This window comes from Motacilla alba, chromosome 4 (assembly GCF_015832195.1).
Source record: "Motacilla alba alba isolate MOTALB_02 chromosome 4, Motacilla_alba_V1.0_pri, whole genome shotgun sequence".
NCBI classification, from domain to species: domain Eukaryota; kingdom Metazoa; phylum Chordata; class Aves; order Passeriformes; family Motacillidae; genus Motacilla; species Motacilla alba.
Genome location: NC_052019.1, coordinates 10,184,497 through 10,256,092, shown reverse-complemented (window position 1 = coordinate 10,256,092; position 71,596 = coordinate 10,184,497). Strand labels below are relative to the sequence as shown.

General features: G+C 41.9%; 2 protein-coding genes across 3 annotated transcripts; both read left to right on the top strand.

Annotated features, from left to right (window-relative positions):
• The first annotated feature begins 1,143 nt into the window (after nt 1-1,143).
• On the top strand, nt 1,144-8,650 carry GPR78 (G protein-coupled receptor 78). Of its 2 annotated transcripts, XR_005256921.1 has the most exons (4): nt 1,144-1,847; nt 2,494-2,607; nt 6,494-7,107; nt 7,158-8,650. XR_005256921.1 is itself a non-coding variant. In XM_038136605.1 (3 exons), the coding sequence occupies exons 1-3, from the start codon at nt 1,180-1,182 to the stop codon at nt 6,729-6,731; spliced, it is 1,020 nt and encodes a 339-aa protein (XP_037992533.1). In that variant the 5' UTR covers nt 1,144-1,179; the 3' UTR covers nt 6,732-8,650. The 2 variants fall into 2 exon arrangements, 1 of the variants encoding a protein (XP_037992533.1); XM_038136605.1 differs by having other exon boundaries at nt 6,494-8,650.
• Nucleotides 8,651-23,567: 14,917 nt separating this feature from the next.
• CPZ (carboxypeptidase Z) lies at nt 23,568-57,672 on the top strand. The gene is made up of 11 exons (XM_038136600.1): nt 23,568-23,797; nt 35,250-35,273; nt 36,189-36,563; nt 37,535-37,747; nt 39,791-39,987; nt 40,924-41,085; nt 46,831-46,989; nt 51,074-51,209; nt 52,264-52,403; nt 55,039-55,138; nt 56,841-57,672. The coding sequence occupies exons 1-11, from the start codon at nt 23,710-23,712 to the stop codon at nt 57,194-57,196; spliced, it is 1,950 nt and encodes a 649-aa protein (XP_037992528.1). The 5' UTR covers nt 23,568-23,709; the 3' UTR covers nt 57,197-57,672.
• The last annotated feature ends 13,924 nt before the right edge of the window (nt 57,673-71,596 follow it).

Below are 71,596 nucleotides of genomic sequence, written 5' to 3'. Positions count from 1 at the left end.
TGACTGGAAAATGGTAAAGATAGAGACTTTAGTTTTCCACAGAGTGTGCCAGCATCCCTCTAATGTGGGTATTTGTTCAACCAGCTGGGGAGTCCAAGCACTCAAGAAATATCCCTCACTGGCCAGCAGCCAGCCGGTGTGAATACCCAGAGGGCAATCCCACCAAGCACTGTAGGGGCAAAAGGGCAAGCGATCCCTCAGATGGAATAGGGAAAGCCTGCCAAGGGGCACAGACACCAGATTTCAAACAGTTTCAGGAGTGCCAGATACTGCTGGCGCACTCAGGGTGTGCCTGAGCACAGCACAGGGATCAGCCTCATCCCAGTAACTCATCTCTAGGTCTGATCCTTCCTGAGCTGCACGCTAGCCGAAAGTTGGGCTTCCTGCTGCTCTCGCCTGCGATCCAGGAGTGGATCAGCCCGACGCCGCGATCCCTGGCTGTGCCTGTGCCTCGCAGCCGCTCGTCTGCGCATGAGTCGCTGCGGGAGGCTCCGCGGCTGGAGTATTTGAGGGGCTGGGCAGCGGGGAAGATGCTCAGAGCCTGCGGAGGCCGTGCGCCCGGCGGAGCGGAGCCGCGGCGGGGCATGGAGGGGGCGCGGGCTCGGCCGCTGCGGGGGCCGCGCTCGGCGGCCTGAGGGCAGCGCGGGGCGGCCGTCGGGGCAGCGCCGCTCCAGCACCGCGGACAGCGCTCGGCCAGCGCCGCGCCTCCGGCCCCGCTCGCCCGGCCCCGCTCCTCCTGGCTCCGCGGCTCCGGGCGCCTCGGCCCCCCTACCTCCAGCTCCCATTCTCGGGTACCCCACCTCTCCCTATCTCTCGATCCAGCCGCCGCGTGCCCCGGAGCTTCTACCCTCGGCTCCGGCCACGCTCCCCCGGGCCCCGCTCCCCCGCGCTGCCTGACTCTGCTGTCAGAGAGCCCCGGCTCCGCTGTCCCTGTCCTCCCCGCTCTGCCCCGTCCCGCCGCCCAGTCGCGCTTCCCTCGCCCCTCTCTCCGCACCTTCGACTCCGCTGCCCGGCCCTGCCCTCTCGCTGCGCCCCGCTGCCCCCGGCGCTGCCCCCGGCCCCTGCCCCGCCGCCGGCACCATGCGCGGGCGGCCGCGGTGGGCGGCAGGCGAGGCTGCGGTGCCGGCGCGGGTGCCCCCTTCCTCCTGCCCTCGCCCGCTCCAGGCGACCCGCTGAGAGATGGACTTGGCAGGCGTGCTGCTGGCGCTGCTCCTCGTGCTGGTGCTGGTTGTCTCTCTGCTCTCCAACCTCCTGGTGCTGCTATGCTTCGTCTACAGTACGGAGATCCGCAAGCAGGTCGCCGGGGTTTTCCTGGTGAACTTATCCTTCTGCAACCTGCTTCTCACCGTTCTGAACATGCCTTTTACCCTGCTGGGCATCCTGAGGAACCAGCAACCCCTCGGGGGCTGCGTCTGCAAGGCGGTGGGTTTCCTGGAAACTTTCCTGACTTCCAACACAATGCTGAGCATGGCAGCGCTCAGCATCGACAAATGGATTGCCGTGGTGTTCCCCCTAAGCTACACCAGCAAGATGCGGTATAAGGACGCTGTGATACTGATGGGCTACTCGTGGCTCCACTCCCTCACTTTCCCCTTGGTATCCTTGTTTTACTCATGGGTAGATTACAACAGCGTTTACGCCTCTTGCACCTTGCACCTGAAGGAAGAGACGGAGAGGAGAAGGTTTACAGTGTTCACCATTGTCTTTCACTCCACCAGTTTCATGCTGTCTCTGGTGATCTTGTGTTTCACCTATTTAAAGGTGTTGAAAGTTGCCCGGTTCCACTGCAAGCGGATAGACATTATTACCATGCAGACTCTGGTTTTGCTGGTGGATATCCACCCCAGGTAATGCTGCGCGCTCGGACTCACAGCCCCCGGTCACTCGCGGTAGTTACCCCGGGCAGAAGCGATATCCCGCCTCCCCAGCACCCTTTCCTGCCTGCCCCGGCCGCAGGGCGAGAGCTCCTGCTCTAGTTTCAGACGCTGCTTACAGAGCCAGGAACGGTGACTTGTGCATTTGTAGCCTTCTCTGTTTGAACGCTAATCGGGCTCTCCGGGTTATGCCACTTGCCTGCTCCCCTCAAGCGGGAGGCGCTGCTTTGCTCAGTGTCATCGTCCCGAGGCTCGGCGGGGCTGGGGCAATCATCCCTCCCTCCGGGCTGCCCTCCTCTCCCCGAGAGGAGTGCCTTCCTCCCCTCGGGGCTGCCTTACTCCCCTCGGGGCTGCCTTACTCCCCTCGGGGCTGCCCTCCTCCCCTCGGGGTGCCTTCCTCCTCTCGGGGCTGCCTTACTCCCCCCGAGGCTGCCCTCCTCCCCTCGGAGCTGCCTTCCTCCCCCCGGGGCTGCCCTCCTCCCCTCGGGGTTGCTCTCCTCTCCCTTCCCTTCCCGGGCACAGGGGCTTTCGGGCGTGGAGAGAGTTCTTCCCCTCTTCCTTGGGCTCACGTTTCACCTCCTCCCTTCTTAAAACCCTTACTGCTCTTTTCCCTCCGTAGTGTGAAGCAGCGCTGTCTGAACGAGCAGAAAAGGAGGAGGCAGCGGGCTACCAAGAAAATCAGTATTTTTATAGGGTCGTTCGTGATCTGTTTTGGTCCTTACATTATCACCAGGTTAGTATCCCCCGTAGGGGTGGGGGACTTTGCAGGATCAGGGTGTTCTATGATGCCCATGTGCCCGGGGGTCCTACAGCTAATTTTGGGGGGCCAGAGCCAAACAGATCCCCGGGACCGGTCTTGAGGGCCAGAGTACACAAACACAGACACAAACATGCGGCTGCTGTCCACACACCCAGTCCTAGGGGACAGCCCCGTCATGACCTGGCTCTCCTTCCCTCATCTCAGCCAGGTCTAGGCACCTCTGCCAAAAGCAAGCAGCTTTTAGGACAAGTACCGGGAATTAATAACATGCCAGGGGGAGATAAAAGCAGTTTAAAAGTCTTGCCACCCTTCCTTATGAGCACAACCCTCTCAATAGAGAGGAAAACAGACAGACTTTGCTGATTAGCTTAGGTTTTTTGGTTTTGTTTTTTTTGTTTTTTAGGCATAAGTCCAAGCTTGCTGCTGTTGGAAGCTGAATTGATATAATTTAAATTTGTCCAGCCTGATAATTTGTCAGATAAGATTTCAGTCTGGAAACATTAATGCCTGTAAATATATTGCTAATGGTGCAGCACAGACTTGTGATGAGGTGTAGAAGTTATCTCCCAGGAAAAGCAATAATTAGACTACTTAAATGTATAGTAAACACTATGTTCTTCAATTGGGCAGAATTATAAGCATCCATCCTGGTGATTTGCACCTTTTGAAGTGTCCATGCATCATTGTTGTTATCTATTTGTGCAGTCTTCATACAATAGATTATTATTATTATTATTAAATCTTGTGTAAACCAATGAGCTGGGAGTCAGTGTAACTACACTGAATTGCAGCATCCCGGCATTTAACCTTTCATCTCTAAACTGCAATGGGCTACATCTTTCACAAGTGATTTTTGAATATATTTCCCGCTTTCACAGTGCGTTCCAGACAGCCTTGAAGAGTGCTGGCTTGTGTTGAGGGAGGTGCACTAGTGTGCAAAACCCCCTGGTGAGGGCTTCTTCAAGGTGGTTACCAAGCTGTCAGTGTCTGCAGCCACACCAGCTCACAGAAACTGCCCAGCTTTAGTGCTCTGATCTTACAGACACACACATACAGGCCATTTATGGTCAGAGCCACTGCCTTTTTCTGAGACTAGGGGACAGGTGGCCAGTGCACTAAACAGACAATATTTTTAACATTTTTAAAGTGACATTAATTTAAGTTCCCATTTACATGTTGAAAGGGATTCCTTCCTGATTGCCTGGATAACTACATCTTTTTTCTGCAGTTGAAAGGATTATTACAAATATTAACACTACATCACATAGTTAAAAGGTCAGTTCATCATTGTTCAGTACATTTTGAGTCATGTTCTATTCACTTTAGCCATAATCAGGATGTAATTATGTTGAGCAAAGTGGATTTTGCCATCTTCTTTCCATCTGAACATTATGAAGCTCAGCAAATTCCAAACGTGGCCACATTTTTCAGGGTAGAGGTATTTCTCATAAACTTCTACAATAAAAGTTACTTCCTTTTTCAGACCTTGCATTTGGCAAATGTGAGATGGTGCATTATCTATGTGTGACAAGCTGGTACCCACTGAATCACTGCAGAGAAGGCTGAGGGCTGGTTTATGGGAAATGTGTGTCAAGGTACAGCATCTGTCTGTCACAGGGACTGAGCTGGTTCAGTGACAGCAGAAGGGGAAGTTTTCTGGGGAAGACATCCTAAAAGGCTTCTTGTCTCAAAGACAAGAGAGTGCCAAAACAGCACTTCATGAAAGGTGGTGATGGAGGTGAGATTGGAGGACTTGCTGCTGTGCCTGGTTCTCTGTTCTTCCCTCATTCTGGATGTTAGGGGGGTGGCACTGAAGCATTCTCTGGGAGGCAATGTAAAAGCCATCCTCCCTGTTGTCTTGCTCTTGGCCTGGTGACTCAGGTTGCATTGCGAACTGAGTATTAGCTCCTCACTTCAGAAATTTGAATGAGATTAGGCTCATTAGCAATATATTCGTCTGTTCAAGAAGAGACGACAGATGAATTTAATCTCTTTTGTAACAGCACTGAAAACATGAAAATCATACTAAGATGCATTCAGATGGGTATTTCTGACTTGTTTTGGCCAGACCCTTTATCTTATTAAAATCTGTGTAATTTTTCTTCTGTTGGCTTCAGTGCAATTAAGTTAGGATCCATAAAGCATTAATGGGAACATAGCAATACATCTATTTTCAAGACTGAAAGATATCTTACTCTTCTTAATTAATGTCTTTATAAAAACATCAGTTGTGTAAATATCAATTATATATGTCTTGTATTAGAATGATATGCAGGACGAGATAAACCTAAGCAATCATGTAGCAAGTGTCATTTATTTTACATTTTTTCTCTTTTTTTATCTTCCTGTTCTACTTATTTTGAATTACTGGAACTTTTTCTGAGCAACTTCAAGCAGAAGTCATCTGTTTTTTAAATACACTTGCCATAAGAATGATTTTACTTTTAGCCATATAAATGAGGAATTTTCCTGTCACTTGTAGCAATGTTCAGTCCAAATGATGATAAGTCAGCTTTTCTATGGGGAGGGACTGGAACAGCTTCAAAAGTCAACACCCTGAAAGTCAGGAGCTCTGCATTTTGGAAAGAGGACAGAAGGTTCTTCAAGCCTCGAGAAAGCTTCTCATCTTACATCTTCAAACAGTGATGTCTTAGAGTACAGAAAAGGGCTATTTTATCTCCCAGAACATTTTCTTTTCTTCTGGGATGAATAGAGCAAAGTAGAATACTCTTGCTCCTGCAAAAGATTTTACAAAAGACATACACAAAATAAAAGTTCCTCACCCTGTTCTTTCCACCTTCTTGGAGGATTTGCAGATGAGTTGGGTGAGACATTTGCTGGAATAGTCTGAAGGATTGCCCTCACTTCTGTGGAAAAAATGTTTAACTTAGTTGTGGTTTCTGCCCCCATGATTAATGCATCCCTCTCAGCTGAGGTGCTGAGGCCACTAATCATCCATGAAGCACAGACCAGGAGACACAGGTCTGGACATAGCTGACTGGTCATATAATGATGATAAAAGTGTTGTCTCCTTGTTTTTTTTTGGCCAATCTAGAAGTCAGCTAAATGCACGCAAAAACTTCCATGGCGAAGCAGTTGTGGATGTGCTGCTAAGCATGCTGTGGGATTGCAGGTGCCAGCCAGACCTCCCTGAGATACTGCCAGGTTGTTTTTCATCGTGCAGTGGTCTGACATGGATCTGCTTTGCATCTGTGTTGATTCACCACAGTGGGGTAATGAAGGTGCGCTGCTCTGGTCTGAGGTGGTGGATTCAGTGACATAGACCACGTTTCTGGTGTCATTTGAGACGCTGCATGGCATCCAAGTCCTTTACCTAGGCTGGCAGATATGCCACAGGACCTTCCAGGAGCAGCAGCCTGATGCCAATGGGGTCATGTCCAAATGTCTCGAGTGTCACTAGACAGCTCTACTCAGGAAACTGAGGTCATTGAGTCTGGGTGCTCCAAGTCATATGTCTATCTCAAGCTTGCTGTGGGAGAGAGGTAGTCAATTATGTCATCACAATTTTGACCACTTACCATCACAGCTCAGTAAATTCAGAAAGTGAGCAGTAAACTGCAGCACTCTCTTATCTCCTCTGCACAGAAGCATTAGTACTGAAAACATTTTTTCCCTCTTTCCATAGTAGGAATTGATTTTGTCTCCCAGTGGCCTTGCTAGGAAAGTTCTCTTTGCCTCTATTGAATGTGAGGAGTAAGTACATGACCCTTCTCCTGCAGGGACTGTGTACTGTAAGAAAATAAACAGTACTTGAATGTTTCATGAAGCATGAGTTGAGCACTGGGCTCAGTGTGAATATAACACTCAAGTATTTCCATTTCTCTTTAATGTTTAACAGGTTGATAGAGCTCATTCCTTTTGTTACCATAAATTACTACTGGGGAATTATAAGCAAGTGCCTGACCTACAGTAAGGCTGCATCAGATCCGTTTGTTTACTCACTTTTACGTCAACAGTACAAAAAAGTTCTGATCAACATCGTCAACAGGATACTGAAGAGGGACCTGTATCCGTCATCGGGGTACAACAGTTCTCTCGATACTGAAAACGATTACTGTTTGCACAGAACAAACTGACAACAGGAAAACACTCCCCTTCCAGGGAGACAGGTGTTTGCTGCTGCTGGAAAACTGCCTTTCTCCTCTCCTGCTGACAGTGCTGACAGTGTCTCCAGGGTGTGAAGGCTGCATTGACGAGACACATTGCATCGTGGACTTTCATAAAAAGGCTCTTCCCTGGTCTGCAGCCAAGCACAATTCATGACAAAGCCTTGTCCCCAGTGAGCAGAGTTGGCTTGAGGGGTTTTGAGAGAGCCTTTCAAGGCTTTAGAGGAGCTTAGACAGCTCTTAATGTTTCATGTGTGAAGACTTGGTATGTCTTGGAGTGTTCCATATCAGACATGACATTCCAGTGTCTTCTGGGAGCACAAGAATCCCCATGTTGGAAGGACAGGTTCAGAGTCCTCCTCTGGGAGCACAGGAATCCCCACATTGGAAGGACAGGTTCAGAGTCCTCCTCTGGGAGCACAGGAATCCCCACATTGGAAGGACAGGTTCAGAGTTCTCCGTGCTGCACATGTAACTTGTCAGCCCAGGATCTGCTGTTGGTTTTGAACATCAAAAATAGATATTTTAATTGATTGATTTATTGTATTGGTGCCTCAAGTGAGTCAGCACTTTGAATCTGAGATTGTTATTATTATTATTATTATTATTATTATTTATTACTAGGCATCATGATTGTAACATAGCCTTTAGGAAGTGGTACATATATATATTTGATATGCCAGTATTCTATCAAGCATAACCAAAGTCCACATATCTGAGTTACTAATATTTAGCACTTCAGTGGTACGTGATTACAATAATTGCAGCAACAGTAATGAAGACATGTACGGAATTTAGTTAAATAGCACTGTAGTTCCACCACTGAGCTAGTAGTCCTATTCAAGCAAGCTTTTTTATTCAGAAAAAAAAAATCAGTAGAAGTGACAGATACCATTGTGTTTAAGATATATTACTCCAGAAGCTATCTGTTTTCAAAGGAAAGGCTAAATATATTAATCCTTTTTAAGGGATATATAATGTGTAAAATATATCATGCATTGGCTATATATATGGTGGATTGTCATAATACTGTACAATCTTTTCTTTAATAATGATCTAATAATCTGGTGATTTTAACTGAAAATAAGAGATGTCAGAAATATTATAACAGACCTGCTGCCAAATGCCCAGAAATATAAAGCTGCTTTGTTATCATATGTATTTTTCTCTTTTATTTCTTTTTAAATTTAAACAGGTTTTGAAAAAATGTGGGAATTATTTTTGAACAATATTCCTTTGATTATGTAAGACATTTAATAAAATTTAAGAATTCTATGGCATTCAATAAACTACTATTTTCTAATTGAGTACATAAGGGAAAAAGTAAAGCAATTCTAAAGTATATTTTAAGAAAAATAAAAAGAAAGATGACAGTAAAGTACTCCTATTTTTTACGTAACAATGCACTTGACCCTATAAAGCGTTGAGAAGGCTATTTCTGGTCAAACTAAGCATATAAGCATGTGATTAGGCACAAATATAATTTTCTTTGAAGCTAACAGTTCTATTTCTATGCTGAAAATTAAGTACACAGTCAAGTGTTTTGCAAAATCAGTGTTGAGCTGTCAGCACATTGAGAGGGTTTTTCCCACCATCCACAGTGAGGAAGGAGAGTGTCTTGTTCAATCCCACTGAAGTCAAGGAAAGATGATGCCATCTAACAAATACAATGTTCTCTTACCTCCTGCTTTTAATCTCTGGGGCCTTTATGATGCTCTTTTTTTTTTTTTTCCTTTCTCCCATGCAAGTACCTTAGGCCTCTGTGCTTTGCATCTATAGTTCTGCCTGTGTTTAAATTGAATGTACTATAATGGTTTTGTCTTCTTAGTAAAGTATTTGTACTCTCTTCAATTTTGTGTAAATACAGTATTTCAGAAAAAAAAAAAAAAGTTGTCTGTGGAATCTTTTCAGTTTAAATGTCTTCCTGTCTCCCCATGCCTCCCCCTCTTCCATGCTGCTAGAAAAACCTGATGTTTCAGTCTCTCATTTCAGCTGCAACATAAGGACCTGATAACTCTGTGGGGAGTGGGAGGGATGCTAAATTTTCAGTAATTTTTTAGTCAGCTTTGTGCCAAAAAGTTTTAATAGCCTACAGAAGCTGTCCATGAATAAACATGAGCTTAATGATACCTACAGTTGTTAGCTTACCCTTAGTTTGCTAAACAAAATGGTCCTCACTTTGGGAAAAGAATATGTTACATACAGTTAAATGTATTAAATTGTCACCTTCAAGACATACAAGTGAAATAAAGCATTATTGTTAGAGAAAATGGTAGAGGAGAAAAAAAATAATAAATTTCAAAGCTATAAGAGTAATAAACTTCTAAAGCTAATAAGATATAAGCCACATTTCAAACGTACAAAACAGAACCTAGCTAAAATGCTACCTCTGCTATTAGGTTAATTAATGATGCTTACATATGCCAGTTGAGGGTGTACACTTTACAATACCTCTCTATCTCACTAAACATTGAGAATTTCTGGAGGTGCTCAGGTCTAGATGGGGAAAAGAAATATTTGAGCCTGCACTAGGTGTTGCAGAACATCTTTTAGATTTAATTTCCACATGGAATTGGGAAGCCAAGATCTGCAGTGCTCCAGATCAGAAACGAAGCAAGGGCAAGAGAGCTGTAGTGCTCTCGGTCCTGATTTGCAATGAAGTTTAACAGCCTTGTTTAGCACTACCAAAAGGCATCTCCCCCTGCTCAGTATACAGGTAAATTTGTCCTTTCTCTCTTCTCCTCACCACCCACTCCCCACCAGAAGAGGTCTTGCTCTACTTTTCTAACAAGGCTGGAAACATTCAGTGAGAGGTCTCACTTTCATTCCCTTGGCTTCCTGACACAGGCAGAACTCATGAGGTTTGTGCTCCTTTCTCCATGCTGTGGATTATTCAGGGGCATGAGGAGCTGGGGGAAACCACAGCTGCCCCCATTGCTCTGGAATGCCACAAAAGGTATCCAAGGATTTAGTGCTACATATATCTTACATGATGGGAACATTCAGCAGAGGTTGTGGATTCCTTCTTACTGACACACTGACATTTTAGGTAAAACAGGGGGTACACAGTCTTGACAGCAGAGTTTCATTTGGAGCAGAAGATTTCCAACAAAGCTGAAGTGTGATATCCAAAATGGCCTCTTGCCATTGATACACTTTTGCCAACTCAAAGGTGATGCTCTGGGAAACTTCATCTGGATTTCCTGCCCAAGGGCGTGGGGTGCCTTTGCTAAGAGACAAGACATTGGCAAATACCCAGCAGGTGTGTTGGGGAGGTGGAAATGCCACAGAGGTGAGCAGGAACTGCCTGAAACTGATTTCCTTAGCAGGAGGTGCTGTCTCACCCACCTGTGGCTGAGGGGAAAGGATGGCAAGCTCTTAAAAGAAGGTACAAGAAAATTTCTCAAATCAGTAGGCTCACAAAAATTTCCTGGGCTGTGGGTTTTCAGCTCCTGGCTGCAATTCGAATTCACAAAGTCCTTTCCTCCTCTCCAAACTTGTGTTTTGTCTGCAAAGACTGGAGCTGACAACTCCCCTGAATGACATCCTCCACCTAATGGCAGGCAGGGTATAAACTCTGCAGCACAACAAACCTTTAATTAGTCCATGCAAATGAGCAGACACTAAACTTTAATTCTTAACACATGTTCACCAAAATATTTCCAAGCCTGATAAATTTGGATATTCTCAAGCAAGATCCAGGATGGCATTTTGAATCTGCTTTTTCAGAGGAAGAAATGGAGTCTCTGTGCCTCATTTTAATAGGTGAGTGCTCTGATCATTTATGAAAAAGAGGGTCACCTCTTCAAAAAAAAAAATAAAGACTTTTTTTTTTTCCTGTAAGCTCTGAGACTGACAGACTGAGTTTCTGAGGCAATAAAGTCAAAGTATTGTTTAGACTACAGATTTCCAAAATGTTTAGGTATGAGCTGGCTCCCAGCCTGCTAAATCCTGACAGGACGGATGTGCTTCACTACAAAGCTCATTTTCTTGGATGAGAACTTGAATGTCTCTGAGCTTAGGTGGCAGCTGAGCAATGAGGACCTTGAATTCTGTGAATTTTCTCTCCACAAATTCCTTAGGCTCACTGAAGAGCAGACATGTTATTCATCTGGGTAAATCAGCGTCTAATAAACTTCTGCAAATAATCTGTGCAGCTCAGTGATTACTGAATACATATTTACCTTGTCTTAATGTGAGTAATGCTGGTATTGAACTTAAATTTCAGAGCTAATTGCAATGTTAGGCTTGCTACATGGTTAAATCTGTTTACAGCTGGAGTCCATGAGCTCAAAAGTAATTTCCAACTTAAATGGCTCTGTGATTTTAAGTGACAATCCAAGTTTCTTAATACAAGTGCTTGGATATGAGCAGAGACTGATCGTACTCTTTTACAACGGCGGGTTAAAATCTGAGTTCTTTGATAAATTTAGCAGCATTGAGCCCTATTGAAAAAAAAATACCTATAACAAGATATTCAAGCCCCTCTATGTGAAATGCTTTAAAAAAATCAAACACAAAACACAAACTGAAGAAAACTATCTAGTGGGAAAGTTTGATTCCGTCACCTAGAGGTAATATTTTCGGTTGTATTTGAGGTGCTTTTTCCCCCCCCAAATAATTACCTGCCCTTGTGCAGATGGAATGAACAAGCAACTGTGTGTCTGTCTCAAAAGCACATAGCATATTTAAGTACTGTGAAGAGCAAATGGCTTGTTCAGTTTGGTTCAGGAGGACACCTGGTTTGTGGGAAGTGTTAATTACACAAGTAAATCAGAGATTCTGGTTTTTATTTTTGGAAAGTAGTCCAATTAATATTTAATGGCTCAGCTGGAGACACAGCAGAGATGACCTTAAGAAAGGTTGTAAATATATGAATATCTTTCAGTAGCAGAAGCCTGGGGGAGCAAAATGTCACCTGGCACAGAATATGCAGCCAGCTCCTTCTCTGAGCTGGAGCTGCTTTTCCCTGTGGCTTATGAATGGGAAACAGGCCAAATGACTGGTCCCAGTTCTGCATATCCCTGATTCTTCTCCCTTTAATGTCAGATTTTCCTTGCCAGGACAGGAGGGTGCATGATGCAAACTTGGTGCTTCTGCTCTTTTCTGTAAGTGAGCAATGCATGAACCACGAGCTGCTCCCAGCCAGGCTCCTCATACATTCTCTATGCAAATGAAACATATTGCAAAGCAGGTATGTTGGATGTCATTGGGTCCATATGGTTTTAAAGGTAGCTTTGAGTGTTGAGAACTACAAATCATTCCAGTCCACTGACATTACTTTTTAACTAGATGCCTTTAGTCATAAGTGAAGCACCTTCATTTCAGTGTCCAATCCATTATCACAAGAGTGCAAATTGTTGAGCAGTCCACTGTGGACAGTAAAGATGCCAAAAAACCCCTCCAAAAACATCTCCTTTGGGACAGAACCTAAGTTTTGTAGTGCATGTTTCATCCATCTCACTGCATCCTGCTGTGTCATATACAGGTTTGTATCCAGTAAATTTGGAGCAAACTATCCAATATATCTTTAAGTTTCTAAGTTTCCTTTCCTTTACAAAATGGATTGAAATCTTTGAACACTTTCCAAGAAAGCTCCTCATGCCTAACACTAGAGTGCTTTTACTTAACCCATTTTCCCAATCTGATTTTTTTTCCAACCAAGGCGTAGCACTCAAATTGTACTTCAATGAAACCTGACCATAAGTGGCAGACTCATTACCACCTTCTTTTCACTTTTATAATTCCTGTCATTACATATCCAACCTCTCTCTTCTCTTTGCTTGCAGCTGTCAGCCCTGATGCACATTTTCAGAATGTTTTCTGAAACCCATTTAATTGCTCAGTGCCCGTGCTCCATGGCATGGGACTGGAGATTGGGTTTGTGTGGTTTGTGTGTGTGCATCCATGGAAATATTTAAACATGTTTTAAGTCTTATGTTTCATATTTGTCTTTTGTCAAGGGAAAACAAAATGTTGATTGGTGACATGTGACCTTTGTGTTACAAAAGGCTGCTGATCACTCCTTGCAGTTCTTAGCTCAGACTGGCTTTCAGCTTGAAATCTGGCTTTTCAGCTAATCAGACCCTTATTGTTATCATTGTTAATGAAGCCTGCTTTAGGCATTTAAAATATCTTTTGGGCTTCTCACACAGAAGTCTGAATACTTCATTATCCTTTTATTCTTAATACCTTGCTGGAAGCCAGATAAGTATTAGAACTGCTAATCTCAGGACACCTGAGGCACAGACAGATGAAAGACCACACAGGAAAGGATCAAATTGCATGAAATGTGGTTTAGAAGATACCTAGGAATGCAAGACAAATAAGGTCATCCTGAATCTCTCTGTTGATCTTTTGGTCAAAGTTTCTTCAAAATATGCTTGTCATAATGGTTAAGCATACCTTAGAGTTGACAGTGGAGCTGAATTTTTGGGAGAAAGATATTTAGGATACAAGAATAGGATGTTCCTCCTCCCATCCTGAGGAGCTTGCTGTACCAGCATCATGCAAAAAAGGGAGTGGCAGACACCCCTCACTCATAAAACACAGCTGCATGTTGAAGTTACAGCTCCCTTTTGAGCTTTTCTAGATGGAGCTTCAGTGTTCTTCTCTGGGTGTGACAGCTCAGGCTGGGATCTTTCTTCTTGGAGAGCACCACTTTGGCCAGGCTGGAACTTTTTGCAGAAATTTGAGCTGCTGTGTATGAGAGAGAGCAGACTCCATGTAGAGGATGGTGAAGTTCAGTGGGCAGGGCATTTATCACAAAGGAGGGAGGATGCCTCTGCCTCTCTTCTGAGGGCTGCTTACATCCCATCTATGTATTATATCCTACTCATTTTGTTGGTGGGCAGAAAATAAGTTTCCTGAATCAGGAAATAAGTTCAGAGAAAGGTCCTGACTTTACTGACTTCCAGTGGAGGTAAACCAAGATTTTTCTTGAAGGTTTTCATCAGTAGACTCCCAGTCTAAATTTGCAGAAATCTTTTGAGAAGGTCACGTAAGATCACCTCAGTTATGAAGTCTGCTCATTGAATGAATCACATTAAAGAAAAAAAAAATTCTTGTATACCCTAGTGAACCACCTGAACAGCACTGAATGGAAATGTAATCTAAGGTGTACATTTTTCTAAAAGTGACAAAAAATGTCAAGCAGACTGAAAACACAGATGGTGTGGCTGTGGAGGAGCCTGCACTCCAGTGCTCTGCCAGCCTCTTACACCCCTGAGCCTTTTTCTCCCTGATCTTTCTCAGGCTGCTGTGCACACTCCTGCTTTCCTCTCTCTGACGAGCATCTTGTAAGCTCCTTTCTTCCAGACCCAGAGGAACACAGAGACAGTGGTTCTGAAAAGTGATTTAAACCCAGGGTAGGTTCCTTCCTTCTTAAACCCCCTGTTTATTCTTCTTATTCATAAATTACCTCCTACTCCATTGTTTTAATCTCTGGCCTTTAGGCTGAACAGAGACATGAACAACGTTTGCTCTTTGCATCTCTGCCAGCCTGTCTTTCCTTATCTGCTGCTGGAAGCTCAGTCAATCCCCATGCATCCTCCACCTTCATCAGCTTGTAAAGTTTCTACCTGCCCTCTGGTTTCTCATGTCAGCTGAGAGGCAGGCTATTCAGACCCTTCCTTCCTTGATGCATTCCCTTGGGCTATTATGATGGTGCTCTCACTTTATTCCTTTTTTTTTTTCTTTTTTTTCCTTCCTGTGGTTTTGGTTTTCTGTGGGGTTTCTTTGTTGTCTTTAATCAGTTTTCCACTGACAGCCTTTTCAGTTTTTAATTTTGTGCAGCTGAGCAGGATTGCAAAATGCAAGTTAAAAAAACTAGGAAGAAAGCTGTGCCCCTCACATTTTTGTGCTCAAGAAAGCAAGCTGATAAAGGAATAAACCCAAGAATCTTACTGAATCTACTTTGTCCCTTGGGATTACAGCCTACCAATTTCTGCAGTCAGTGGTACATTTAGAGTAATGATATGACTACTGTCACATTCTCACTTTCAGATAAAATTACCAGATATCCATTTATGGCTGAATCAAGGTATTCAGCATGAATTCCTCATAAAAATAAAATTCTTATTGTTAGAGCTTCCATAATTCTTCCCACCTACTGTCCTAATAAGCATAATGAAGGGAAGATTGGATGGAAATGCAACCTACCCTGTGTGGATGCATAGTGGGTTTCTCCAGGCTCTCTCTGCAATGGCTGAATGTCTGTAATTGCCCTGGCACTTCAGAGCCTCTATGTCCAAATCTGCAGCTCTCAGGTTCAGCCCTTGAGTGTCAGCCACCTTTTGATTTTCAGTTGATTTTCATACCATGATATGAACCTGCAAAAAACCCAGATAGGTGGATCCCAAGATCTTCAGCTTTGTAATTTCCCCCACTGCCATGATATTGATTTGACAAGCCCTGAGTTTGGCAGCTGGAAGAAGAACAGGACCAACATAAGCTGGAGTATGTAAATAGTTTACTCTGACACCCTGGCTTCCTCACAGAGGTTGAACTTGCCTTCTAGTACTATGCAGTTTACTCCAAGGAGAAAGAAGGTGTGATTCAAGCTCTGTCTAGCATAATTATCTGCAAGGAAATGGAAAAACTCAGGAATTTCTTGGGATATCTGTTCTCCAAATTTGTCCTTCTTAGCAGTGCTTTAACAGAAGGTCCTGACTAATAAAAATTTTGACCAGTAAAGTTAATTTTTTTGATGAGACACTAGTTCTTTTTTGTTCCCTAATGATAAAAGATAACTCAGTGATATGAATGGTTGAGGGAAGTTAGAAAACTACAAAATCCCAGTTTTCATAGGGATCTCAGTGTCACAGTAGCTCAGGTTGTTAATGGTATTACTAGAATGGCCAATGACAGCCTTGGAGCTGCTAAAGGTCTTGCCATGAAGCCTTGTGGACTGAAGAAATCTCTCCCATAGAGTTCAGTTTGACATTTGGATAAAAAGGCATTTCTCACACCTGTTCAAAATTTAGCAGTTCTGGGTCAGCTTTTTAACCAGGGAAACATGATGATATCAGTAGCACTGGATTATGCTACACTGGCAGAGGTTTTATCCCAGAATGCTGGATTTTTAGAAAAGCAGAGAGGAGTATTTGACTAACTGATGGAGCTGTTCCCAGAGTTTAGCCCATTACATTGTTCTCACAGTTTAGCCTGTGGCTAGTAATTAAGACCTCATAGCTGTTCTTTTACTCTCCCTACTGCCCTGTGCTGGATCTCTTGACCCTTCAGAACTGTGTCTTGGCCTGCTTTATTCAAGTTATTTTTTCAGACGCTTGACTATCAAATTAGTCATTATTTGGCCAAGAAAAAACCAAATTCAACAGCTCAAATTATTTCTCATGATGAGTCAATGCTTAAGCCCCCATCCAATTTGTTACCTCTCTGCAAATCCTTTCCAAGTTGTTAATGCTTTTCCCAAAATGGGAACACTCCTGCTTCTCATGTCATTGAATACACAACAGCCTGACTGAAGGATGGCACATAGCAGTGCTTGCGGGAGTCTGCAGCTCTCTAGTGGAACCTGGGACAAGCCAGGAGGCAGCCCTGAAAGTGACACAGCACCATCACCCTGCCCTCCCCACACAGGACTCTGTGCAACCTACATTTGAAATAGAAATCTAGAAACCAATGAGTTTCTCACAAATGGCTTGGAGAGCCAGGATGCTGCATGTGGGTCTGGCATGAGTTATGCCCATGTTGATGAAGCTGGGAGAACAGCACTGGGGTCAGCAGGCTGTTTGTGATGGCTCTGTGGAGCTGGGTATTGTGCTGCTGAAAATCCTGGCACCATGGGATCCTGCATGAGCTCCAGGACAGCCTCCAACCTGGTCTCTGCCCCTCTGATATCTCTTTCCAGTACCTTTGGTGCCTGTGAGCAATTCAACACATCTTTAAGCTGAACATGATGAGTTGAGCATGCCTGAATACCACAGGCTAGAGATATTGTCTTCCAATGATTTTCTGGGGGAAAAAAATGATGGTTTTATATTTGGTCTGAAGTTTCCACTGGTAGATGTTTTGATACACTAATAGATTTTTTGCAAAGTCTTTGAATAAATGCAGAAAATAAAATTTTAACTAAAAACCCTTATCTTTTAAAATATTCTCCGTTTATTTTTTATAGGCTGTGCCCCTCTGAAGAGTTGGAACCTTGATATAAGAAAAACCAAATATTAAGATACATATTATAATGGCATAGATATTTAGCGTGGTATTGATTCTCAGTATACTGCTATGTAATTTTAAAGTGCTTAAATATATTTTTAAAAAAATTTTATTGACTAATTTAACACCATTTTTCTCCTGGTATTAAGTCAGATTTGTGTCTCAGAAGTGTATTTCTGAAAGTGAAGTTAAAATCCTCAGAGCTGTCATGCTAGTATCACCTGAAATGGCTACTGGTTCTTGCTATCTGAGATGAACTCCCAGTTTTCTGGGGAGTGCCAGCCTTGGTGGGCCTTATTTTTCTTTGGAAAGTGCCAAGGATCTGCCTTAAAAGCATCAGGGTCTTTTAAGTATTTCCCCCATCGGGTATCTACAAACTACAGCACTCCAAATCACTTTTTCAAAATGCTTCCCAGCACCTCTGTGAATGTGAAAAGCAAGCCCAAGAGAACTTCTTTTGAATGTTTTGGCATTAATGTTCTGCGAGACGAAGAGAAGAGATGAAGTGAAATGAGTCTCAAAATAGGACTGTCAAGTTCTTTTCTGGTAGAACTTACATTAATTTTTAATACTCCATCTGTGATCAAAAGAAAAGAAAGATCTTTAGTTCTCAGCACAGATCTTTTTTGAGCACACATTTTTCCTTGTAGCTGTTATATTCAGTTCTATGATTCACGAACATATTTGTATTATTTTTCTTGCTTTATGGGAGTCAGGCAGAGTCACCTTTGGGCCTCATTTTGAACATAAACAGCAAAATGCATCACCAGTAACCCCTCAGCAGTAATCCTGCTTTGCTACTTTACATGTGGGAGTAATAAGAGGCAGCCTTTGAGAGGATAACAAGGTCCTTATGTCAGCCCTATCTCTTTAATGATTAAATTTAAATAATATTGTGTGCTTATAGCAGGATCTGGTGATCAGTGCAGGCTATTTTGCACATGTTCTGCTGGATATAGAATCATATTTATTACTGTTGTCCCTTTGTGGTCTCGTTCTACCATCTGGTGCCAGGTTCCTTTCCAGTCTTTTGTATCATTGGTGCCTTTGATCACGGATGAATTTTAACTAGATATCATTTTCTCCTGTCATCAAAAGAAACTTTCTGAGCAGCTTCATTTCTTACTGATTAACTCAACAAGCACAGAGACCACATGAAGGGTAGGCTAAAAGGAAGGCATGTAGCCAGTTGAATCTTTTGGGGATGGTAGGGCCTTCTCCAGTTTTAATTGTGTTCTTCTGCATTATGATAGGATCAGCTCAGTGAATCACCTGGATGTGGTATAAGCAACTAATTTTGTGGGTCAGTGACTTAGTTAATCTGTGACAAGTCAGAAGATAAAACCAGAATTTAATTATCACTGACAGTACTTGTATTGAATTTAAATAATTTAAATTTTTTTCAAGAGCTGCATTTTTTAACATGTATTATATTTAATCAGGAAGGAAAGATGTATCTGTGACTATAATATTAAGTGAGGGAAGTAAACCCACCCACTCATTGCTTGCTTTTGTTTCCAGCTTATGAGGAAAAGCTGGGGGAAAGAAATTGGCAAGACATGTCAAAATAAAAAACAAACAAACAAACAAAAAACTAAGACAAATTTTACAGGAAATTTAATTTTTTGAGAATGGTGAAACTGGTTCACACTGAGGAGGTTTACTGAAGCATTCTTTCTCCCTTAGTGAGTTGGTACAAATATGTACTCCATCAATAATGGCGAAAAATAACTGGTAGAGGCTACAGGGAATTTTGAAGTATTTGAGACATGTAGGCAGTTGCAGTCCATGATCCATTCTAGGTTAAAATTTTAGGGTACAATGTGTAGGAAAACAGGAGAGCTTGTTCTTGTGGTCTTTTCTTTATAGTCTCTCAACCAAATTTCCAGCACTCAATATTTATGTGTGGCAGTTTCTAAATCAAAGTTTTTAATCCTGTGGGTCATAAGGGGAAAAAAATTGAAAGTTGAGATAAAAGGTACCACTGAAAAAACTCTCAGAGAGAAAGTTAAAGCTCCCCAAGTGTAATGTAGATGGTCCCAGAAGGCACAGAGAAACATCCCAAAATATCTGCTTAAGTGCAAAGCTCAGAATAGCTTGTGTATCTTTAGAGCAAATTAGCCATCTCTCTTATCCAGATGCATGTTAATTTGAATTAGAAATCTTTGTTTGGAGAACAAAACTGTTTTCCTTTTTTAACTTAGCATCTAGAAGCTGAAAGAGAAGCCCTTGTGGGTCTTTTCCAGTTCTCTGCTATTACATGAAGCTCAATCCATTCATAGGGAGATAAGGTCTTGCAAAGACAGGTAGAACAGGGTCAGATTTTTTAAAATATTGCTATTGCTTTGTAGGAAGTTGCTGATTTACTCCTTGTCTGTCCTGAGACCAGCTCCTCTTCTCTGCCCTGTTTTGCAGAAACTGAAAAAGGGAGGGGAAAAAAAATAAACAAAACCCACAGAATGCAATTAGTTGCTTCTGTGCAAAAAAAAAAGAAAATATCTCCTGGGTTAATTTTAACTGCTGTAAGGTCCTAAAACCACAGCTGCTGACTTTGTGCCGGAGCAGATGTGATGTGCTGCCAAACACTTTCTGCCAGCTTCACTAGCACTAGCACTAGGGGAGAGAATAACAAGGCATGAAGTAGCATTTTCATCTGGCCTCTGTCTGTTTGTCCTTCAGAAAAGTTATCTAGACAACACCGCTTCCGTTTAATGTTCAACCTCCTCTCAACAGTCAAAATAAAAAAGAACCAGGCAATGAAATCCTGTCTAAATCTAAGATATTCCTCTGCTAAATTTCTCTTACAATAGTAAGAATCATGAGAATGCAAGCAAGTTAAATGTAGTGTATATAATCCCACTTTGAGTACCTGCCAAGGACATAAACCATTTAGTCCAGTCTGAGGATTTCTGGATTGCTGCTGTACCGTGGACTGTAGGCTAACAGAAAAGTCAGATCGGGAAAACACAGTCAACAACAGCAGCTAGTGAAATTATCTACCTTTATTGATTGCAGTGACTCAAATGCAAATGATGGAACCCAGGTGATGTTGTTACATTTGCTTAACAGTCTGGGATTCACTGGTTCATTTTTGAAGTTCTTTTAGAATTGGGGTGAAAATAGTATATTTAACCCTAAGCCAGAACTTGTTTTCATCTTCCTAAGATGAGAAGATTTACTAAACACAGAAATTAAAATAGAGAGGTTAAGAAATCCCTCTATTCCCAACTATCCCTTTCCTAGGTGCTTTTAATGCTTTTAGGTTTGGTCATGCAGCTGTGCAATTCCTGCTAGTCCCATTTGTTATAGTTAATGTTAAACACACAACAAAAATATGAGAAGGGCAAGTGATACACAAACTGCTTATAATGGGCTGAAAAAAACCCAGACCAGTTAGAAATGCTGGAAGGCTGGAAATATTGTATAAGTGGTAAGAGCAGTATCTGAACTACTGTTCCCCTCAGAAAGGTGCAGGTCTGCAGAGGAACCCAGAGGTGACAAACATGCCAAACCTTCACAGAAATACACACTTTGAAGGGATTTGAAAGATCAAACCCCTTGGAAAGGAAGAAAAGAACAGGCAATCTAAGCTAAAAGTGAAATAACCCTTCCAAATCTTCTGTTGTCTGTATCTTAGGGCATGAAAGCAGGAAAAAATTTATAGATGGTGGTGACAAATTGATAAATTTACCTTTGTTTTTAATTACCTGAATGTCATTCTTAGGCCCCCATCTATCCTACTTATGCTCTAAATTTTTTATCCTGGTATCAAATAGACACCCTGATTGAATGTCAATAGTCTGTGAAAGTTGAGGAACAAAGAAGCTTGGAGCTTGCCAGCTACTGACAGCTTTATTTAGTTGATGCAGTGGAGGTTGTGAAGTATATGATGTTTGTGGTGTCATCCAGGCAATCAAGGCATGTGCAAGTTCAGACAGAAATGAGGGTGAGCCCCAGTGGCAAGCACACACACATGATTCCAGACAAGCTGGTTTGCCACCAGCACTCACATAAGTGCACAGAGCCCAGTCCTGCTGTCCCTCTGTGGCTGCTCAGTTTGGAGGCTCACTGGTGAAAGCACAAATGCTCCCACTCTGGGTTCACAGGTAGGCTCACACTCACAGATTCCTCAAACATCAGCATAAGCTCTCAGGTCATGTCTGCACCCTGGGCCCTTTACCCAGCCACAGATCCACACCTCAAGTCTTTTCAGATAAGTCCTTTCCTACTTGCCTGCTAATCCAGACTGAAGTTTGCTAGCAACCTACACCTGCACACACATGGACACAGGATTGTGTTCACTTGGGAAATATAAACCCATCCAGGTCTCTCCAGAGGCTGACACCTAGACCTTGCAGCTTACACCTCAGTCTCTCAGCTTGCTGGCATTTTGACCATTCAGCTTGCATACTCTAGGTCAGAGAGGGAGATTGCAGAGTAGGAGAAAAAAAAAGAAGTTAAGAATTGAATATGAAAATAGACGGACTCAGACAAGTGTACAGCCCCACAGCCTACCTGCATGCAGCCATGCCTTTTAATCTCCTCCTCTGATTTTCCTGCTCTTGGCCTCCGTGATCCACACTGGTTCTTCCCATTACCCCTTCGATCATAAGTTTTACATGGTCTGAATTCACTTCTAATATCCAATAATAATGACATCGAGCACATTTTAAAACACATGGTCTCAAAGTATGTGGCATCTACATTGGCAATGGTGCAGTGGAGGTGAAAAATCACTCACAAGGGCATAGTGCCTAGGCTGCAGGGTAGGAAACAGAGAAAATACAGTCAGGAAAACATGCCAACAAAAAAGAAGTGAAAAGCTGACAGGACTATAGACAGCACAGAATTAGCTCTGCAGCAGAGTTCACTGCCACAAGCATTGGGATGTATGTGACAGAATCTTTCCCCAACACTCTCAAGGGCTGCAGAAAACTGCAGTACAGACATGAACATTTCCAAGGGCTGAGGGCTGGCTTCTGTTTGTAGGTACAACCTCTTCTGCCTTTTGTTGTATAAAAAAATGAACCACATCACTTTGTTTAGTTCTGAGCAGCTTCTTTTTTCCCTTTAACACAAAATGCACAGGTTGGAGGCACACAGCAAGCCTCAGGCTTGGACACACCCTCAGCTGTACCTGAGCACATCAGGTGCAAGTGTGGCAGATTGGTATTCAGAGCAGCCAGTTGTTGGGGAGCTAGGCAGAAGGTGAAGTATTCCTTCCCTTGGAGGCCACACTTCCAATGCTTTGTAACAACCTTTTTTTTTTTTTTCTTGAGGGTCCAGCCATACTGCTGTGTGATCAGGACAAAAAATAAGACAGGTAAATAGTATTCTTGTCCTTGTAAGTTTGTTCTTTGAACCCTGATAGGCTTTGGTACTGTTTAGTCAGTTTAGACAGGGCAGAGTCTGCAGTCTCCAGATCTAGAAGGAAATCCTGGAGATAAAAAGCCAACCTGCCTTGCAGAGCCGGGAAGCAGAGGACATACTTGACTGCTGAGCTTCTCAATGCATCCCTTTCAAACGAGATGAGACATCAATTACTTTTTGAGACACACACAGCATTCTCCTGCCCTGTCAGCCTCTTTTGTGGTCTCTCTATGGGGGTTTCATTTGATTACATTATCATACAGCACCATAACTCCCTACTGATCTCCAAGACTGAGCAGCAGGAGCCAGCATGCTCTGCCTCCAAGGACAGATTCTCTGCTCTCCTGAGTAAGCAGGTATTTGTTCTCAAAGGAACATGCACTGCCTGAAAAAGACAGGATGCTTTGGTCTGTTTTGGTCTAGATTTTGAGGAAAATTCCCCTTTTTCTGTAATATGGGATGTTTTCTGATGTGTAGGTTAGAAATGAGGAATTTGCATCTTAATTAAGGTACACTTCTCCACCATACCTGTTGCACAGAAATAAAAACATACAATACATATTTCTCTAAAATATACTGAGAAAAACCCCACCAAAACCAACCAAACAAGAAAATTAAAAGATCAATTTTCTATCAACTTAATGTAGATTTACTGTCCAGTTTAAACTTTATAATGCTGTCCTGGACTCTTATCTGCACATTTGTGAAGTTATTCTTTTTTAAGAATATACAGAAAATACTGGAATCCCTCCAGACAACTTGATCTTATCTTAAGTGAAATGCCCAAGAGGAGCATGCAGAGGGGGATCCTGGTGGCTGTTCTGTGTGTTCCCATTCTCTGTGTGCTGGAGGGATGCAGCTCAGAGTCCTTTCACTGTCATGTTATGTTCTAAACTTGCAGTGAAGTATGTGATGAAATACCACCGTTTGAGGGAAGTTGCTTTCAGCTGTTTGCTTTTCTCTTTCTCTTCCCTCTGCTCTCTCCAGACAGTTCTCTTGGCTTCAGGGAGACACGCATTCATGAATGTCCCTTAGGAAAAGTGCTGCATGAAGACCAAAGGGACCCGCGGGGCGCACAACCCTGCGGGATCCCCCCTTTGCTCAAACTGTTTATGGATTTGTAAACCAGGCTGCAGGAGGGAGACAGTCTGGAGGCAGAGGGGAGGGGGAGCTCATTCCTCCTCCCTCTCTGTCTCAAAGCCTTTTGCTTTCCAAGCTGAAATGCAGCTGAAATCTGACGCCTGGACTGCACGCACTGTGAGACGTGGGCATGCCCTTGCAGTGCACTGATTTCCTCTGCAGCTCGGAGAGCCAGAGCCGCGCTGAGGCTCAGCAGAGGAGTCACTCCATCAGGCAGTGAGTGCCACATCACTGCGCTGCCTGTGCAAGGGGCTCCAGCATGGTCCTGAGGCTCCTGCTCCTCCTCGGTGGGCTGCTTAGGGCCACCAAGCCAGCACCCCGCTGTGAAACCGGCCAGGAGACCCTAGGTAAGGTTAACCACCCCAAAAGTCCTCCTTCTTCTCTTCTTCTGTCTCCTGGAGATTACTTGAGTTCCAGCTCTGAGGGGAGGGAGACAGGAGCTGTCACTCTCCCCTAGAGATGAGTGGGATCAACTCTGGAAATCTGCATACTGCTGGTGGTGAAACTGGGAAGCATGGATGGGAAGGTGGGAGGTGTGTGGCTGTGCAACTGAAAAACAAGGCTGTGATGTAAGGGAACATAAAGATGCCTCATCACTGTCTTTAAGGCTATCACAGAGGCGTCTTTCTGTCAATCTGTAGAGCTCCCAGTTGTAAGGACCCCTCTCACTCTCATGGGGAATGTAGATGGTTCACCTCATCTCTGGCCTTGCCTTCTAGGAATGTGGTAGTCAGATTGCAAGAAGGTGACCTTTTGACCTTCTGTTTGCTTTTCTGCTTAAGGAAAAAAAAAAAAGCTTTTCCTTACATTTAGCTTTAGGTCATTTATTTCAGGTCCAAAGTATGAGATTTATTAGGATCTGACAGCTGTAGGGTGTGTTTTAGCTTGCTATAAGCAATATGGAATTTGTTTGAGTTGATAGACTAGAAAAGCAGATTTACTTTTTAGAATAAAGGTTAAACAGGAACATGCTGCTAAATTAATTGAAAGTTTTGATTCAGTAACAACTTGGCTAATAAAATATATTAACAGTGCCTTTTAAAAATACATTTTTTATCAAGTGTGCTTAATTATGTGGAGACAGTGGAGACATGAATTTCAGTGTAGTGACAAGGTCTATTCCAGGAAAACTATTTTCAGAGACTCTAAACTTAAAATGAGTCAGAAAAATATTTATTTTATGGGATTACAGGAAGAGATAAGTTAACCTGAAACTGACCTTAATGCTACTCAAGGAAATTCAACTATATTTCAGTGCTTAAATATAAGCCATAGACTGTCACTGGCATTGAACTGCTACACAGTACAGTCCATGTGCCATGTACTGCATATAATTTGAGAGTGCTGTTCCCATGAACATCAAAGTGAGGTCTACCACAGCCTAAAGGGATTTTATTTTTGGATAAAGCTGTACAAAGAGAAGAGTTGTAGACTATTTACAGCCAATTACAGGAAGAGGCTGTGTGGTTTGCAGCATGACCTTTCTCTGTGAGGTACGATTCTGCTCCAGTTCCAGCTGATCAGAGTCTTGCCATGGGATATTAATCCTAGCAACCACAAATGTATGGATCATTGAGGGGTGACTCTGAGACTGTTCTGTGTGTGTTGGCAGCTGTGGTGCCTTTAGGGCAGGGCTTGCAGAAAGGCAGCTGAATATGCTGCTGGAGGGATGGTTAGAGGTAGGGAAAGGGAGCTGTCAATGGCACCACGTAGGGGTCACACTGCCCACTGGAGGGCTGTTGGGTCAGACAATAGAGGCAGCTTGGACATTCAGAGACCTGACAGATTTCTCCAGGGTCTTTCTTTTCTAAAGGGGGGATAAGATCATGTCAGGCCACATGAAAAGCAAGGGGCCTGCAGTGATGCACATGTTCACAAATGGATCTTGCAGGGGTCTCCTCTCAGTGTTCAGGGCATAGGCTTATCTTCAGCTGTAGTAGTGGGATTTTCTCTCCTGTTTTGGGATTCATTGTGTAGGTCTTGCTGTATCCCAGTGGCCAGACCTGTAGTGTCCTGTAAGAGGAGATCAGCCTGGAGCTGCTCTTGCAGGAAAGAACAGCAGGAGCCAGTACAACTCTCAGACTCCCAGCAAGGCTGGAGCTGCTTTCTTCAGGCTTCCTGGTGGTATTTGTTCTGCAGTGACTCATTTTGCTTTTTTTTTTTTTTTATTTTATAAGAAGCCAAAATGAAACATGATTTACAATACCAAGATCCTTTGAAAATGCTTTGTGATTTTCTCTTAAGAAAAATAAGGAAATGATTACTGTCATCCAGCTCCAGAATATGTCACAGACATACACTATGTGATGAGCTTTTTGGGCAGCAGCTGGGAGCCATGGCACGGAGAGAGGGCAGATGCCTTCTCCTTGGCTGTGTCCTGTATCCCTGGGCAGTCAGTAAGCTCTGTCTATCTCAGTGATAAAATGGTAAGAGGTCCCATTGCCAGACCCTTATGAGTTAACTGGCCTCTTAGCCTATCGTTTGGGTGAGAAAAGTCCAGTTTAGCATGTTTCCTCGGAGAAATGGCCATTTTCAGAAGGAGCTAATAAAACAGGCTCCTCTTTATCCAAGTTGTGCATCTCTGCTAATGACTGATGTAGTCCAGTAGTAATTAGTAAAATGAAGTGCTTTGTAAATATTGGCAACAAAACTGAAAACCCGCAGAGGCAGACTGAAGTGATACGTGACTTTCCTTGCAGCTGGCAACCACTCTACAATGGTGATGCCACCAGGGTCAGGCTAAGGCTGCATAACAGAGTCATAGAATGGTTTGGGTTGGCCAGGACCTTAAAGGCTATCCCGTTCCAACCCCCCTGCCTTGAACAGAGACACATCCCACTAGATCAGGTTGCTCCACCCCCATCCAGCCTGGCCTTGAACACTTCCAGAATGGGGCATAACAGCGAAAAACCCTTTATCCATAGTGATGCTAAAAGCAGCAAAGCCTTTCCTTTCCTGTTACTTGTACTCAGGGAGCGCTTTTCTGGGGGATTCCGGCCAGGGGCACACGGGTGCTGCAGTGGGGTGGCAAACCCCGGCTCCCACAGGGTTCCCGGGCAGGGCAGGCCCAGCTCCGCCGGGCCCCGGGCCGCGGCCTCCGCGCCGTCTGTGGTGCCCCCGTGCGGCTCCGGCTCGGCCGCGCGGCTGCCGAGGGACCCGCCTCAGGGCCAGCGGCGCTGCCCGAGCTTCTGCCGCCCTGCCGAGCCCTGCCCCGGCGCTTGAAGGGCGGCTCGGGCACGGGCACAGCTGGCAGATGGCAGAACCATGGAATTGCTACTGGAAACGACCGCTATGATCTTCGAGTTCAACCGTGAACGCAGCACCGCCGGGTTCAGCGCCAAACCAGGTCCCTGGGCAGCACATCTACACATCTTTTAAATCCTTCCCGGGATGCTGACTCAACCAGTTCCCTGGGCAGCCTGTTACAAAGATTGACAACCTCTCTGTGAAGAAATCTTTCCTAATATCCAACCTAAACCTGCGGCTGTTTCATCCTGTTACTTGTTACCTGGAAGAAGAGACTGACTCCCCCTGAGCCTCCTACTCTCCAGGCAGGAGTCCAGAGGAGTGGAGCTGTTTAACCTGAAGCCGTGGAGGGAGGAGAACAGCCAGGGTGCTGGTTGGCACACCTGTCCTTTGTGGGTCTCCTCCTCTTCCAAGCACCTTGCTGTTTTCATCATTTTGGCTTTCTCCTGAGACAGACATTGTCCCATCCTGAGGATCTCTGACCTTAGATGGTGGAGATGAGAGGGAGTGGGGAGGTACAAGGAAGAGAGATGAGGAGTGGGAAACCACCAGGGCAGGGAGCAGGGGACAATTACAGTACATATTCTGGAGCCCAGAACAGATTTTGTGGCACTGGCTCCTCTCTGAGCTATAACATTAGTAAGACTGATTGTGAGACTGACAGAAAAAGCGTGTTCAGATGTTATACTTTTCCCCTCTTCTTTGCAGTTTCAAACTCCACAATGTGCCACAGTTTTTGCTAAGTAAAAGGCAAAAAAAGGGAAAAGTTATCTCCTCCTATGGCCTTCACACTGACCCCCGCTCATGGGACCTGAGCAAATTTGTTCACCTGCTGTGGATGATTCTCATGCTGGTTTCCTGGTGAAACTGTGCACACACAGAGGCAGAGCCTCTCCAGCTGCTGCTGCTCCTGTGCTCCTGTGATTGCACTGGGTGACCTGGCAGTGGGCTGGGGTCTTCTCTCTGCCCCAGTGGGGTGGTCCCTCGTCCTGCTGTGGCTGGCACTGGCAGGTGCTGACATGGAGCATGGCCGCAGGACTGTGCTGCCATGTGTGGGAAAGCCCAGGCTGCAGGAATCTCACTGGCTGGACCTGAGATGGATGTGTCCAAGTTGTGTCAAACAAAAAAAAAAATGCACAACTAGTGTCTACATCATGCTCACTCACAAGATGAGAAATTCCTGCCCTTTGTGAAGCCAGTTGTCATCACTGAATCATGTGAGCTCTGCTGAATTCCTGCCAGTGGCTCTAGGATTTCTACACAATTATTATTTTAGCAACACTGGCCTTCAGCTCCTTTTAACATGGGAAATGTGATCAGAAACAGACACTTATAAGGAGAAAGTTTATATTGAAAATAAAATACACAGGTATCTCCTTATACTGCTGAAATTATTCATACATGATCTTAATGTGAAGGCAAAGTTTTCTTCAGAACAGACATCTTTAAAGTGTGGGGGTGTGCATACATAGTCAAAACATGAACAAAATCCCACTGCTCTTAGTAACAGCTAGGCTTTTAGCAAGACTTAATAACACTAATGGTTGATCCCCTATAACATTTCTAGACATTACCTCTCCCTTCACACAGTCACAGTGTTTGAGGATGCTGGCTGGCTGACAGCTGCCGTGGGCCCCTTTGGGCTGCTGATGCCATGTGAGGGCCAACCCCTTCTGAAGCCTGGGCCAAATGGTGGAGAAATGTCATGTGTTATTGCCTGATGCAGGGCTGAGCATGGAGGTACCATCAGAAGTCACCTATCATGTTGTGAGCTAGTGTTTGAGGCTGTGTTTGAGGCTGGTGGGCCATGTCCTGGTCTCTGGGCTTTTATGACCCAGGGGTTTTATGACTGCTGAATCCTCCCAGTTGGATGCAGCTGTCACAGATCAGTGGAGTTTAGGACCTGTGGTTACTTTGTCCACTTCAGAAATAAAACTGAAATTTCAATCTCTTAATTTATACTCTTGTAACTCCAGTGATATAATTGACACCCAGTTTAATAGGATACATTTATCTAGGAGACAATACGAGCTTAAAGCACAGATTTAAGTCAAGGTTGTTAAATGAAATGTCAATCTTTTATAACACAAAAGTACCACATTTGGTTAAAACTCTACTTACAGAAGAATCAGATGTGATGTTAATTATAATAGTCCTCATACTTCTAAACTAAAGAAAAGACAGAGTTGATCTAGGGGGCTGGATACACTGTTTAAAGAGGACAGGATGATATTTTGGCAAATGCTTTGGAAATACAGAAAAGACAAAACCCTCAGTTTTTCAGACATGATCCTCTGTCCCATGGCATTCAACAGAGTTGGGCTTGCTTAAAGGAAAGCTCCTGACTGTGGTAGGTTATTGGCCAAAGCACTTGGAGAGTACTACATCCTTAAACCATGGGAATTGAGCTGTGAAGAGTGCATGGTCACAAAGTGAAGATACGGGGGCATCACAGACCCAGATTACCTGGTTAATAAGTGACTTCATCCTTCACCAGGCAACCTGGCAAAAAAAAAAAAAATTGATCCTTTAGATGACAGTTGTAGAGATTTCCTGACCTATTCTACCTTCTTACCCCTGCTGTTTTTTAATGCCATCATCCCCTAGATTTGAGCTTTTTTCTTCTTCCTTCGCTGATCAGACCCTGAGATGGTCTCCATATGTCTCCAGACCATCCTGGTGCACAGGAAATCCTTGTTGAGCAGCAGCCCTGTCACATGTGAAGCTCACTAAGCCTTCAGCCAATTTGGCAACTGCTGGCGCACTTTGTTGTCATCATCTTTGTTGCATTTTGTTCTCCCGATTGGTAATTTTTCCCTTGCAACCTGGAAAATATCTCAGCCAAGGTCATAAAAAGGCATTTTGTAGGTTTTGTTTAGTAGGTTTTGTTAGTTATGTTTATATTCAGGATTTTCAACTCCTGAAGGATTTCTTGGAGTAGCACTTTCCAGCCAGAGACACAGCTGGGATGACACCAGAGTAACTAAAGGCACCAAGGCAGTGGTGGGGACAGACAGACAGATAGAAGTACTCTTCATCAGTTCTTTTAGGCACCACCTACAACTGCAGACATGTTTAAGTTGCATCTGAACAACTCGAAACACGGGAGGATTACAGGTTCCCACTAAGGCTGTCTTTGTGCCCTTGCCATGTGACAGGTCTTGGTGTGCATCTGCACAGATTTTGACCTGTGGTCTGCAGGCTGTGACCTTTCATCACCCATGGACAAGCTGCAGCACCTTCTCACTGGCTCCAGAGTAGTCCTGAGAGAGAAACAATTCTGAAAGAGCTGACTGCAGTGTCATTGCTGTGGGCACACTTCAGTAATTCAATAAAAATGGATGTTTAACCGAATGCCAGGCAGCAGGTGGGTCAGAAAGAGGGGTGATAGGCAATGAACACTGGCTTGGATCTTACTGCTGTGATCTTGCTCTGCAAAATAAAGGCAGAGGAGGCATTAATCTCTTTCAGGTGCTTTCAGGCTTCTTCAAGTGAGGGAGCAGGATTAAAGGAGGGCTGCACAGCACTGCTTCTGCCTGCTTCAAACACATCCCACACCCAGGCAGTTACTGCAATGGCTGGAGGGTTCATAACATCTATTCAGTCCTCTTCTCACAAAACATTAGATGTATCCAGAAAATTGAGTTAACCACGTGGCTGCTTTTTGCAAGCACTCCTCTCTCCTCCAGTTTTCCTGGAATTTCTTCTCTGTGGCTGGGAATCTTCTCCACTTCTGCCTCTTCATGTGTGCCTTGGGTGTGTGGCTGCCTTCTCTTCTGGGCTTTCTGCTCAACTATTCTTGCCCGAGCTACTCAGCTCTCTCATTACTCTGCCACTAGTCCCCTTACATCTCCACTCCTTCCACACCCTCCTCCTGATGATTCTGATCCATTTAAGTGTTATATAATGGATCTTGTCCTGCCCTTGTCCTTTTGCTGCAACTAGGAGCTGCTCTGGAAGGTTATGCTTTGCCACTTGAAGGTGTTTTTGCTGTGTTTGTATCTTGCTACTGCTACTAAGTTTTGTCTCTTTAGTGACAAAGGCAGAATATCATTGAAAGACTGACTTGATGAACCATGTGAAACGGCCAGAAGAGTAATAGTAATGTGATAAGGAACTCAAATGCTTTGTTTGGAAAAGTGGAGGCTTTGACTATAAACAGACTAAAATGAATACATATGTTCTTCTAGTTTAAAAAAGATATGTAAAAAGCCCAGAAAGCTGTGAGGCTGTATGCTGGTCTTTACAATATAAATTATCTGATCTATTTTGATCTGTACTGACCAGAACATCCCCTACCAATCTGCCTCACTGAATGACTTAGCTATTTCAGATTTAAAACTTGCCCTTGGGCTTATTTCAGGTCATCAGTCTCACGAGTCTCCTGTTGGCTTTGCTCTTGAAAAGGCAACTGGCCAGCCCATGGTACTAGAAGTAGCTGTTGAGCTCTGTTGTCTGGGTTAGGGTTAATCACAGCAGCTTGCTTCCTTTGGTGCTGAATCATCAAGGGGAAAAAATGTAAGCTTGGCAGTAAAATATGTATGTGCTGCATTGTAGATTTTCAAGCTTGCCTTTGCAAATTAAAACCAGAAGCGTATTTTATAGAGAGAGCTCAGAAAGCTTGAAATGGCTTTTCTCCTCTTCAATAAGTTATTTTATCCATAATCTTAAATAGAAGCTGTGCTACTGAAAGGACTTTTGTAGCTCTGGTGGAACAGTTAGAGTACAAAAATAAACATAAAAAATTGAAAAGGCTGTTCTGGGTCAGGAAGAAAAAGGTCCCTCTGTACCAACCTGTCGGTGGATGGGATTTTGAAAGGAGGTGACACTGTCTTCCTTTGAGCCCAGGGAAACCTTTACATAAAAAAAAAAAAAAAAAAAAAAAAAAAAAAAAAAAAAAAAAAAAAATTTAGATTCTTTCAAGCACAGAAGAAGCAGCAATTGAAGCCTGCCAAGTGAATTGGGAGACCTGAGAAACTGTTTGTATATCAGCCCCTGTGATTTCTCTTATGAAAATGAGGAAGGGAATGGCTGAACTCTTCTGGCATTGCCAGAGCTTAGAGAAAATGAGCTGTCATGGGCAGGGATGGGGATTTTCTGGTGATTTCTATGTGCAGAGACCCAGGCCAGTGGGTGCAAGGTTGCAGTAACAGACGGTACAGCTGCAGCCTGGGAGCTGGCCTTGGAGAGCTTCCTGCTGCTGGCTCTCCAGGCAGGCAGGCTCTGGCCCAGCTACGTGTATCCACACTTATTTATGTAAGCACACATCCTGCAGAATTATCCTTGGCCCCTGCAGAGCTGCACCCTCCAAAACATATGTAAGCATTGGTGTTAGGAAACATTGGGAAAGTCAAAACACCACATCAGCACACATACACATTTAAGGCTGGCTATAAAGCAAGGTTTGGTATAAACCAGACCTTTTTCTCTCTTAATTTTATTTATACTGACTCCTGATGATCTGAAATCTCAAGCTGTTTCAGTCCTGGGTGTTTTCAAGACAGAGATGTGGCTGATACATGGGTCATACAGCAGCTTGCATTATGGGGAGAGGTGGCCAGAAGAAGTTGCATGGATATTTCTGGTAAGGAGAGAGAGAGAAAATGCCACGGTATGCTGCAAAAGTGTGAGGCTTAAATCTAATTTTAGCTTAGATCTAGATTTAGGTTTCGATCCAGGTTTGGGACCCAGCAGCAAGGAGCTGCTTTTGCTAATCAGTGAGTGAGTCTTGATAGCTTTGAGTTTGTAAGGGGCCTCCTGGATCACAGGTAGTGGAAAAGCTTTACCCACTAAGCAGGGGTGTTGCAGAATTACCTCTGCTTATTACATACTGAGATGAATAATTTCAGTTGCAATGGAAAAGATTTATATGGATTTGGTACCTCATCTAAAAAATAGATTTATCCTCTTCAGTCAGCATCCTTGTTAATGAGCACTGGCCACGTTACTTAATAGATTTCCTCTCCCTATAATGATATGGTAAAAATATCAAAGTGTGGATGACATGTAGCACAGTCTGAAACCAGAGCTGTCTTTCCCTCTCCTGTGCTAACATCTCCTGCTCACAAAAGGAGCCAGTCCTCAGGTGAACCCCGGGACAGCATATCAGTGGAATTTCACATCTCTTCCATCAGCTATCCATTGCTTCCTGATGCCTCTCCTTCTGGCCAGCTGGGCAGAAAGAGGCATCTGCTAAAGGCAGCAAGTCTGCTGCTGCTCAGGGAGCTGGGGCAGGGAGAGGCAGCACCACGTCCAGACCCCGCCTACTGCATTTTCCCTTGGGTTCCCTCTGCTTGCTCCTTTGTGTTGCCAGAACACCTTTTTGCTCCAGCTGAAAAAGCAAAATTCTGAGATGCCATTGAGAGCAAGGCTGTGCCACATCTCAAACTGACTGATGGGTAATAGCACTCCAGCACAGCAATAGTATTTGGGGAGACTGGGTGTGCCCCAGTTTCATTATTTGATCATTACAGGTCAGAGACGGGAACTAACAGGACATTTGTAGCTTGGTCCTGGAGCCAGCAGAGGGGGAAATGCCTCTTATCTTTGAGGAGACGTGAGCAGTTGTAGAAAGACTATTCACACTCCCCAAATACCACACAAAGAACTGTGCCCAGCATATACAACCCTTTAGTCTAAAATAATAGCTACAATACATTAATTTTCTGCTCAGGAGAGGGGAAAAAAGGTGTCAAATATTTCTCATCCACCCCTCAAGGTAACAAAGGGGATTCATTGCTAATGACCCTGGTGATAAACAGAAATGGTGTCATTCTCCTCATTGGGACGTGGCTAAACTCAAGCCAGTCCTCTCCACACTACGCTTCCCCTCTGAAAAGGAATGTTTGGCTGACTCCAGACTTATGTCCAAGGTCTCTCAAATGTGAGTGTATTGATGTTAGTATATAAGACTATCCAGATTCAAGGGGCAGTAACATCCAATTTTATCAGCAGGATTAATTGCTGGAGCTCTTACTAAACAAGAGATCATTTCTTTCTCTCTCCCAGCTGGCATTATACAAAATGCTATTCCTTGATTATCCCCAGATGTAGCACTGGATGCAGTATCTGGCTGAGATGAAGCTTTTTTAGAAATGCCTTGACCTTAATAACTAACTCACAGGGGGGATTGTGCCTAGCTAGGGGAAACAATGAAATCCTATAATGGATTCATCACCGTTGATGAACCAGGTATTATTTAATGCAGTTATCATAATGTACTGAGCCAGGAAAGGAGTTTGTGTGGATATAATTTTTTCTAGCTTGCTGCCTAACAGAACTTGTTGGTGTTGGGGATGGGCTACTTCTAGTTCTGATGCCTCATTTATTTTATGAGGTAATGTGGCTCAATTACAATGCATAATATATAGAAACAGACTGATTTCCAATTAAATATTTCCCTCCAAGATAAAACCCCAGGGTTAATTTGGTTCTCATTACAATGACTTTATTTTGGCTAAAGAATGATCAACTCATTAGCAACACATATGCAGATGATTACATTTAAACAAATATGCCAGGAGTAGAAGTTTAAACTCTTTAGCAGGAAAAAAGGAAAATGTAATGAATTTGGTCTTGTGAGCAATAAGAAATAGCAACAGAAAAGGTCCCCAATACACCACAAGAAAGGTGAACCTGGTGGTGTTCAGGCTTGCAAATCAGAGTGATTTGAGGTACTGGTGAAACCAACTCCAATACCTTGGCAGAAATATGTTTCTTTAGTTGCCAGTATTGGAGAAGGGCAGTATAGAATTATTGGCTACAGGAGCAAAAGAAGCAATTAATGACCAATTGATGGTCATCATGCTCCTTCAAAATCAAGAGAGTATCATTTATTTCAGCTAGTAAACAGAAAGCAGAGGAGATCTGTTGGCTCTTTGCAAACACAGTGTGAAGGAATGCACCAGGGAATGAGAGAGCTACTTAACTAAAGGACAATGCTGGAACAACAGCAATGGATATAAACTGGCCAGAAATACTTTTAAACAGGAAATTAAAAGGGAATTTCTAGCCGTTAGAAGAGTGATCTTTTGGAAAAGCTTTCCTGTGAGAGTAGTTGGGGAGGGAAATAATTAGCTTTAAGATGTTATTAAAAGTGATAAAACCCAACTGCTAGAGATACAATGAAGTAGGATGAGGAAGGAATAAGGTCCCCTCATATCTACCAAAGGCTAAATTGCTTTAACAGGAAAGGTATCCACTGCATTATATGGGACAAAAAGATCTTTTAGAGGAGATTGATAAAACACCTTGATACGTACAGAAAGACTCATATGGACTCTTAGACTAACCAGATTAAAAAACCCTAGATTTTGATTAGTGAAATTTCCTAGGCACCTAACTGTGTGTGGATGAGGGGCAATGGGGTTTCTCAACTCAGCCTATTCTGTGATTCTATGATATGTGCCTGCTGGAAACGTGTGCTTGTTCCTGGTATGGCTGCTATGGCTCAGTCTGAGCTGCAACAGATACCGGATCAGACAATTCCTAACACAGAGGAGAAACTATGTGTACCCACCCTGTAATGATTTTTCTTTTCCTCTTTATTTACAGGTCAATGTCAAACTGCACAGAAAGGTATGGAGTGTCTTTCCTTGCTGTTCTTGGAGAACTTCAAAACCATAAGTACTCCTTCCTGATTTCCTGACAAGTACACTCATTTTGGTGCTACAGTGGGCTTTCTCACAAGAGAAATGTGCTCTTTCATGCAGTGCAGTATTTTGCTGCTGTGACAACAGTGTTTGTTACCAGCCAGAATCATTACCAAGAGAAGGACACTCAAATGTAAATCTATTACTTTAACAGCCAGTAATTTTATGAAGAGATGTCTTTCTATTACTCTTTTCCACTTCTAAGTGGGTTGAGGGTGTTAGCAACACTTATCTTTCCTAAGACCTCCTAACCTGATTTATTAAAATGTATTGGGTTTATGAGAATACTCATGTAATCGTATTATGGGTATGCTCACCTGTGAGTTAGGCACCAGAGTGACTTTTCATCTCTTTGGGCAATTTCAATCAAACTTTGTGAAGGGTCTGTAGTTTCAGAGATATTAAACTCTACAAATTTTGCAGGGACAAGCAGAGAAAAGTGGTAACTTAGTGGTACATTCCCCACTAAAGAAGAAAACCTATAGGTTCTCACACCTACTCAGGGAATCCATATGACTATTCAAGGATAGGGGAGAGAGTGATATCACAAATACACTTTTACTCAGGAATCTGAGTGTTTCTGACCAGCAAATTCCCACCTTTCTCTTAGTAATTTTCTGGTCAAATTTCTAAGCTCAAATTATATCTCCAGAACCAAGCGTGCTTCTCATTATCTTTCTATTAGTGGTTTTAACTATGCAATTCAGTTTGCAAACTATTCCCAGCGTACCTAACAGCTAAAGAAGTAAGTTCATTTGACATACTATTTGTTATGTTCTCTTTGTCTACTCGAATATGAGTGAAGAAAGTTATTTTCCCTGTGTTCACCTCCTTTTCGCAGCAAAATGCGTGGATATTGCTCTGAGTTCTTGTACTGATGTTGCCTACACTCAAATGGTGTATCCCAACTTTCTGGATCAGAAGTCTCGGGAAGTGATTGAGTACAGCTCTGAGTACCTGCTCATCAGCGTGCTGCACAACCTGCTGCAGGGGGAATGCAACCCCGACCTGAGGCTCCTGGGCTGCTCAGTGCTGGCCCCGCAGTGTGAAAAGGACAAAGTCATAAAGCCCTGCAGGCACGTCTGTGAAAACCTCAAAAAGAATTGCCTCCCTGCCTTTGATGCAATAGACATGGCCTGGCCCTACTTCTTGGACTGTGACCGCTTCTTCGCTGGGGAGGAAGAGGGGTGCTTCGACCCGCTGGCAAAGCTGAGAGGTGAGGGAGGGAAGGAGGGAAGGAGGGAAGGAAGGAGGGAGGGAAGGAAGGAGGGAGGGAAGGAGGGAGGGAGGGAGGACGGGAGGGAGGGAATGAAGGAGGGAGGGAAGGAGGGAGGGAAGGAGGAAGGGAGGGAGGAAGGAAGGAAGGAAGGAAGGAAGGAAGGAAGGAAGGAAGGAAGGAAGGAAGGAAGGAAGGAAGGAAGGAAGGAAGGAAGCTCTGCTGGCACACCTTGTCTGCATGGGGAGGGTCTCATCTCACTCAGCTTAATTTATCCATGGCACAAAACCTCTTCACTTGTCATCTCAGACTGCTGTCTTTGTAGAGACCTGTAACATGTCATTAATTTTGTTCAACCTCTTTTAAAGACTTAATTAAACTGTGCTGAAGAAGTATCTTTTTCTCCCCTTCATTTAAAAAGAGCATCAAGACAGGCAGCTCAGAGCAAGATATTTTGATGCTTTTAGATAATCCCTGTCCTGTGTGATAGCTGTCTATATCTTTGAAATATTATTTTTAAAAACTGAAACCTCAGTGCACTTATAAATCTATGACTGCCTGTCAAGCTTAACAGCTCATTAAAATATTCTCATTAATGATTGTCACAGATTTTTGTTTGGATAAAGATAAAGATAGCTGAAGACAGATGAATCTCATTAAAAAAAGATTCACCAAATTTAAGGGGAAAAATCTGCACAATTTGTTACTGAGATGAGCTAGCATGCCAAAGATCAAATTTAACTGGAGATTGCACAAATATTTGTTAGTGTGCATATGCATTAGTAGGATTTTTAAAAAAAAGTGTCACAATTAAGTGTAGTATGTACTACATACATTTAAGGTTTTGATTGCAGCTTTATTTTCTATAATTTTTCTACTTATATAGATAATTTGAAAAAAAAAAAGTGCAGGTTTTCATACAATCCTCTGAGTACTATGGTTTTAAACACTGTTATGATTTTTCATTGCAGGAGAAGTAGATGCTGAGGAAGATTTGCCTTCAGACTTGCCAGCAACTTTTATTCAGTTCAAACACCATTCATATTCCCAAATGGTGAGCACGCTGAAGAAGACTGCCTCAAAATGCTCCCACATTGCCACCACTTACAGCATTGGCCGCAGTTTTGAAGGGAAGGATCTTTTTGTGATTGAGTTTTCAACCAAGCCCGGACACCACGAACTGCGTGAGTTTTACCAGTGCTGATCAGGCTGCTTCAGGGGAGACCAGATTATCCAAGTGAAAACAGGCCCTGTTACTGAGACATCTCTCAAACTCTAAAAAGCATTGACTGCAAAACATTTCTCCTCTCTTGAGTTCCTGAGTTTCAGTGACAGTTGATGATTCCTTGTAGCAATTACAACCCAGTAGCAACTTCTGACTGTGATGAGCTCTGTGCATCACCATGCTTGGTAATGCTGTTCCTTGTATCACTGTATTTGGTTGCAGTGATATCACTGTCATTTATCTGTGCCCAATGTACAAATTTGGGATACATTTCTGTTACTGAGTCTCCCTCCCTATCCTCTACCACTTCCTCACTATCCTTCACATCCTAAAATACACAAATTTTCTGAGAAGGCCTCAGACAGAGAAGGATATTGATGCTAAAAAAGGATGATTCAGCACAGAAAACAATCCTGAACAGAGATTCATGTCAGTACTATACCTGTCAGTTGGTGATACCAGGAATTTATGTTATCATAGCCCCTGAACAGATGTTATCATAGTATTTATAGGTGCTAACATATGCATTAGGATATGAGTCCTCACAAATTTTCTGCAGAGTGGAACACTAAAAATCTCTATTTTGTGGTTTCATCACTAAGAGAGCAAGGGACAGATTTTTTAGTGTTTTAAATTCTTCACAAAACAGATAACTTTCTAGGCCAGTATTAGGTATTGTTTTCCAGTTACCAGCTCCCAAGTCAAAAATTATGCTTGCCTAAATATGGTGGATTGCTATGGCCATTGCTGAGAGCCTCAGATTGCTTCTCACCAGAAGAGCTCTAGCACCAGCACAGCCTCAGCAGTGTGGCAGAACTGAACTACATCTGACCTAATACTTTATTGAGATTGTGGTCTCAGGTCGGGCTGCTGTGTCCTCTGTGTGCTGTGCTGCACACAGAAGGGACTCGGAGAGACTGGTCACTTTGTTTACTCTCAGCTGTGCTGCCTTGTGTGGTGTAGAGGTATTTTGAGGTGCCTTTAAATTTAATTAGGTCCCAGTAGATGTCATTAACAGAGCAAAGACCTACGTTACATTTTCCTGGCCTATCACCCTTTGTCTCTTTTTCAAAGATAATAAGTTGCAGGTGTCTTTTTAAGCTTGTACTCCATTTGCCAGGAAAACACAAAGCCTATGAATCAGGCTTTTAAATGAAAACTGTGATATGGCATGATAAAAGATTATAGCTTAACACATTTCCTAGCATTTTTCTCTAAATCTATTGCTTCATGCTGCCTGGGACACCATAAAAGGAGGTAGAAATAGCTCCAGAGCTGGAGATTTTGCCAGCCTGAGCAAGTGGTGTAATAGCTCTGTGCCAGGCTCCCTCCAGTGTCTAGCGCTCAAGGCTGGCCATGATCAGAGGCAAAGTTAAAGGAATAGACAGGAAAGGGTGTCTCCAAAGTGCACCTATTTTCTACTTTCCATTAGTCTCTAAGGAAGGATGGAAATTGAAAGAATAACTACAGGGAATTGCAAAGTTATGTATTTCTAGCAGGCTTATTCCAGGGCTATTTAGCCTGAAAGCCCCTCTTTATGCATAACCCAGCTTCTTTTCTAAATAAAGGGGTAGTATATTACACATCTGTTGGTGGTTTCTAGCATCTGTGAAAAAATAAGGCATTGAAGCCCCTCAAGGTAGGTCAGAGTGCCAGGGTTGTTTTGCTCCTCCCCAGCCATGGCTTGATGTTTTTGTTTTCAGCATCCTTTGCTCACAATTAATGATGACTCTAGCAAAAGCTCAGAGCAATGATCACCTCTACTGGTTTGGAATCCTAATAGTTTGGACTTAAATTTATTTCACACTATTTAAACTGTTCCTGAACTGGTTTTTAATGAAGAAAAGTTCACCTAGAACTGCTGTGCTATTTGCAGGAACACGTGCATGACTTTAGCGTAAATAAAACTTTGACTCATCAGTAAGCAACTTGGATTAGTCTGATTTTGGAAGCCACTCAGGTATAGTCAAATTAAAGCATCTCATTATTTTACATTCCACAGTCAAGCCAGAATTTAAGTACATTGGCAACATGCACGGAAATGAAGTTGTGGGGAAGGAACTGCTGATATACCTCGCACAGTATCTGTGTTCAGAATATCTTCTTGGGAACCCTCGCGTCCAGACCTTGATCAACAACACCAGAATTCATCTCCTGCCCTCACTCAATCCTGATGGGTATGAACTGGCTGCAGAAGAGGTAAAAGTTTTGTTATAAGGAGATGTTCAGGCTGTCATGTTTTTATAATTCTCCATGGGAAAGAACAAACTGGGAGGGGAGTGTCCTGTAAAGGGGAGAACACTAATAATTGACTGCCAGAATCCCAGGCAGCTTTGGGGGTGCATTGCTTTCCAAAGATGATGTGAACAGAACTAAGAGGAAATCAGAGCCATATTTGTCAGTTTTGCTGCCTGCATGTGATGATGTGGGAATGACTGTGTTACTTTTTCACACACTTAGCACACTCTGCTAACAGTTCTGGAACAAAATGCCTGACTCACTATAATGACTTACATTGTTTTATAAGAAAATGCAGTTCAATAGCATGCTGATGTTCCCTCTCTTTTAAATCTGTAGGTATAATGAAATGTGAATATTGTCTGTACTGTCAAAGTTTCATAATGGATGGCAGTTTTCAGAGATCAACTCATGTCTGATGGAGACCTGTGAAAACTAAGATTCTATTATTTATTACCTGACTTTTTTTTTTCCCCCTCTCCGTTTTCTCTACCACCACTAGCATGAAATTAGACCTTTTTTCTCTGTTTTTGCTCATGTGGTGAGCTCTGTCCATTGTATGAGTCTGGGGTTATTGCACTCTGCCTCATCCTGTCTTGAGCCATCAGCTGTATTTTTTTTTTCTCCTCTAACCCACTCTGCATGCTGCTCTGAGCAAGAGGCTCCTGTGTTCCTCTCATGAGTCACATCACTGGTGAGTGAAACACTTCCTGAATGCTAGTTAGTGCATTAATATTCATGGGGACAAAATGTGATTAATTAATAAGCGTGGGTTTTTTAACAGTACAGACATTTTCAGTTTACTTCTTTTAAAACTTCCCTGATTAATCAATTTCCACTAAGTGCTATTTTGAGAAAGGGAGCTATTCTGAAATTGGCTTCTGTGTGACAAAATAGGGGGCTGGTTACAATGGATGGGTCATCGGACGACAAACAGCTCAGAACTTGGACCTGAACAGAAATTTCCCTGATTTGACATCTGAGGCTTACAGAAGAGCTGGGATTCGTGGGGCCCGTCTGGACCACATTCCCATTCCACAGTCCTACTGGTGGGGTAAGGTATGAATTACACATTTTATAAATCATTTCTACTACAGAGCAGCTCAGGAATTAAGAGACTGAGATTGCTTGTTCTGAAGTTATTTGCACGTAATCAGATTTTATAAGTAGGACTGAAGTGGACAGGCTCAGAATTGGCATGAAAATCATGGTGTAGGTCTGGCCAAAGAGGCAGGTGTCACAAATAATTTGCAAAATTTGTGGACAATTTGAACTTTGCTGGTTTAGATTAAGAATAATGACTGTTATGAGGGGGTCACAAGTGTGTAATGATTCATCATTAGTGCTTTAAACTGTGGTGCCTGTTAAAGCCTGTATGGATTTGGTTGTCATTGCACCAAGCCCTGCACAGGTTTGATGCAATAAGAGTTTCTGCCATGGAAAATGTACAAAAGCTTCATGTAAAGCTGTGTGGTGTCATCTTGAATTAAGAGGGGATGTTTATAAATGACTGAAACCATATAGAGCAGTGGAAACAGCCAGTCAAGCTGCAGAGGTGCTGGGAGGGAAAGTTGCTGCTGCAGAGGTCAGAGCAAGATGGAGGCAGCACTACAGGGCCTCACACTCATCATCACTAAGCTCCGTGTGATGTTATGTCAGGAATGCAAAGCTCAGCCCTACCTGAGTTGCTGGCAGACCAGCAGCCCCCAGGACAACTCTAACTGGACCTTAGCTGCCCTTGAAAGAAGAATCACAGGAAGCTAAATCAGTAGTTCAGATTGATTCAGAGCTCTGCTTTTCTTCTACTTTTAAACTAATTATATTCTGATTCAATATTTATTGCTGGCACAAAGCCTCAGAGAGGTGGGGAACAGGATTGTTTCTTCTGGTGTCAGCAGAAGATTTGAGAGAACATACTCCAGGTTCTTACACTGTTGCAGGTGGTCTTATGTAAAGCCAGGTCTAAATCCCAGGGGCATCTCTGGGGCTATCCCCGTGTTCTGGTACCCCATTTCACAGTAGTAAAATCTAGATATAAGCACCTCACTTCCTTGGGATATATGCATATGAAGACCCAAGGCTGTAAGAGGCTCAGTAATGCACAGTGTATTATACCACTAATTTCTGCCATAATTAGGCTCAAGTAGTTTATTCTATTTTGCATGTAATCATAGATCCCAGATTATGGCACTGAATTTCTGCATGATTATAAGGTCACAAGCTTAGAAGTTTTCAACTTTTGACTGAATAATAACAGGTAATAGTGAGCTGGTAAATGCAAGTGGAGTTCAGAGCATCAGATGGTAAAGAAAGTTTGAGAGCTGTGGAGCAGAGCCTGAGGCCAAATGAAGATAACTGGGAGAGAAAAAAAGGGATTTTAGGAGAAAAGTCAGAGAGATTTTGATTCACCCCTTAGTGAGTTTCCCTAGTTGGATGCCAGGTGCCCACTAAAGGCACTCTATCACTCCCCTCCTCAGCTGGACAGGAAATATAACTACAAGTTATATAAATGTAACCCATGGGTCAAGATAAAGACAGGGAGAGATTGGTCACTAATTAACATCAGAAGCAAAACAGACTCAACTTGAGGAAAATTACTTATATCTATTTATTTTATTTATTATGAACTGAATCAGAGTAGAGGAATGAGAAATCTTAAAAAAACTTTCCCCCCCACCTCTGCCTTCTTCCCAGGCTTAATTTTGCACCTGAATTCTACACCTGCTTCCCCATTGTGGTGCAGATGAACTGGAAATGGGGACTGTGGCCAGTTCATCCCACATTATCTATGGAACTCTTTCCACCTCAGGGGAAGGGCTCCCTCAGACCCTTCCACAGCTCCAGCATGGAAAGGAAAGGCTGAAGATCTTCCTCAGCCATGTGCTACCTCTCTCTCTGTGTCCAGAGGTGCAGGGTTGAGGACCCAGGCAACAATGAGGGAGGACAAACCTGTCTTTGACCCTCATTTTTTTTGCCTGTGAGCTTGTCCCTGTAACTCTGGATTTCCTGGCTCTAACCTCCTCCCTCTTCAAGTCCTGCTTCTGCCTTGGTTCTTCTTCTGACCTGTGAGAAAGGTCTCAGTGGCAGGCAGCCACTTGCAGAACCCATCTCTACAACCGTGTATTTGTCTTTCTTAAACACTGTGTACCATCACGGCAGCTTATAGAGATATGGGTGGAGACTGCCCAACATTGCTCTCACAGCTACCACCACAGCTCTGCCCCAGCTGCAGCATCACCCTGGGTTATTTGTCAAGACAAGGGACCAGAGAACCTTGGCACACAACCACCCCACCCCACCTGAGCTCTGCCTCAGTGGGTGTAGACCTGGGGTGAAAAATACAACACTTCTTCTGCAAACCTTTTGTTTTTAAAGAAATAAGATGGCCATCCAAGGTACCCCTCAGAACACCAAAACTCAGGGAACTTCTAGGTGCTCTCCTGGCCCCAAAGCTGCTCCTCACATAAACAACACTCAAAACATCTCCAGATCCAAATGCTTTTCAGAGCAAATGAGGGAACCAGGCCTGTGGCCTTAGTGGCACCACAAAATCTCCTTGCTGACTGTAGTTTCCTATGGTTCACAAACCTGGCAGTAAGTGGTCTCACAGCCCTGTGTCTCCTCTGCTGATGGTACCACGGGACTGCCAAATCAGCTGTCCCTTAATGTCCTTCAATTTTGTCAGGTAGATGAGCCCATGGCTCTTAGAGTGGTGCTTTGTGCATGCAGGAGCATTAGGGTGAATGTTTCAACACCAGCCTCTCCCCTTTCATTTACTTAACACTGTTCATTACCTGCCTTATTAAAGTAATTACCTGAGTGCTGCAGGGCATTGTATCAAGATCAGGAAGCAGAAAGTGAGCTCTCAGCCAGAGCTCCTGCTCCCCAAAAGCCTGGCTTCATTCAGAGTGTTTTGTTCCCCTCTTTTATGAATTATTGTAATAAGTGGTCTGAGGGCACAGACAAACAGACCTCAGGCTACATCTCAAATATAGTTCAATTGTCTTGGTTCAAACAGAATTCAGAAGTCTATGCCAGTGGAGGCTGGCATACTCTTTAAGAAAATTAGTCTGGCTGCTTTTAAAAGGGAGAAAAAAAAATCTTTGAAAGCCATGGAGACAGTGACTAATTGCAGTATAATTGAAGAAATGAGATTCAGGTTTAGAAAGGGTAGTGGCCCTTCTCCATACTCATGCAGAAATAATTTCCCTGTTTTCTAGTTGTGCTCTGAATTGTTCTTGTGAGATGGATACTTTAAAATTTATCTCATCTGACTTAAAAGCAAAAGGCCTGGTGAAAAAAAAATTAATTCCACAAAACCCACATTAAAGGAAAAGTCAAAGGCCAGAGTGGCATAGATAACACCTGCTATCATCTGGTGGAGCTGAACCAGAATATGCTTATTTCATGTCACTGAAATGTTATTAGGATAAAAATAGTGACATGTTTTTTCACAACATTCACTTCAGTAAGACACTGGCTCTGTGAGACAGCACTGTCTTGGGGCTTATTCAGGTATCTGCTTAGCCAGTTGGCTGATCAGGATGAAAGACCGAAACCAGGAGCTCTCAAATAAAACTGTGTATTTTACTTTTGTCCACTGAATTGCAGAAGCAACTTAAAAATCCTATCAAGGCCCAAGGATGCTGTTTGAAAGCGGGGCTGATGCTGTGTCAGGCATGGCCTCTCTGGCGGGGCAGCAGGAGCTGGAGCAGCTGCAGCAGGGCAGGGAGCTGATGGGATTTTGGGGCAGCAGCCTCCTCAAAAGGGCTGGTGCTATGGACTTGGAAGGCGTGAGCTTGTTCCAGGCGCTCAACCACCCTGAGAAACTCCCAAAGTGCCCAATCCATGGGGCAGGCAGTGACACAGTCCCTTACAAGCCCCCAGGGGTCTTCTCTTCAGAAGAGATGGGCTCAAAGGATAAACTTCCAGGGTGTAGGTGGAAGCGACTGGTTCTAAAGCACTACTGGGATAAAGGTCATTATCAGATCATCCCAGGACACTGCACAAAGGCCAGAAAAACAAATCCTTTGGTGCAGATAGAATTCTTTGGACACTGTCATGTTTGTTGTCAGGAAGCCTGTGGGCTGCTTTCTTCTCCCACTTCTGCATTGTGTGTGGGTGTGTGAGACTGCTAAAAGTCCTTTCCTTTTGGAATACCCTTTATCCGCCTTTTAATTTTTTTTTTCATGTCATGCTATTCCTGGAATCTCTGTGTTTAATCTTCCCTATAATGTAAAAAAACTTTTATCAGGCTTCTGGTGTGCAAAGTGCATTCTGTGTGTTCCTCAGTTGATCAGACTTTACCTGTTACCTCCCATTTTTTATGTTGCCTCTTTTAAACGCCAGAGTTGAAAGCTACAGAGTAGCATTTATCTCAATAGCTACAGAAGGGCATTTTAGGGAAAAACAAACACTAGAAGGACTAATTTAAAAACTATGGTATCTATAGGGATGTAGTCTCCTGCTTAGGTCAGGAGCAGACAGGGAAATATCTTCTTAAATCATTCCAGGTAAAACTGTGTTTAGACATGGCTTTTTCCTTGGCTTTCTGCCTCATTGATGGAGCTATAATACATGCATGGTGCACCTTCCCAGTGGTTTTCTCTGCTCCACACCTGTGTTTGTGGATCCCCAAAGGTTTTTTAACAATAGCAGATTAGAGACAGATCCAAAGAAAACAGGAATTACTATTGTTGAAACACAAGTATATAGGTCTTTAGGGCCTTTATTCAGTTGGTTTGGTAGTTTTTTTCTTGTTTGTTCTGGATGTTTTTTCCCTGCACACTGTTAGTCACTAGTGCTCTGGAGCCCTGGCTGCCTGGTTTTCTGACAGCTGAGTCAAAGCAAAGGGTGATAAGCAATCCCTAAAGCAGCCCTAAGTAGATTCTGGACTAAGTTCATCATAACAGGTATATCTCATTTTTATAAAGCCTGCAGACCTGCAGTGGTGCAGGCTCCAAATGAGCAGCCTCTGCCCTCCTCAGGTTTTCCCCAGGTAACTTCCCTCAGCTGCAAGGAGAGGAACCTCAGCTCTCCGGGGGCACTGGTGAGTCTGGGCTTGCAGGGACCGGCCAGCAGATGCCACTGTTATCCCTAAGAATGAGCTAACATCGGAGCAGGTCCCAGAAATTCCTCCTGAGAAACGGGATGAAAGAGCCTCCTGCATGCCGGCTACCTGAGCATCTCTTGGAGTCTGCTGCCCTCTCCCCTGGCGGCTGTTACTGAGAGGGGACTGTCAAAAAACCCTAAATTTGGTGACTTATCTGCCACAGTTCACTGCAGGCAAACCGCAGGCATTGCTGTGCTTTATACATATTAGTTTTCATTTATTTACAGATTAACCTGTACCTAAGGATAGCAAATGCATTTTTTTGCATTTGTGAATGCAAAAAGTGATGAGAACTGCAAATTTATCCCCCTATTCCAGTTTATCCAAAGTCAATCCTGCTGAGTCAGAAATTAAATTAGATAGGGAGTTAAGTAAGTAGTGATAAAATGCCACTAGTTTTCCAGCCTAAAGTATCATCATCTGAAAATGTCACTGTAATGAAAAGTTTCTTCTTCTGTCAAATGTTCTCTTTCCTTTTTTGTTTTAGTTTTTCCCCAGTGAACAATGTGTATCATCCATTCCCTGGAGAAAACTGATTTTCTTCCCTCAGTAACTTTTGGGCTGGAAGAGCCAAAGAGCTTCAACATTCTCCTTTCAACAGTCTCTTCTCCATTGGGCTTCATCCTTCACAGGATCAAATCCCTTTGGAGTTGCATGGCTAGTCACAGCTTTTTTTTTTTCCTGGATTTCAGGTGGCCCCTGAGACAAAAGCAGTCATGAAGTGGTTGAGGTCTATCCCATTTGTGCTCTCTGCCAGCCTCCATGGGGGCGAGCTGGTTGTGACCTATCCTTATGACTATTCAAGGCATCCTATGGAAGAAAAAATGTTCTCCCCTACACCTGATGAGAAGGTAATGTTGCTTTTGCAGGGTTAGGATGTTGGCTCCATTTTTGGAACTATGGAAACATTTGCTTTTAATAAATAATAAACTTTGATTAATTTAGATCATGTACATATGTTGGTATATGTATACATTTATGTATTTAATATTTAATAAATAGCATATTTATATACATAATCCAGGGGTATATATATATATATATACACAACATTATATCAGCTCATAGAGCTGATATCAGCATCATAGAGCTGATAATAATGCTAATAATGCCAAGGTCAAATGCTCAATCCTCACAGAGCCCTTTCACTTAAGACTTGGAGTGGATGATCCTTGTGGATTTCTTCCAGCTCAGTATATTGTGTGACTGATTTATACACTTATTTAATGTACTTTAAAATATAGGATTGTTTACACACTATCAACTTGGTCTGGAAAGATTTACCTATCTTTTGTGAGTCCAAATATGGCTTCATAAAGCACAGATTAGGAAAATCCTAATTTTAATTTTAAATTTTTTAAAGGTTTTAATTTTTAAAGGGAGAAGGCTGTGATATTTTTACCAGTGGTTTCCAGAAGAAAAGGAATAAGCCTGACCAGCTGTGCTATTTTCCTGTGGAACCCATAAGGAGTGAGGGAAAAAAAAGACTTGTTGCCGTATGGTGGCAGCCTTGTAACATTTATTCCAGGTCAGACGAATGGGATTGGTTTCCCCCTCTTGTCCCTGGAAAGTTCCTCATTTGGGACTCGCTGTAAATCTTCTGTGAAATTTTTTGCCATCTCTCCTATTTCCCTTTGGTTTCCTCAATCTAGTATTCATTGCCGACATGCCCACCAGGAGAACAGCTAGCTTTTCAGCCTTCTAGCTGCGCTAAAAATGTCAGTGGCCTCTTAAGAAAAGTGGTTCTTTATATAAACAAAGAACAGTTGAAAATAGTCAGAAGTTGATCTTTGACTTGAAGCATCCTTTATCTTTGAGCATATCTCTAGGCTGACTTCTTCTGAAATGACTGTTCTCACTAACACATATTAAATATTTAAAGATGTTTGACTGTTAAACATTTTCTGTATCAATCTGTTTCTTCTGAGCTGTACAATGCCTAATGACTGTGTGTGTATGAAAATGATTTAGAAGTAAAATTAACCAGGCACTGCACAGCAACAAACCTGTGTAAGAAATATCTGGTGGGTGCAAATGCAGGCTGCAGAACCTCTTGCTGAGGACTGGGGGAAATCACAACATTTTGCTTTTACATCCCACTGCCTGGGCTAGGGCTATCCTATGCATAGATGGTGAAGGAATATTGCCATGTGTGCTTTATCAAGCAGTTCACCCCCTGGAATGGAAATGCAGCAGTACTTCCATCATTTCCACTCAGGGACAGCACATGTATTTGAGTGAAAGGATGCAGCCACACAGACAAAGGGCTCCTTTCCAGTGGAGTGCACAGCTGGACAAACCCTAATGGAACTCCTGGCTTGCAGCACAGTAAGACAGGGAACCCTGTACAGGTGACTGCTGCATAGTAGATGACTGCAAAGTCTGGGAATTTGGCTACAAATCTGGAAGTTTAGAAAATGCAGGAGAGGGCTGGGGATGTCTTCAGTGAAAAACTGATTTTTCAAATGACTCAGCACAAGAAACCTTAACAGCCCTGTTAGTATCGCTTGAAATTTTTCACAGAAATATATATAAAACCTGCACCAGTGAAGTGACCTGCATTTAATTAAAGTGATCTGCAGCTGCTGCTGTCAGGGAACCTACATCCCAAAATACAGCAGTTTGGTTATCTGCCATACATTGGCCATAACCATTGTTCTGAATGCTGACCTGCTACATTTGCTCTGCAAGGGGAAACTTGCAGACCAGGGTGAAATGCTGCAGAGCAGATGATAGCCAGATATTAAAAAATCAAATTTTGAGAAATATGTTCAAACCATATTTCCCCATTTGAAAATGCATCTGTGCTTCCACCTCCCCATGTCCGTCATGGTGCATGCATGGAAGCACAAGGATACTCTACTCCAAGATATTGCAGATTTCAAGTCTCTTTTTGGCCTGCATCACAACCTGGGGCAGTATTGGCTGAGAGCAAAGAGTCTCAAAGCTGGACCATGTCCTTACACTCACATTCTTGCATCTGGTTCAGCCCACCCAAAAACTTTTCCATATTTCGGGGTTTGTGGAGATGGATGTTTTAACACTTTTTTTTTAAACAAGAATCTGAATTGATGACTCTGCTCACCAGAGCAGAAAGGTCCACACCGAGTCAAGTTCACTTCCTTTGGTGAGATGAAACACTCCCTTCCCTCCTCCTGAAAAACCCAACCTGTGATGGTCAGTGAGGTAAAAGTGCTGGTAACAGCACTGACCTCACTTTACTGAGTGAAACCTCACACTACCAAAGTCACAAGGATTCTTCTGTTTTTCCCCTTTTTGTTCCTGTATATTATACCTAAAAATCTAAGTTTCCCTGAGGTCCATGATTGGTCATGCATTAGCTTCTAAGTGATAACAAAGTTATTGTTATCCAGGAACATTTTTTTCCTCTTCTCACTACCACTGGCCTTCTTTCACTTGAGCTATTGGCCAGACAAAAGCCTTATGCCTCTCCGTGTGAAACAAGAGGAGGCTTGGTCACTGGAAATAGGACACCTGCAGATGTCTTTGTAAAAGGTGAGGATCATACTCCTAACTCACATAGGCACCTTCTAAACTTTGTATCAAATACCTTCCATGGAACGTTCAGAACTGGGACCAAAATTCCTGTAGAAATTAAAGATATTGAGCCTGGCACTGAACTATTGGCAGTAAAAGTTCTTCTTAACCTATTTAATTAACATCTATTTCTTTTCAGCAAAGCTTTGAAGGACACAATTTTCTGGTCTGAGCAATATTTAGACACATAGAAACTTAAGGGAGTTGCAAAAGCATTTTACATTAAGTCTGAATTTTTAGTTTCTCGTCATCAGAAGTACTTCAGTAAAGTGTCTTTACACTTACATTAATCTCTCTTCCCACCTTTCCTTGCTCACCTACCTGATCCCATAATTTGCTCAGCTATGTGATTATTAGAAACAATCACAAATATCAATCAATGTTGTGTGCTTGGTTATTTTGGGTCTTTATCCTTGATGATAACACTAGCATAAATCTTTAGGGTCACTTCTAAAACTAGGATTTTAGCCACCAAACTTCTTGCACACACTGTCTTAAGCAATATGGAATGAAACTCATGATGATGAATAGCAGCATCAAGTAGCACCTGATAACTGCTGTAATTTCAGTGTTGAAATCTGAGAGTCTTGCCTCAGCAGATGAGGTCCAAATAGACAAAAAGGAGAGGGAGGATTTTTATACAAAATTGGAATAGCCATTGGAGAAGAAGGACAGGAACATGATTCAAATAAACGGTTTCTTCAGATAACTGCTCTTTCTTCTGTCTTCACTACATGTTCTGCCACTGTTCCTTTCTGGGTGGTGACTGCTCTGCTCTTCATCAGTGTCAACACTCTTTGGAAATCAGTGGTGACATCCTACATCATCACATCCTATCTTTCACTTTTTGGAATGGTTTCTGCCCCACACAGAAGCAGTTCTCTCTGAGATCAAACTGGCAGGTTTTGCTGTGTGACTGATAAGTGCAAAGCAAATTGACACTGACTATTTTAAACAGCAGCACTCAGTGTGAAGATTTAGTTGGGCTAAAGGGTAAAAAATATCAAAAACTAAAACAAAACCTAAAGGAGGCCTAAATTTCATCTTTAAAACCTGGGACTTGAACTACAACCAAAAATATCCTCTGCTCCTGCCCCAGGTGGTAGATTGAAGCCAAGTATCAAAAAATCCACTGGTATTTAATATGTTTTCCCTGGATAAATATAACGGATTGCAGAGAAGAACCTTAGAGAAGAAGACAAACCAAAATTTCTTAGTGACAAGCAAAACTTCCTTGTAGAGCAGTTAATCACCTCCTTTAGTCTCGAGGACACAGTGTGGCTCGTTGTCTGGACTGACAACAGCAATAGTTAATAACAGCAATGGCAAAGTTTTCAGTTTGTAAAAGCAAAGATATTCCAATCATGTCTGTTACAGGTGTTCAAGATGCTGGCTAAAGCCTATGCAGATGCACACCCCGTCATCTCAGACCGGTCTGAACTTCGCTGTGGTGGGAATTTTGTGAAACGTGGAGGTATTATAAACGGTGCTGAGTGGTACAGCTTCACTGGAGGTAAAACCACTTTACCATCATATCGAGTGAGGTAAAACCTCTATGTGACCTTTATAAAACACCAGTGTTTGATTTCGGTTTGGTTAAGGTCCTATCCATGCAGAACATAATTTTTAGGGGATTTAAGTAGTAAAATCTATGTTGGTAATGTTTTTATGCAGATAACATGGGATGCATTCAACCCCAATGGAACTTGAGGAAAATTAACAAGTTATGCAAGGGTCAAATTTGTTATATCATATAATATAATATTTATATTTTCAAATTTGGAGTGTAGAAATAAATGCTTTATGCTATGCTCTAATTCCTTAGCCTCATGAATCCATCTTGTAGACAATGCATGTGCTGCTTTCTCATCTGTTTAAATAAATTCTTTTTTCAGGGAAAACAACAACAGAGACAAACATCCAAGTCATTTGTTCTTCCGCTGTTAATTTGATTTCCCCAATAATAGCATTTTGTTTTCTCTAGAATTCCTTCAATACTGGCATGGGTAAAATATCAGTGTTCATAAATTTTCAGCAGTGCTTCAGTTACGTTTTCCAATAGGACTCAGCTGGATCTCCAAATAATTATGTTGAAACTAGACATTTGGAATGCTTTGGGGCATGCATGAGAATTAGATCTCTTTGGCTTACATTCGTCCCAAAATTATATCCAATGTCTTTTATACAGAAATAGTTTTGAACATAATAATGGCAAAAGGTCATTTCTGTTCTGGTAACCCTTGGCAATCACCTCTGATACAGCCGATTATACAACTACTGTGATTAACCAATCTTTATTGCTCCATTGCTACTTCTTGGCCAGGTGAATAACAATATAAAATTATGCTTTTTTGCCTGTAAGAAGCGTCATTGTTGTTAGTTTTTATAGTTGAAACAAGTTATAGAATTCTGAATTTTTGAACACTTTTTATACATTTGCAAGCACTTTTTTATAGTATAGTAACCCACACCCATGGGGACAGCATTCAGCTGACTGCAGCAGCATAACTCCAGTTAAAAGCTACATGGCTGTTCATGAGCTGTCCTCTTTCTTTTTAAACCTGTAGGTATGGCAGATTTTAATTACCTTCACACAAATTGCTTTGAAGTTACCGTGGAGGTAGGATGTGAAAAGTTTCCTTTGGAGGAAGAACTGTTTACAATCTGGCATGAAAACAAAGGTGCCCTTCTGAATTACATGGAAATGGTACTGCTCTGCTTTTACAGACCTTTATGCTTTCTGTTTTTCTTTTTCATTCTTTGTCAAAATTAATTTCTTTGCTGTTTTCCTGGTTAGCTCTCAAGATGATGCTGAATCAAACACCACACTCCTCCAGGGGCCCCAGTGCCTCAGTTTATCTGGCAGGACACACACAGGTGGTATTTTGTCTATGCTGCAGAAGGGATTGAGATTGAGGACTGCAAAGGTCTTGAAAATAGTGAGAAAGGAAATTATCTGTGAATACTTTGGGCAGCATTATTCATCAACTGTCCAAAATTTTAGCACAAGAGAAAACCTTAATATTCAGAAAAGTGTGAATCAGCTTTCCTCTTCAAGACTAAAGCAAGAAGATCTGCTCTCCAGAGAGCTTCCTGAAATTTTCCTTTCCATATTCCATTGTGTCCCAAACCTGTCCCACAGTAATAAATTGAGATTCAGCTAAAATCTTGCTAGAAATGCCATTTACACACTTTCCATCCTGATTTCTTTATGAAAGTACTTATTAAATACCTAAAGCCAAATCTTTCAAAGGAAGAACTGTGTGTCTCTGAGCATTAAAACGTGACACTTAAATGTCATTTTTAATAATATGTTTAAGCTCAGCAAAAACAAATACCTCACTGACAATAAGTAAGTGAGCACAGAAACAGAAGTTGCTCATCTTTCTCTCAGCCATTAGTAGATTAGCTTTCTGTCATGCCTTATTTTGATAGAGTATGCAGTAATTTAAAATTGTTAGGAGTGTTTTTATGGCCTTTCTAAGCAACCTCTTGCTACTTGTGGTAAGTATGATCATTCAATAAAGTCTACAGTACAGACCACCAAACTCATTTCATTTTACAGCTGTCTGATGAAAATGAGTTTTAGTGAATCCAAATGGAGCTGGGTTAAATCCATGTATATTACAATTGAAGTCTTCAAGATGTAAAGATTTTTATAGTGTGAGATACTGTAGAAGTCTGTGCTGGAAAAGCTTTTTGAGTAAATGCAGGACAGTAAGCAAAACAACTTTGCAGATAAGGATGACTGAATTACCCACGATAAGGATTAAGTCTGCCATAACCAATTCAAACTTTTCTTATTCTGATATATACCAGGCTGTTTGGTGTGTGTACAAATATACTTGGCTCAACACACAAAAGTAGAATTCATTTTCCTAAACATTGATCTCTTCTCCCCATCAGAAGCAATATCAAAACACCCTGCCAAACTCATGTGACACCGATTTGAGGAAAAATGAAAAATAGTACATTTACTAAAGCAAACCAAAGCAAGATTGAGAAAGAAATTTCAGTTTTGTCATTTTTATCCTGTCATGTTATAATTGCAAAATTAGTATTGAAGCTGGATGAGGTCATACTACTTTGAGTATGTCTACACTGTAAATTGAATTTGAGTCTGAGATGACTCTTCTGACCATATTTTCTCTCTATCCATATGATAAATCCCCAAGTTCATGCTGCAAAGCAAACTGCAGTGCTTCATTGTAAGGGATAGTTTTCAAATCCTCATATTGAGTTGCTCCTAAACTTTTCAGTGAGTAGCTTAACTTAGTATATGGAACAGCTGCTTAACAAGAGCAGTGACAACACAGTCTCACCTTAAAAACTAGTCTCACTAGGCTAGACATTTTTTTCAAACTTTGTATTATCAGTTACTGTAAAGTTGGATACTATAATTTTTATTTTTAAACATCTTTATATTCCAACAGAAAAGCGAATGTGCTTTTCCTATTGTTTTGATGCTTTGGGGTTTTTTCTATTGTCTTGTGACAAGGGTACTGGGAAAGGGAGAGTGAGTGGAAGAGAAAAGAGGAGGTGGGAAAGTAAACAACTCAATTTGGTCATAGCTGCTCAGAAAAAAAAATCAAGATGGAATTATTTTTCATTTTAAAAGGTCCAGATATAAAATATATTTCTAGATATATAATATTTTAAATTTGGAACTGTAAAAAGAGAATCTTAAGAGGCTTAATGTTTAAATACTTGGAACTTTTATTCTCTTTTGTTTTATTTTATTAAACTTCCAGTATAGCTGTTTGTGCACCTCCTTGAATGAAAAAATTCACATTGCTCTTTAGTTTGTCACCAAGCACATTTCTCAACAGTTCAAGCAGCTCAGTTCTGTGCTTGTAGAGAAGGGGAAATGGCTGTCATACACACTGCTGTCATGACATTCTGACAGGCAGTGAAGTGTAGGGAGCAGAGTGATGATGAGTCACAAGTACTAAAGTGATGCCTTCGCATTGTGTTCAGGGCATCAAATTGGTTTTGAAAGCCTTAACTTTTCATTTCTTTGTGGTTCCGTGTCTAGGGCAGGCATTCAGAAACAGTCTTTAAATACTGTGGTCAGACCATGAGGTGCCAGTGATTTGTGCAGAGAAGGGTCTCTCCAAGCAGAGCCACATACCTATCCCAAAAAAGCTCTGGTTCCATTTTCCCTTTCCCTCAGTCCCCTTGGACCTCCCTAAATAGGCAATGTGATCTGAAGGGGCATTATCTCCTGAGAGCCTCTGAATGGGATGATCTTTTTGACAATTGTCTCCTCTCTACAAAGGTTTCCTTGTAAGGAGGAGGTGGTTTTGCAGTGACTCCCATCTAACTCTGCTTTGCTTTGCCAGGTTCATCGGGGGATAAAAGGAATTGTGTCCGATAAGTTTGGCAACCCAATAAAAAATGCTCGTATTTCAGTCAGGGGCATTCAGCATGATGTCACCACAGGTAATATTTTTGGTTTAGGATTTTTCCCAGGGCAGAGTGAAAGTAGTGGGAGCTTAACCTACAAAAGTATTATCATGTTTGATAGAAATGACACCTTAATGGAAAACTGAAGGCTCAGGCGGGGGTTCTCTTCTGGAATAACAAGAAAGAAGATACGTCAAGCTGACTGCTAAGTCTGTCCTGTCACTGGGATGATGGAGCTCTTGATGTGGAAAATTCCACCTGGAACAGTCTGCTGTCCACCAAAGCTAGTGTTTGGGGGAATATGGCAACAGCTCTGCTCAGAGGCTGTAACTCAGCATGTGGAGCCTTGATGGAATAAGTTAGTTGAGATATTGTGAACATGTTGTAGACTGCAGTAGGACCCCTTCTAATTTTCACAACTAGAATAATTGCAGAAATTGAAGGGTCCACAGTCTTTCCTGTTCATGTGGAAATGCATAAATATGTGCAATTTTTGGACAATTACTATTAGAACATTGAATTATGTCCACTTTATACCTGTCACCAACTGATAAACACATATTGGGGCATATACAACTGCTACTTTTCACAGTCATAAAGTCCTGAGCTCTTAGGCTGTCCCTGAAATCAATGCTTTCTTTTTCATTATTGATTTCAGTGAGAACAGGGTGGGCAATAGAAGTGCAAAATAGAAGATATGAATGGTTACATTTTGGTCTAATGATCGTTGTTGAATCAATGGAAAGCCAGAATGGCTTATAATGTAGTGGATGTTTTCCAGCTTTCAAAAAAACTTGCATTAGAGGGGATACAATAGTGGAGATGATGACAATTATTGAGGCTGGTGGGAGACTCTGGCATGAATTAGGGTCTTTTTCAAACTTCTTCCCAGACAATGGCTTCCCATTGGCAGTTGACTTTTAAAGGATTAAGAATTAAATAAAAATATGTTTACACTGTAGGAAAGAGTGAATTTGCTCTGAGTTAGGTGGGGTTAAAAATGTCATATGGTTAAAAAGTTTTTTTATTTTAGTGTTAAAAAGATCTAAGAAATTCCATGAGCAAATAGTATTAATGCAACACTAACTGAGCTTAGAGACTTGCCATTCAAAATAAAGGAAATATAAAATGAAAAATAAATTTTTCAGTTTTAAAGCTCCCTGCTTTAGGCCTACAGGGTCTAACCTTCAGCTGGAGGAAATTTACATCCATTTTACACTAATGGCAATTTATACCAGCTGCAGCACCAAGTCCAAAGTCTTACATGCAAGAATGTCTGCAAAGGAATTGAATGTAATTTAATTAAAAGAGGGATTTCTTAACTCCTTAGACATTTTAAATATATATATATATATATATGTGTATATATTGCAGCCTGGATTCTGATTTTGCTTTCTTAAGTTTCACTTAGTTTTAATTGATTTCTTTGGGAGTTATTTCTTGTGCCCTTGGGAAAAGCAGCATGAAGGAAAGCATCTCTTCCCTGTGATACAGAAACAGCAGGTAGTGACATTTTGTATGTGAATTTTACTCCATTACCTCCCAAGGGCCAAGTTTTCACAGGCAAAGTCTCTTTTTTGTCATCAAGAATTTGCCTTCAAACATTTTCCAAAATCTGAGCTGCTTTCATGGCCCACCCCTTAGCTGCCATCTGTGTGCCCACGGCTGTGTGTGCAGCTACAGGGGCTGCGAGGTGAAAAACTCAGCTCAGTTTTGTTGTGCCTGTCCTTTTCCCAAGCTGCCGACGGTGACTACTGGCGGCTCCTGCCTCCAGGAACGTTCATCATCAGCGCCCAGGCGCCAGGCTACAGCCGCGTGATGAAGAGGGTCACCATCCCCGCCAGGATGAAGCAGGCCGGGCGCGTGGATTTCGTGCTGCGGCCCGCCGAGGCCTGGCCCAGCAAGCTCCTGCGGCGCTCCATGGAGGACGCGTACGACCCTCACGACCCACTGGAACTTTTTGACCCTCACGCCCAGCACGGGCAGGCCGAGGCTCGCGGAGGGTCGGCAGCGGGCAGGGAGAAGCCCTGGTGGTGGTCGTACTTCAGCTCTCTAGACCTGCACAAACCTCTGTGGCTGCTCAAGCAGCGCTGAGGGATGGCGCCACGCTCTGCTCGCCTCACTCCGCTGCCCTTCCGGACACCCTCACTGCTCTTGGCAATATTTAAATGTTTCATTTGAAAATATAATATTAATTCAAGCACGCTTGCTTCTTTTGTTTTCTCTTCACACACAACTGAGTATATTCAAGTGGGCTTTTAAGTATTAAAAACAACGGTGCGCATCCATTCAAAGGCCAGATTTTATGCAGTTTTTTTCTTGGTAATGCTCTGTACTTCTGCCCATGTAGTTAATCATCACATTCATTATTTATTAGGTTCTAAGTACCTGCAGGAAAATATTCCTGATCCTTTAATGCATTTTTGTACATGTTTTAATACATTAATGATAACATACTAAAAACAACATTCAGAAACACTCAGAAAACTCTTTTATTTTCCTTTTTTATATTAGCATATTAAGTTTGTTACCTCTTCTAATAAAAGCTCAAAATATAGGGTCTTTTTTAAATTTTAAAAATAAGCTTTTAATGTATTTAGCAAAATACTGGAAAATGCCTTTACTGCTGGAAATACATACTATAAATGTGTGCAGATGTAGAAAAATACATGAGATAATTCATGAGGAATTTTGGTTAAAGTGTGACATATTACACTGAAGTTTTTAACATCATACACTGTTCTGAGCCTATGTACACGTTAATGAAACTCGTAGACATCAAAGAAATCAAACTTCTTTTCAAGATACTTGAGTAAAGCTCAGTGAATAGTGGTCTTGCAAGATGCTGTTCTCTCTCAAATATCAGATGCAATGTATTTTTTAAGGGGATATATATTAAAAAAGTCCTTGTTTTTGATGAAACACATAGGCCCACACCTCCTTTTAGGCTGGACTGTTAATGAACTCCCTCTACAGACTGTATTTCCCCCTCTAAATGCCACAGTGTGTGAATGGTGTGATTGTTGGAGCTGATATACTCTCTGCAGGAGCTGCTGGATTAGCTGTGTGGATTGCCCTATGAATTCTAAAAACTTCTTTTGCTCATCTTAGGTAAAGCAACCCCATTGCATGAATCCCATAGTCCACATGCACATATCTCATTCTGTAGCTTCCTAGGAAGACCCAAGAGATGAATGATCTTCATTCTGCAACCAGATGCTGCACATGGCTAAGTACTTTATTCCCAGTTGTAATCTGATTGAAGTTAGGAGTCTGTTATTCATGTGCTTGGATGTCTGCAGGACTGGAGACTATGTTAAAATGAAAGAAAATTATTTCAGAGCATTAGCAAAAAGTAATTATATGGGAGTGAATGTACTGCATGCACATGGATAAGTGTTCCTTGCCCAGTCTTGCCAAGTTAAAGGAACTTTGAACCCTAAATATGCCAAAGAAAATTGAGCAGGAGATACACCTCCAAACTTTATTTCCAGTAATAGGTATTATTACTGTTTTCTTTGGTCATTTTTTTCAAAGCCAGCTTCCTATGAAAACAGTGGTGAAGCGAACAAAATCTGAACAATATGCTAAATTGCTAAGTATTAGCTGCACTTATTAAGCACATAATTTGTTGCATGCTTAGACAGGTGTTTTCTCTAAGTACTTCCTAGATTCTCACAGACCTATTTAGGAATTTTTTCAAGTGATCACAGTAAACCCAAGCCTGCTGAAATGCAAAACAGAATGACTGTGCAGAAAATCCACTTCTTTCCTGCAGTCCTGAGTTGAAAAACTAGATGAGAGTCAAGACTTGGGAAATATGATTTCTGAGTAGATTGTAAAGACATTTTATGTTTGAGACAGTTTGAAAAAGTAGTTTGCTGTACTACTATACCACTTATGGTATAGTAGTGAAAATTGTATGAGAGAGCAAAAATAGCCTCTCTCCCCACCTCAGTCATAAAAAGAGGTGGCCAGCAGAGAAAATTTAAGAACAGAACTTTCTGCAGGTTCACACTCAACAGCCTGTATAGAAGGGATGTATTAAACTGCATTTAATGAAGTAACTGTGAGGCTCTTGGGAAAAGGTGTGCTTCAGTCTTCTGGAGCTATTTAATCTTTTTCATGAGAGGAATCCTTCAGTTGTCAGTTCCCTTGGAGCTGGAAAAGACTGGTAGAATGACTTACTAGCTCCCAAATATCCATTTTACTTTAGATGATATTTAGGATTTATTTATTGGTGCTTTTAGAAAGAAAAGAAAAGAAGCAAAGGAAAGAAAGAGGAAGAAAAAGAAAGAAGTAAGGAAAGAAAGAAAAGGAAAGAAGAAAAGAAAGAAAGAGAAAGAAAGAAAAGGAAAGAAAGAAGACTGGCCAAAGCCAGCCAAGTAACAATGTAATCAAAATTAGTATCACCATTCTATTTTTATTTGAGATTAATACAGACTTAGTTCTATATATATATTTAAGAGAAAATATTGGCTTGGATGTATATCCTGAACTGGATTGCATAAATCTTCTCCAGTGTTTATTTAAATCAAGCAATATGTGTTTAATATCAGACAGTTTTGTTAAAAAAAAAAAAAGAAAAAAAAAGACATAACCCAAAATAACCCACTCCATGACTATAATATGGTTCAAAGGATTTTTAAGTGGTAGTGAAATTTAAGCAGCTGTAGGCAGCTCTGTAACTAATATGTGGAAATGAACACAGTGATCAGCTCCCTCATGCACCTCTGTAAGAGGCTCATGTACAGAGTTTAATGGAACATAAATTTAGGAGAATATTAAATACTTTTTAAATAGAAAGAGGGATTAAAATGCTTCAGTGAAACATGCCCTCCTACAAGTGAAGTGAAAGTAACATAGGAAAGAAGTGAGAAATAACCAAAGTTCTCTGGCAGTCTCCTTCATGCTTGAGCCCTGCCTTGGAGACTGGGCTTGGCCTTTTTCCAGTGCTGCTTTGGATCCTGACAGGTTCAGCAGCCAGACAGTGCTGTCAGAAATTATAGTGTGTGTTCATCAGACTCCCTCTCCTTTTAAGTCAGAGTCTACATAATTTTTTTCAATTACCTTCCAACCACATATTGAACAGTATTGATGTATGTTTTTGCAACATCCTCCTTAATAATTAATTTTCCCAGTCTCCATATTTATTTCAGAGGGATCTTCTTTACCATGGAGCCAAACTTTTCTGCACAATCACACTAATATATGTTTTGACCTGCCAACTGTCCAGACCTCACTGCTCTGCCAGCAATGAATCTTCCCAAGTCAAAGCATGCAAGTCTAGCTAACAGCATTACAAGCATAAAGAGCAAAGAGAAAGCTCTGCTTATGTCATATGTGCAATTTCTCTTTCACCCACATGCCAGAAAAAAGCCAAGAACACATTAAAAAAATATCAGCAGTTAAATCACAAGCTGTATGCATGAATTATACAAAAGAAGATTTGGGTCTGTTTGTTCGATTCATAAAAACTTTTGAGATCAAAAATAGCAATAATAAACAAAGGCATAAAATTTGCAGCTGTTTACATCTTCATCTCCTGTAAGAAAATTGTATTCCAGTATTGGGCCTCCCACATATGGGAAGGAGCATCTTTGTTTTCCTAAAGACAGGAAAGAAGAGAAAGGTGTCCTAAGCAAACTGCTGAAAACAGAGCTTTAACTGTCAAAACCACTGAGTATTAGAAGCTCTTCCTGCTATCATTTTTCACAGTGTTTATGCAGTTTTTCTCCCTTTCATGCCTCGGTTTAGCAGCTAAAGGGAAGCACTCCAAAACAATATTGCAGCCTGTTCTGAAGTACTGTGAACCAGCTGTCGATCAGAGTTTGCCAAGCCAGTGCCACTTCTTTGTGTCCATCAGGCTAGTATTGCTCTGCAATTCAAAAACAAGCCAGAGATGTCTTTAGTGGTTACAAAAGCATCCATCAAAATGAGACAGGTCTGTGTGTCTCTGAGGTGATGCTTGCAGACAGGCTGGGAGATCTCTGTCATGGGTGGGAGTTCATCCCACAGCAGTGAAGCACTGGAGATTCAACCTTTGGGAGAGGAGGACAACAGGGACCGGAGCTGTTTGAGTGTCTTGGATGGAAATGTGAGCTGAAGCTGATACACCTCTTTACAAAGCTCCTGTCAGACGTACTCTCATGCTGTTTTCCTTCACTCTAATATGTGCGTTTTGAAGCTTCCACAGAGTAAAAGGAGTGGATAGGGAGGTTGCACTATACTTCCCCTGCTGTCTTTGTCTTCACAGCATCTTGGAGGAGAGATCCCCTTTGACATTTGTCTTTTCTGACATCATGCAGTCTCAAGTTGTGCAGGCAAAGGGCTCCTCGTTGACCTCTTTGGTGGGGCAGCCAGACCTCTGTGAGGAGGTGTTCTGCCTCCAGCCATCCCTCATGCTTAGGTGACACCAGAAGGGCTTCTCTTGTAGTGGCTCTTTAGTGACCTTTTGGATCCTGGGTCTCAGTCTGCTTACATCTGAATGTGAGAGCCTGGAAAAGGGGGTGGCGATGGTGTTTTTAGTTTGGTTTCCTTTCTTGCTACTTACTATGCTACTCCATTTTTTATTAACAATAAAATTGTCACCAAATCAAGTCTGCTTTGCCTACAACAATAAGTGGCATTTGAATTTCCCGAGGCATCAGGGTTTTCAATAAAAAAATATTGTAATGATGAGGACAATTTTTTTTTGCCTATTTCATATGCAGGTGTGAGATATTTCCTAACAAGCTGCTGGCAGTCCCATCAGCAAAAGCTACTGAAAAAGATAAGAGATTGTTTTGCAGGGAGGTGATGATATAACTTCATGAAGTAAATCCATCTGATGAGGATTATCAGACGTGAATAGTTGTATTATGGTTTTATTATCCCTTCTCATCAGCCTTTCTTACAAGAACCAAGTTGGCGCAGACTTGTTACCCAGGCCTGCTCACATTGACCAGAAGTCAGGGCAGGTCATCAGAAGATCAGGGACATGGGGGTCTTTTGAGGGCAGGAAGGTGCTGAGGACTTTTGCTGGCAGAGCTGCCACCCAAGGGAAGTGAACAAACCAGCCCAAGTACTAACATCACTATTTCCCTGGGGCAAGAAGAAAAAAATGCTTTTCTGAGGTGATATGACTGTGTTCACAGGTAAATTCTTGCTGGACTAACTGCAAATGGTTCCTTTGGCTGAGAAAGGCAGAGCAGCAGAGAGGAATGCAGGAAATTCTGGTCTGGATCAGACCAGTGGCCACCTCCACGCAGTGCTGGTACATCACAAGCTCTTTTTGGGAAGAAGAATAATGCCAGTGGTTGTGTCTGTGTCAGCTGAACAAATATAACAACCTCTTTCCAGGGTTTAGTTCTGAGATGTCATCCTGTCCTGTACCAGGGCTAGGGTAGCACTGGGGGAGGTCCCCACGTGTCTCTGCATCCCTGTGCCCATGGTGCAAGTTCTCCTGGGTCTTTAAGAAATGCCATGAGCCTTTATTAACCCACAATGCAGTTTACTCTTTTTCTCACTCATGCAGACAATCCTCTAAATGAACTCTATATTGGAAAAGGCTTTTTCTATTTATTGAATTTGAAATGTCATCCACCAGGACTCCAAAAATGAGAAGGTTCATTTTGAACTTCTCTTAATTTATGCACACACACATGCACATGGACTTAGATGGAGGCATATTTTTATAGAGTGTGCATATAAACAATAATGGATTATAAATTATGTCATGTGCTACTTATTATTTTGCATTGCAATCAGAAAGATATTCAAGCCATTATAAATAAAAAAGTAATATTGTCTTTATTTAATTTGGTTATTATTTCTGAAGACTTAATAAATTGTTTAAAATCAAATAATATCTTCAGAATTCATCTTCAAAAGCAGGTGAGTCACAAAACCTAAGGTATTTTTCTTCATTAATTTTTTATCAGCTAAACTGAATGAAACATTGATGTCACCAAAATAAGAATATGTAAGTTTCCTGCCAAAAATTAGCATTAGCACATTAATGCAAGTGATTTCGTTAGTTCTTCTGTTTTTATTAATGTGAAATACCAGACTTAGGCAGTTCACAAGGTGCAGACCTTCAGTAACAGAATTACTAAATAATTAAAAGCAAGATCTGAGCAAGTTAAGCATCAGTAGGCTTAGTGGTTGGGACTACCAAGAATCAAACAAAAGGAGAGGCATGGCAGCTAAAACAACATTGTTTTGTGACTAATGCAGTGCTCAAGGCAACTCTTCTGCCCTCCAGTAGGTAACCAGGAAATGAGAAGTTTGTTTTGACAATTTTTTTTTCATTAATGTTAAAATATGAATGGAGAACAGAGAAACTTACTTTAAAAACTGAATGCAGACCCATCTGTCTGTAGGAAATAAATCACTGCAGTCAGTTGAAATCACTAACAAAATATTTGTCCCATTTGTGTAGAGGACTCATGAAAACCCATTTCTCACCAGAAGGCCATTTCATTTTAGGCAAAAGAATTGGACAAGTCCAGATTTTAAAATCTCAGAACCCTTGCTCAGCTACTCCAACTTGTGCACCAAAAGAATGCAGGATACCTTTCTTCTGATGTTAATAACACTCACTTAAATGTCTACTTGTCAGCTTGCTCAAAATCATCAGTCATGGCTTGCTCAGGGGTACAGCTCGTATTTCATTCTCTGCTGGGATTCACAAATTGGATTTTCCTCTGACTACCTCCCCTGAAAGGCTTGGTCCAGTCAGCACTCATGTTGCTCATCTGAAAGACTGCAGTATCTGTGTCAACTTGCATTTAAAACCCAGCTAGAGAAGGCAGAGCCTTGAATATCCCTCTGTTTAAAGTATAGCTGATACATCCTCAGCTCTTCCCTCCATAAAAAGTGCTCTGGAACCACATATTGCCTCTTACTGGGCTATTTTCTAGTGATTAGGCCCTTCTGGGTAAGCTACTTGATATTTCTGAAGTTGATCTTTTTTAAATAAATCATAATATCAGAGAATCCTAGAATGGTTTGGGTTCAACAGGACCTTAAATTTCATCTTGTACCAACCCCCTGTCAAGGGCAAAGACACCTTCCACTAGAAGAGATTCCTCAAAGCCCCAACCAACCTGGCCTTGAACACTTCCATTTCTAAAGTTAAAATAAAATTAAAAAATTATTTTAAAAATGCCATAGTTATTCTCCCTGTTTTCAAGGGTTTCTCACCACTGCTAAAGTGTATTAAATACATTTATCAGACTGGACATGTGAAGAGACCTGTGGAAGGCATCAACTCACTAGACTTTAATGCAAATACACACGACCAAGATATTAGCTCTAAGATCAGTTTGTAGTTAATGCAGAAAATGATGCACTACCTTAGATGCAAACATTTACATAAAAACTCTACCCAGGCTCCAATTTTCCAACATAGTGGCAATTTCTGGCACAATTCTTGGCACACACAGAAACATGAATGTAGCTAATTAGAGAAATTCACTGACAAAATGGATAAATCTTTCGTCTTTACACACCCCGAGGTGAATTTTGAGGATCCCATCCTTTAAAGGTACTAGCAAATTCTACCAAGGACCATTTCAAGTCCTTTTCCTGCCACATTATCATGTAGAAATATATGTTTATTTATAAAACTTCTGCCAAAACCCTATTGCCAGTAGGAAACTTGCAGGAACGTGTAAGAGAGCAGAGCTCCATCTGGTTTATGTTCAATCAAAAAAGGAATAAGAGAATGGACCTAGGTCTCTGTGACTTACAACGATAATTTTTGACTGGCACTTAGTCTGAATCCCATAAATTTTACAAATTAGGAAGCTTGTCTTCAAATGTCTCATGAAGATCCTAAAGAACTGTTTGGAAAACTGACAGGTAGAAATGTTCCAAGGACACAGGGAAGGAACTGTAAAAAACAGTCTTTCCATTGCATTGCTAGTGTTTGCAAAACCAAGTTTTCTTTTTGCAGAGCTACAGGGGTTGCTGTTTTTTGCAGCTCTTCTTTGACAGAATCCTGAAGATGCTTAGCTTTCTTCACAGAAATATGATCATGGTAGACTGAAAAATCAGATAAGTGAATCTGTTAGAAACAGGGACAATAATCTGACCTAAAATATCTGCTCTGTAGACCTTAGCATTTAAGTTTGTGGGAACCATTATGAACACCAGTGTAACTTTCTACATAACCCAGCAGTCCAATCTCCAGTGTATCTTACTACTGCTTGAATATGGTGAAAGGGTGGAGAGACTCCTTTAAAGGTTGCTGTCCAGTGACACTACCCCCACATTTTTCCCAGGCAGGTCCACACTGCTTCTTCTCTCTCCACCCTCCTTTTATTCAGATTCTGGCCACTTCATTGATGGAAAACAACAGCAGCATAATACCACATATTCATTCCTCTGAAAGACCTGTCTGCTCAGGGATTTCTCAGAAAGTCTCCATTATGCTAAGAAATGCAGTTTAGGCATACTGGTGGAAATCTCAACTTGTGATCTTATGCAGAGGCATATGGTTCTGATGCACAAAAAACAGTGTCTCCTTTAAAATAACCCCTAAAAATATTATATAGCAGTGGATACCTTCATGAGTTATTTAATGTCAATTTTCATGTTAAACTCTTGTCAAGTACTTTGCTCCAATTCTACCTTGATAGAGTGATTTTCATAGTTTGCAGATATTTTAATGTTAGCTTTCTTAAGATGATGTTGCAATTTACTACCTAAATAAAGCTAAGCTTCACTGCTGAGTCTAGGGACAGCTTTCAGAAACTGTGATGTAGAAATCTCTCCAGTGGGAGCTGGCCATTTGCCCCTCACTGAATATCAGTTTGAATGCTTTCTTGAGTAGGGGCGGGCTCTTGGATTTTGGCAAAAGGTAGACATGAAGCAGGCATGGCATCTTGGCCCCAAGACTGTGAGAAAGCTTTCAGGCTACACTAGACTATGTGATAGCTCCAAGTCTTACATTTCTTTGAAGATGCATCTTGAGTAAAGGTCAGGAACTCCTCTTCTTTCCTCCTGCTGCTGCTAATATCCATTCAGCTCTCCTGCTGCTGCAAAATTGAGAAACTTGTGGCATGTCAAAAAGTGAAGGGGAACAAAAACTTTGACGAACACAGTGCAGCTTTGCTAGACAATTTCCAGTGTCCACATGTACTTGGGCTTAAAAGTAATTTGGGCAACTCATCACCACTTGGCATAGTAGCATGGAGCAGAGCTATGCCATTAAATACATCCTCCACCCTTAACCATGACTGATAATCTATTTGAATAGGGATGTAAATGCAGAGATTTGAAGCTGGAATAGCACAAGACTGTTTTCTTCTATTTAATCCATGCTAAAAATGCAAAAGGGTGGTGCAGGCATGCTCTTGACAGTTTGGTTTATAAAAATGAATATTGTGGTTAAGTGGGTGGGAAATACAATGAGGAACTGAGGACCAAATGGGAAATGTCTCCTTGTTGAGGAATGCTTTTGCAATCTTGATTTTCTTTGTGTAAAGCTAACCTTGGAGTGTGCAGACTGAGAGAAGAGACCACACAACCCTTAGGAGCATATGGGAGTAGTATTTATGTGGACTCAGGAGTATTTGCTAAGATGCCCTAATAATCCAATGAAGTAGCTAAGCTGCCTTGTCTTGCTGAAGAATAGATTGGTTTCTTATGCCATTTACAAAAACAACACTGAACAGATTTTTTATTGTAATCATCTGAATTCAAATTCCTCCATCTTTCATCACTTTATGCATTTTATTTCTCTGTAGACAATTCCACACAGGTAAACTCTGGAATACTAAAAGATGTTGTACACATTCCTGGAGCTTTTCAAGTATCTGACTGTCTACATCAACACTGGCCTTGGAGTGGTGGGCCAAGACATTGGCTCAGTTCCTATTTCCTTAGGCAGTGCTGGTGAGACGGGGATGCCTACCCTGGCTCAATGTTGCTGGATGTGTTACACCAGAAAAAAAACACACAAATATGAATTTTCTCATCTTAACTAGCAATATCAGTAGGAATAAGCCAGGAGAGAGTCTACTCAAAAGATTTGTGGTGAAAAACACCTTTCAGAAAGAGCTATATGCCACCATGAACACACAGGTACCCCTGATCTGCCCTGTCTTTAAAAGTGACATAGCTCTAAATATGAAGACTGGTTCAAATGGGGTTTCCTTTGAAATTGCTATCTTCTTTAAGTAAATTTAAATAAAAAATATAGAAGGACTCCCAGATCAGTACGAGCAAAGCAAATATCCTGGTGGCAGCAGAAAGTCGTAACAGCACGGAGGAGCAGTGGTGAGTACACATGAATCTGTGGGCAGTGGAACCAAGGATGCCTGGTGTCCTATTGGTTTGTGACTCAAGGTAGAGTTCCCAAGAAGATCCCCCATGTCCAAGCAAGGATAAACTTACTGTGAAGTCACCTTCTCAGTCGGAGCCTTAGCAGGATTTCTTTCCCTTGAGATCTTTCTCCATCTCTCAGATTTTGATTGCCATTGACCAAAAGTCAAGTGGCAAGTAGAGATAATTGCATGAGCACATATGCACACACAAACTTCCACAAATCCATGTGTATCAAGGACTTTTACCTCAGAAATCAGCCTAGTACTCCTGGAAATGCAAATACATGTGCCCCAGAATACTGGGATGGAGTGCTGCTCCCTCCTGGGCGCAAGGGTGTTCAGATGCTGGGAATCTAAAACCCATCTAGAAGTGATGAATCATGTTTTAAACTGCATTGCCAGTGTTACAAATAAAAAGTCAAAATGAGCTCCTTCACTTTACAAGCAGTGATAAATGCAGTAGAAGCCACTTAATTAGTCTATGATAAATTGCGTGCCCAATTAATTGTGATGATTGCCTAGGGGACAAAACCCAACTCGAGGCAGTTTGATGACTCCACAGTAATGGCACATTTAGTGAACACTGGAGAGTCTCTTTCCGTGCCCTTTCTGCAGCTGTCGGAAGCTGAATCACAACAGTTAACTGCCAGAGATGCATTTCCTTGCACTAACTTTGCCCCAATTGACCTTTTCTTCATTTTATTTTAGTTAATGAATCAATATTATCTTAATACAGTGTTTCCTTTTGTCCTCCCAGTAGCAGTGCATGGCTATGCTGAAGATTTAAAGTGCAATCAATGAAATATTAAATGAGTGGAATGAGATTTCTTATCCCTCAGAGCAGTAGGTGGGAACTGGGAGGAAACACATTAAAGGTAAAGAAATTACCTGAATGTTAAATCAGTGCAGATCTGAAAGTCGTGCTTCATAAATTTATGTAGAGAGCCTGGGAAGCATGACCATGACAAACAAGCTTGTACCTGTTTGAGTGAAAAGGTAGTTTTGAAATGTTTGTGCTAAACTGGTGGTGCAGACATTGCTCTTTCAGTTTCAAAACAGCAAATTACTTCACAGGGCACTGTCAGGTCCCAAATGTGCCATCTGCCTGGTTGTGGTTTGTTTATTTTATACATGATTGAGTGTAGTGCTCATCTTGGTTCCTTTTACATAATCATGTTATGATAACCACATAATTAATGTTTTCAGTATTTAGCAGATAAATGAGATGAAAAAGAGAGAGAGAAATATCTGATGCTTAGAAATTCTTCTCAAGTGCTCAGTAGAAACCCAGATTTATTCTAGTACATTTAATCTATAATTTTTAATTTATAATATTTAGAATTAGCTTAAAGTTATAGTAAAGTTTGTCTATGAAACTTTGATGGGACGTTAATGCATGGATGAAACAAACATTTTTGGCTTTTTTTCCCTCCCACATTGTTTTTTCCTACCAGATGTTAATTTCCAAGACTTCCCAAAATTTCATCCAGAAGTAGAATAAAGTGACACATTTCAATATAGGCAAAAATATTTCACTTTATTTCAGGAGCTGAAGAACCTCCTGGAAATCTCATGAAATGTGTGTTCTAGAAAGTGTATCTGGGTTTTTTCAGACTTTCTACTCCTGCAAGCATCTGAATGCCCAGACTCTTGCCTGTTATTTCTTATACAAATGTGGATTTTATACTCTTGCCCCTTCTTCTTTGGAAAGTTAACCTCTCTACAAATGGAACTAGAGTTTGAGCAGAAACATATGGAGAAAATACTTGTTGTTCTTCTGGGTCCATGAAAAGTTATGAAGTGGAGGTGAAGAATGTGAGCTTAGTGGGGGAAGAGGAGGTCAGTGAGAAATTTGTCCCTGTTTCAAATATTTTCTCATCACAGACTAGATTGGACAATGTTCTTCCTAGGTCAGGATCATAGAAATGTGTCTCCAGTGATTTCACCTCAGCCTCTCGGGATGGAGCTCTGGTGGGAATTCTCATATTTCCTAGTGATGTTTTAAACTGCAAATATTCAGATAAAGAACTCCGTACATTCACAAAAAAACGAGTTCTGCAGACTTCTGTAGCAATCAACAAAGCTGATGTCTCCTATTAAGAAAGTTCTTCACAAGAATAATTTTGAAGTGCCATTATGCGTTATTAATGGAGACAGATCTGATGATGAAGAAAACTACATTTGGCAGAAAGAACATTTACTAAAAATGTCATTAAATAGTTTAGGCTGTGTGCTACCAAGTATTTTGTAACTGCCTTCACTGACTTCTTGGCCTCTTTATTTCTTTCATGTCTGGTAAGTAGCTTGAGGTGGTTGATGAACATTGGAACTGAGGAAGTCTGGCTTCTCACTGCTGTTTGTCTAAAGGTTTTTTGGCTTTGACACATAAGAAGGAGGAAGCTCTAACCCAGTTCATGTCTCATTTTGTGCATTTAGAGCTTTCCTAAGGCTGGTCTTTCATGTAGGTTTTATGGAATCAAAAAGAAGTAAGCGTTTTACCAAAACTAATTCCTCAGTGGAGATAAATTTATGCATTTTTTTTCTAATAATAAGTGCCTATTCCCAGAATTTAGAAAATTTGAGATTTCTTCCAACCTTCCCCCAACAAATTTACATCTTTACAAATGGATACATTTTGCTAAAATCTTCCAATAAATGATAAAGAAAAATTGAAAGTGCAATAGGCTGTAATATTCACATAGAATTACAGAACCCATTTCTTAGAAATACCACCTTTAAAAAGAGAAGCTTTATGGGATGTATTTCATCAAATACTACATTCAATGTCATCTTTGGGAAGAAGTGCTACTTAACTGCTACATCTCTTCTTTTTGAAATGCTGAGGCAGTGAAATGAAATAGTTACCTGTGAAATGAAATGTAGCCTCAAAGGCTTGTTTACTAGGACAAAAACTTACTGCCCAGGTGATCCTTGGCACAGGTTGGATTAATTAGAAATATTAATCTTGCTTATACAGAGTTCATTTTTATTCAAAAGCAGTCCAGGTGATCCTTTTGTCTTTTCAAAATTAACTGATATCACCATACAATGTAAGTATCTAGGGATTTTTTCTGCCATATCAATGAATATTGTATGTAAATAAATAGCCCCACAGAGATGGAACAGAAAATGAGGAAGTATTTCAAATTAGGGGGATATTTACCTTTGGCACTTGAAATCAAAATGGTGGAAGTAAAAAAAAAAAAAAAAGTGTGAGTATATATATAAAAAAGGGAGGTTTTCCACTGCATTTTTTTATGCAGTGGATATTTGATGGCTCTGCAAGGCCTGGCACTGAGCTCTCTACCCACTGAATTGAGGGCAAGAGCCTGTAAATACTGTATTGTCTGAGGCTGGATGTAGACTATGACCTGGCGTTCATGGTCTGTAGATTCTATGACCTCTATTGCCAAAAGTAAGGAAGTTTTAATCATGGACTTTTCCAACTCCTTAGGGAGTGATCAAGGCACAAGATACTTCTTCCAGCAGCTCCAGAATCTTCCCAGGTGGATGAAGTGCCTCCCTTTCCTTATGGTTTACAAGCAGACCTTTCCTTACAGGTCAGTCCCTCTTTTTTCAGTTTTACTGGGATTTGGTGTTGGCTTTACCTAAACCCCTCTGGAGCTGAGGGAAGCCACTGCATTGAGCACTACCCTGTCCCCAGGGAAGCTTCCTAGAGATATGAAGGGATATTCCAGGGATATGGAGTGGGTGAAACTTATGTGGGAGAGTCTTCCTGAAACAGGGGTCAGTTTGATCCACTTTTCATGGAAGTACTGAAATATCTGTTATGCCACAGGGAGAAATAAGCAACGTGGCATTGCTCAAGTAAGGACAAGCTGGGACCTGCTCCAGGGGCCGTCCACCTTTACTGGGGAAGCCCAGCTAGTGGTAGGTGTTTGCTGGGAAAAGGCACCTGTAGAGCCCAGGCTCCTGTTCTCCATCTTCCCAGCAGGACTGCCAGACCCCCACCCTGAGGAGAGGGGCTTTGGGGGGTTGGCAGGAGCAGAACTCAGGGGGCATTAGACATGTTGACAGAATGTAAATGTTTCCAGTGGCAGATGAAAAGAGAGTGGTAGTTTTGAAGAGTGAAATTTGAGCAAATGCACTCCAACCCTCCAGTCTGTTCAGGGATTTAAATCCCTCTGTGGATATTGGCCTATATAGAGAGCTGCTGGAC

Coding starts and splice junctions, on each gene's coding strand:
- GPR78 (XM_038136605.1), top strand. CDS start 1,180: ATGGACTTGGCAGGCGTGCTGCTGGCGCTGCTCCTCGTGCTGGTGCTG. Junction 1,848..2,493: donor CTGGTGGATATCCACCCCAG/GTAATGCTGCGC, acceptor TTCCCTCCGTAG/TGTGAAGCAGCGCTGTCTGA. Junction 2,608..6,493: donor GGTCCTTACATTATCACCAG/GTTAGTATCCCC, acceptor AATGTTTAACAG/GTTGATAGAGCTCATTCCTT.
- CPZ (XM_038136600.1), top strand. CDS start 23,710: ATGGTCCTGAGGCTCCTGCTCCTCCTCGGTGGGCTGCTTAGGGCCACC. Junction 37,748..39,790: donor GCCCGGACACCACGAACTGC/GTGAGTTTTACC, acceptor TACATTCCACAG/TCAAGCCAGAATTTAAGTAC. Junction 51,210..52,263: donor GTGGTACAGCTTCACTGGAG/GTAAAACCACTT, acceptor TTAAACCTGTAG/GTATGGCAGATTTTAATTAC.